The sequence below is a fragment of the Pelophylax lessonae genome (assembly GCF_965119305.1).
Source record: "Pelophylax lessonae genome assembly, chromosome: 4".
NCBI classification, from domain to species: domain Eukaryota; kingdom Metazoa; phylum Chordata; class Amphibia; order Anura; family Ranidae; genus Pelophylax; species Pelophylax lessonae.
In genome coordinates this window covers 617,980,188-618,052,276 of record NC_138771.1, presented here as the reverse complement: position 1 = coordinate 618,052,276, position 72,089 = coordinate 617,980,188, and positions in this window count along the sequence as shown.

The following is a 72,089-nucleotide window of genomic DNA, read 5'->3' as shown; positions in this document are numbered from 1 at the left end:
TTTACATCCGTGTATCCCATCAGGTCAACAGAGGGGCCCAGGAGGTGGGTGCAGAAGAGGGACTTTTTTTTTTTCATTTTTGGGGTGTAGGCAGATAAAGTCAGTGCTGCTGTTCTGCTGCACCCTGGGGTTGGGGGTAGGGTTGCCACAGATTCTTCAAGCCAAACCCGAACATTTTAGCAGAACAGGGCACTTTTTTTTTTGTAGTATACTCTATAGGGTTATAAAAGACCTGGGACATCTTTGGGTGCCCCAAGGAGAGTGATAATGCAGCACTCTGCGGCAAACAGTTGATGTGGCCAACTGCTCTTGCTGACATCATCCCCCCGCCCCCCCCCCCCCCAATGCCCCAGTGATTCCGAACCTGCCCCGATACAATGGCCTGCAGCTCCCAGATGGCAACAGATTTTTGTGTGACTATCTCAGTTACTTGGGGAGCCACAGTTAGGGGTAAATAATGTGCCCGGGTTTTAAGCAGACTGAAACCCGGACACATGATTCCCAGCCCGGACTGTCAGTATGAATCCTGGACAGGTGGCAACCCTAGTTGGGGGGGGGGCATCAGGAAGACTGTATGGGGCCCTATTATTTCTAACAGAGGCTCTGATTACAGTCATTTCCTAGGTCAAAATTGTTACAGCAGATACTTTGAACAGTGCATGTCTCCATTAAAACACATGATGGCAAGTATTGTGTGTGTGTGTTAAGGGCTAACTGATCCCAGAGATGATCCATTGCACTTAGATTGTCCAGCTTGCAGGACAACAATCTATGTGCAAGGAGAGGCTGAAAGTTACATTCTGTTTTCTATCTATTCTGACCATGTGCCCTGACTCTGCTGTTGACTGTATCCTTTCAGAGTTTGTCTCACTTGTTAAAGGATAAGTTCTTTCTTTTCAGAAAAAATAATAAATGCACTTTTTTTGCAGCCTGTAAAGTATTGCACCCCCAATCAGCAGATCACTGATGCCATGCAGGTCTCCTGCAGATCTGTCAGTGTATTTGCTTCCTCGTACCTCGTACAAAGGATGTCCATACATGCTGACAGGAAGAATGAATGAACTACCATGGCGTTCACAACGTTCATTGAAAACTACAAGCCGACAGCCTCAAAGGCTGCCGGACCTTGTAGTTTTTCATTCACAGAGCATTGCGAATGAGTGACACGGCCGGATGGGCGGAGCCCTGCACGGGCACATTTTTTATTTTGACAGCTAGCGGGTGGAGAAGACACAGCAGAGATCGGGGAGATGCGGGGGCCGGTGTATTCATAACATATTACATGTTACACCCCAAATATGGGTGTAATTTGTAACATGTTATGAAAGGTGAACTTATCCTTTAAGCCTAGTACACACAATCGGAAAATCATATGAAAAATACAGATTTCTAAGCGATTGCACGATAATAAGATTGTTAGTACACAGCGTTCGCCCAAAATTATCCAAAGGGATAAACACAAAATTTTGTCTTGTACAATACCAGATCGTACGATTTTCATTTATTTAGAACATTTTTCATCTGAAAATACAATACAGACACAATACAATATATGACTTCACTTTTGAATTTTTATTTTAGTCATACAAGAATTTTTGGAACTTTGGTAACTTCTTCATTTTGGATATGAGACTAGCATGCGGGAAAAAAAAAAATGGACGATCATTCATCCGATTGTATCAGATGTCTCATTGTATGTACCAGGTTTTAGTCAGCTGTCAGCTCATCTGTCTACCAAGCAAGATGATTGTATTTGATTGTGTAGTGTTCCAATATATAAACCACTTCTGGACCGGAAGGATTTGCATTACTTTAATGAAAATATTACGCAGTCATGCGACACTGTACTGAAATAAAATTGATGTCCTTTTTTCCCCACAAATAGAGCTTTCTTTTGGTGGTATTTGATCACCTCTGTGATTTTTATTTTTTATGCTATAAACAAAAGAAGCGAGCGACAATTCTAAAAAAAAAAATATATATTTTTCACATTCTGCTATATAACATTTCCCAAAGAAAAAAAATTTAAAAATCAAAAATTTTCATCCTTTTAGGCCAATTTGTATTCTGCTACATATTTTTGGTAAAAAAAATCCCAATAAGCGTATTTTGATTGGTTTGCGCAAAAGTTATCGCATCTACAAACTAGGGCAAAGATTTAGGTCATTTTTATTTTTTTACTAGTAATGGCAGCAATCTGTGATTTTTAGTGGGACTGTGACATTGCGGCAGACAGATTGGACCCCTAACTGACATTTTTGACACTTTTGGGGGGACCAGTGACATTACTACAGTAATCAGTCCTAACAATATGCACTGTTACTGTAATAATGACACTGGCAGAGAAGGGGTTAACACAGTGGGTGATCAAAGGGTTAAATGTGAGCCTAGGGAAGTGTTTACTAACTGTTGGGGGAGGGGCTTGTGAAATGACCATAGAGACCTGTGATTCTATATAGAAGGATCACAGGAGCTCTGTGATCATTTCAGAGAGAAGAACGGTCGGCTGTGTTTACAACATCGGACTGTCCTTCTCTCTCAGCGGGGAGCCATCGCGACCGACACGGCAGCCCCGTGCATTCACATCCCCGCTGCCTAGTAGGGGGGGGAGCACACTGCCGGCGGTGCACGGTTGCCCCCCAGCACCAAGCGTGCGACCGATGTAGGGCTACGTCAGTTCACGCAGGAGGGCCAGTAAATGTGTGGCGGGCGATCCGGAAGTAGAACTATAGGTAAAACTTTTTTTTTATTGGGGATAGAGCAACGGAGAGTAGTAACCCCTGTGAGATCTTTTCTCACCATCTGTGTCTCATTGGGGAGATTTCCCTTCACTTCCTTTCCCACAGCCAAACAGGAAGTGAGAGGAAATCCCTGCAAATTAAAAGAAATCCTTGGGGACCCCCAAGTCACCAAAACTAGTTTCCCCATTGGAAGGTTTACCCTCTATTACTTTTCTGGGGAAAACCCAAAATTTGGGATTTTCTTTTAATTTCACTTTCAATGATAATGGTAAACAGGACAAATAGGGTGAATCTCCTTAACGGGGACATAGACAGCAATACAAACTAACAGGGGTTCCAATCCCTCCCCACAATACCCCAAAACTAAGAAAAATGTTTTGCCTTTAGATATACTTTAAATACAAATAAGCTTTATGTTTAGTGTAACACATAATAAGGAATTATAGTAATTTAGTATTACCTTAGAATTTCTATTACATCACAGGTAGTCAGATGACCACACTAACATCTAACCCCCTTCATGCAATTCTTGTGAACAGTTGGATCGTCATTGAAACCGGAAAAATGTGGATCGCATGTTATTGGATTAGGCTTTGATGTTTAGGATTGCTGTATATTACTCATTTCCTTTATACATACTACAGAATACATTTGTCATAATGTAAACTATTAAACACTCATTTATGTAACATTCCTAGATAGCACAGGTGTCAATCACCAATGACTACAATATGCTGTAAGAAAGCTGTAAAATATTTTATTCTACGTTATAACGATAAAAGCTGCTATGAAGGTTGCAGTTCAGTTTAGTAAACACAAATTACCGAAATATTATTTATTTAACCACTTCTGGCCCGGAAAGATTTGCCCCCTTAATGACCAGGCCATTTATTTGCGATTCGGCACTGCGTTAATTTAATGGACAATTGCGTGGTCATGCAATGCAGTACCCAAATAAAATTGATGTCCTTTTTTTTCCCACAAATAGCGATTTCTTTTGGTGGTATTTGATCACCTGTGTGATTTTTATTTTTTGCGTTATAAACAAAAAAAAAGCCACATATCTGAAATAAATAATATATTTCCCTTTCTGCTATATAACATTCCCCAAAAAAAAAAAAATGTAAAAATCAAATTTTTTCATCATTTTAGGCCAATTTGTTTTCTGATATATATTTTTGGTAAAAAAAAAAAAATCCCAATAAGCGTATTTTGATTGGTTTGCGCAAAAAATATTGTGTCTACTAATTAAGGGAAAGATTTATGTCATTTTTATTTATTTATTTATTTATTTTACTAGTAACGGCGGCGATCAGCAATTTTTAGCAGGATTGCGGCGGACAGATTGGACCCCTAACTGACATTTTTGACACTTTTTGGGGGGGGGGGGGACCAGTGACATTGCTACAGTAATCGTTGCCAAAAATACGCACTGTTACTGTAATAATGACACTGGCAGGGAAGGGGTTAACCCAGGGGCGATCAAAGGGTTGAGTGTGAGCCTAGGGGGTGTTTTCTAACTGGGAGGGGGATGGGCTTGTGACATCAACACAGAGACCTGTGTTCCTAAATAGGAGGAACATAGGAGCTCTATGTTGATAGCAGAGAGAACAACAGTTCTCTATGTTTACAACAGTAGACCGCCATTCTCTCTTCACGGGGAATGATCGCAATTGCCCAACAGCAATCACGGCCGCCGGCCCTGTGAATCAGCTAGGGCGCGCGCACCCCCAGGATCGCTCCTGCCGATCGCCGCACAAGCTGAGCCAGCCTGCTGCAGTATATCTGCGCCGGGCGGTCGGTAAACGGTTTAAAGTCATGCAAGTCCAGACCTAAATCCAATTGAGAATCTGCAGCAAGACTTGAAAATTGCTGTCCACAGATTCTCTCCATCCAATCTGACAAAGCTTGAGCTATTTTGCAAAGAAGAATGGACAAAAATGTCCTTCTCTAGATGTGCAAAGCTGGTAGAGACTTGCAGCTATAATTGCAGGGAAAGGCGGTTCTACAAAGTATTGACTCAGGGGGGGCTGAATGCAAATGCACGCCACACTTTTCACATATTTATTTGTAAAACATTTGAAAACCCTTTATCATTTTCCTTCCACTTCACAATTATGTGCAACTTTGTCTTGGTTTATCACATAAAATCCCAATAAAATACATTTATGTTTTTGGTTGTAACATGACAAAATGTGGCAAATGTCAAGGGGTATGAATACTTTTTTAAGGCACTGTATATGGTGATTTTTTTTACATTAAAATTCACTAAAGTGTTTTTCCAAAACAATTACATTTGAAAGACCGCTGTGCAAATACCATGTGACATTAAAAATTTAAATGATTGACATTTTATTCTCTAGGATCTCTTCTAGAAAAAAAATAATAATTAGGGGTTCTGAGACATTTTAAAGCAGAAAGTACAGATACAGGTCTTAAAGTGGTTGTAGTCTGAGAGAAAGTGAAAGCAATAACTCTAGGCCCATTATTCACACCATACTCTAAATTGATGACCTCTCAGAACTTTTAAAGCGTTGTCTATAGAATATTTAGGGTACAAAAATTTGACAAGCACCCACAATTTTAAAGCTTGACATGTAGGGTATCCATTTACTCTCGTATTTTATGTTTTACCAAAATATTGGGTATTATATTGCGTTTCTCTGCTCTATAATTAACTTTAGTGTATTTTTTATTGAAATATTGTGCTTGATAAACCATTGTGCTAATATCATGAGACATAACAAATTGGAACTACCACTATTTTATTCTCCAGGGTCTCTGCATTCAGAAAATATTTAATTTCTCAGGGATTTACCTAATCCATAGGCCCGAAATTATTTTTTAAAAATGTGTGCAAAACAAAAAATGCGAAAATGACTCTGGTAGCGAAAGGGTTAAATGCCAAGCGGAACTTTCAAAATAAGCTAAATCAGCTAAAGACGTTCCAGGTAGCTGTTACAGCCTGATTGGAAAAATTCCGGGGCCTGCCAGCATGCTGCAAAGTGGGCCTTTATTTTCTGTGGAAGCAGTGATTTCTTTGCAGAGGTCTGACTTGCCCCATGCTGAATCAGAGCCAGAGTGCTCAAATCAGCATAGAGCTCTGAGTCATTAGGGGGCGTGTCAAGCCTTTACAAAGAGGCCACTGCTTCCACACAGAGATTATGGGTCCTTCACTGCAGCTGCTGGCAAGGGACATGCTTTTCTACTCTGCTGTGGCTGATTTAGAAAAAGAAGCAAATAAACTGAACATTGAATGTCTTTTCTTTATGCACCTGAAATGTATTTAACTAATATAAAATGAGGGTTCAATTGGGCTTTATGCTTTGGGTAGAGCAAGAAAGAGCCAAAACCCCTGTCAGTTCATTTTTTGCTGTCTATGTCCCATTAGGGAGATTTCCCTTTATTTCCTGACTCTGAAATGCAACAGGAAGTAGAGGAATAGCTACAATCTAAGCTAAATTGGCCTGATGGGCAGTTGCTGCAGCAACATGTACGTGGGTCTAAATTAGTGATCTACCAATATCTGTTTTTCATTGCTGATACCGATATTTTGGCCATTGAATATTGTTATCGGCCGATATTGGCCAATATTTTCGTACATTTAAAAAATTGTTAGTTTTTTTATTTTTAGCACTTGTCAGGTACTCTTGTGGAGGGATCTGGGGGTCTAAAAGACCCAAAACCCCTCCTCTGCACTTAAAAGCATTCAAAACGTCAAGTTTGGCTGTTTTGAATGCTGTAATTTTTTTGAATCTGGCGCTGAGTACCCAGAAGTGATGTAATGGCATCACTTCCGGGTTTTTATATGGAGACTCGATCAGAACCAAATGCGGCTTTGATTGGGTCTTTGGCGGCCATGCAGGCTGGTTGGCCGGGTCTCCTGGTGGGACGAGAGACCCGGGCGAGCCACAGAAGGCTCCCCCTCCCGCTCCTTGTAATGACAGCCGAGCGCCTTCTCAGCCACATCGGTTGTCATTACAAGACAGGCGACCGTCGGCTATGGACGCCGGTACCAGTGTGATGCCTCTAGCTGCAGGCATCACTCCGGTACAAGTACTTTCCCGAAATATCGGCAATATCGGTAACCTTGGTGGCCGATGCCGATATATCTGGGAAAGTGCATATCGGCCCCCGATATATCGGGTTTGCCGATAATCGATCGATCCCTAGTCTAAATACTATAAAAAGATCCAGCTCAGCCACTAACAATTGTGGAGCGGTAGGAAGGATAAACCTTCTATAAATACATCCTGCCGTTATTTAGGAAAAAAGGATCTCATATAAAGAATTGAATTAAATTTGTATTATGAGGGTGGCCTCTAGACTAATAAACATATAATATTAAAGAGGAAGATTCATCACTTAGTGCCGTATATTAAAAATGTACTTTATTGTAAAAAAAAAAAAAAGGCTTCTTCCTCTATAACATGTACGTGGGGCCTGGGCCCCGGAGTATCCAATTGGGAAGAGACCACACACACATAACTCTTGATGTTATAATTTGTCTCTTATACTGAAGATACCAACGCACACTTCCAAACGCACACATTCCTGTGAAACTGGCTGTATGTCTAGGTGGGTGCTGAAGCGACCATCAGCTGGAACTGTGAGAAATCAGAATGAGGAATGTCACCAGCACACCATGGGTCTCCAAAAAATGGGCCCAAAGCTTTATTCGGCGATCACATTGTTACAGCAAACAGCAACATTTCGGAGCCGCGCAGGACCCCTTCATCAAGCATGTGACATTGTTACATCAAATTACAGAAAACAGCAATGTTTCCGAGCCTTGCAGGACCCCTTTATCAGACATGTGATGTCACATGCCTGATGAAGGGGTCCTAAAAGGCTCTGAAATGTTGCTGTTTGCTGTAACGATGTGAGCACTGAATAAAGCGTTGGGCCCATTTTTTGGAGACCCATGGGAAGCCGATGCAGCGGGCAGGCGGCTCTGATTGCCGCCTGACACCCGCGATCACTCATATTTTTAGCACTGATTACCGTAGTAATGCCACTGGTCCCCCCAAAAGTGTCAAAATTGTCAGTTAGGGGTGACATTCCTCATTCTGATTTCTCACAGTTCTCACAGCTTAGACAGGCATGGTGTGCTGGTGACATTCCTCATTATATTGATTATACGTTAACATTAATGAACAAAGACAGTTTTGGAGGCACTGATACAAGGCAGAATAGCAGTTGGTATTTATACAGTGTCACCAGGCTTGGACCTTTATTACCGGAGGACCGCTTCTGCTGGAGGGGTGGTGGTTTGCAGTGTACCGGGACGGCACTACAATGCTGCTGAGAAGAGCCCCACAATACTAGTCTGGATACCAGAAGGTTTCTTAAAGACACGGGTCCCTGAACTGACCCTACTTGCCAGGAACCTTTCCCTTTGCTGTGCACTTTCCATCTCCAGTGGGGTCTCTCACGCTCCAGGCACACCCAAATGACACGTGTACCCTATTATATACGTTACCACACCAAGATGGCTGCCAGAGATCTTGAGAATGTCCAATCGGACAGCTGACCTCTCTCTGAGAACTGACGGAGCCTAGGAGGGGACAATTCCCCTAACAGACTCCACTCCATCTGTAATAATGCCACAGTACCACCTACAGGATGGAGGACAACCAGCACCTACATACAAACAGGAGTCCTTATTAGTGAATTTTCTCTTGTTTTCTGTTACAGTGACAGCTGTAACATTTTGGATTTATCATCACTTAGTCACAGTGGTCACCTGCCCAAATAGATAGGAGAAAATCTTTATAGTAGGGAAGCAAAAAGCAATAACATTTTGACAATCCAAATCCTTCCCCACGCTATAAAAACTAAAAAAAGCCTTTTTTGTTAGAAACACACCTTGAACTCTGGCGTCAGGGATACTTTTTTATATTGCCTTTGAAAATATTTTTCCCTCTGCAGAACATATGCTTGACTTGATTGTGAAAAATGAAATCATATATTTAAATATGTACTGCGTCATATCATCGTGGGCAAGGTCATATATACTTTTATAGGCACATTTTTTTGTTTTTCAATGTTCACTGCTAAAAATAACTGCCTGGAGTTTTATTGTTGGTGCGAAATTTCTTAGAAGCTATTTTTATAATTTTGTGTTTTAATTCTGGTGACACCTCTGAAATCAAACAATTGTAAATAATATCAACGCTTTGATCAATATCAAAGGTGGTGGCACACTGAAAACAGGATGCATGACTAGTACAAACACAGCAACACGTTCAATAAATAATAAACAACCTTATGCATACGTGCTGAAAAAGAAAACGTCCCTGTTAGAGGCACCTGGCATTATTTTTTTTTAGGCTTGTTCACGCGGAATGCGGTCTTGGGAAACCAAGCTCCGTGCTTGTTTCCCACACCCCGTTCAAAACGCACTGGGTGGGCAATCTGCTGCGGGGGTCAATATAATCCTAACAATCCTGACAGCAAAAAATGCAGAACGCAAATGCAGTGCTTTTGCCTTCACTGGATCACATGGTTCCATCCAGGGCCTTTTTTTCAGGGGGAAACGCAGTTCTGGCATCTCCAGCACTTAATGTATGTAATAGCAAGGGGTGCTATGATGTGCTACAGTGTCCATTGATGCTGGCTTTTGTGGGATCTATTGTTGCTGGAGGGGATCTATTTCTGCAGGAGGGTTTACTGGGGCTGAGGGAGGTCTATCGTTGCTGCTGGAGGATATATTGTCCCTGTAAGGGATCTAGTTTTGCAGTGGGTGGCTTATTGTTGCTGGTGGGGGGATATATTGTTGCTGGGAGGGATCTACTGTTGAGGGAGCTGTCCGTTGTAGCTGGCTGCTGGAGGGTCTATTGATGCTGTCTTCAGGGAGATCTGTTTTTGTTGCTGGGGGTCCACTGCTGCTGAGGGGGTATTTTGTTGCAGGTGGTCCATTGTTGCTGGGGGGGGGGGTTATTGTTTCTGGTAGGTTATTTTTGTTGGCTACAGGGGATCTATTTTATTGATTTTCTTATTATCATTAATAAATTCAATACAAATTACTTAGAACCAAAAATGCTACTTGGTTCTGTATTCTCTAAAAGGGGCAGTACTGGGAGGTGGGTAGGGGTGGAACGAAGGAATGGTGCTCAGAGGTAGGTAGGGGTGGGGACAGAATAGGTGCAGGAACTCCCGAAAGGGGGAGATCCTGCACCTATTCTCTGAGAAAAAAATCCCTGGTTCCATAGTACCATGTGATCTGTCGCAGTGCATTTTTTGAAAATTAGTGCATGCACTACTTTTTTTAGTTCAATTGTTTTTTTTTTTTTTTTTTTTTTTTACAAATTATAACACAGAGTTACAAAAAAGGAAGGGCATAATGAAAAAAAATACAATAAGATACACTAGTCCAGGATGCAAAAAAAAGAGCATACAAAAAAATATTGTAATGCAGCCTTTTTCAACCAGGGTGCCAAGGCACCCTGGGGCGCCTTGAGGTTTCTTCAGGGGTGCCTTGGCAAAATGCCTAAAAATTGCCCCAAAATTGTATACAAGCCTGCAGATGGATGAAGCCTGCCTTTTAGTTACACAAAGCCACGGGTTTTCATTGCACACCATTACGACCCTCTAGCCACCGGCATCCTAACAACCAATGACCCTCTCCTGCCCCGCTGGAGTGAAGGAGAAAAACTGAGGAAGAAGAGAAATATTAGAATACTAATCAGTACCAGTAGGCAAAAGTGTATTGGATTTGGAAGAATAAATCGCCTCTAGAGCATTCTCATTCCACTACAGAGAGGACATCTGTACAGACACAGATCCACAGAGTATGTTTTATGGAAGCAAGTGGCCAAAAATAGGTTGATGGGAGAATTACCGTGAGGAAAAGGGACGCAAGGTACAGCTTAAGGAAAGATACACCTAGCAGCTGCAGCTGATCCAGGAGGGAGACTTGTGTATATGCCTGTTTGCCTGTCCTATGAGAATAGGTGGGCCATATTGTCTGGTGAGTTGCCATCCCCCTATTTATGTCACAACGGTGGAGGATTTGCTGTCTAGTGACCCCATTACACACTGGTGACCCCAATTTGGTGGAGAGGATTGTTGCAAGACCATATATAGAGATGGACGTTTTTATGTGAAATCACTTTATAAATATTTGAACGTTCAAAAGGACTCTTTATTTTATTGTGTATCATTTATTAATGATATGTGAGCTATCTGCGCTACTAATACTGATTTCGTGATTCCATTTGGGATTTTTGATTTAAGTATTTTTCAACAGATTTCCTTTTTCAAGTAGCTGCGATAGATCTTTAACAAGACTCATTTGATTAATTTTACTTGTGCGCAGGGGGATATATTATATTATACTACTGTTTGGTGATATTTATATTATATAATTTTTAAATCGCCTCTAATGTTGGGTGTCCATGTTGGGATATTGATGTGTTATGTAAAACTATTGAAATCGTTTTTTACATTTTAGAATGGTGTGCCTGAACACTGCCCATGCTTTTTGAGGGTGTCTTGAGATTGTGCAGAATTTTAAAGGGTGCCTTGACTGAAAAAAGGTTGAGAAACACTGCTGTAGTGATTCAAAACACATCGGTATAATATTTGCTATCCATCCATCGTTTCCACAAACTATCAAACAATGCACATGAGGAAGTCTAATGGGAGTACATTCTTTCATAGGAGAATTTCATGATGATTAGATCTATGGTTTCAGAAGAGTTGGGTGCCATATTTTTTGTCCAATGCCTGGCTATCACTGTTTTAGCAGCCACTAGCGAGTGGAAGATGACCGTTCTAAGGTTGCAGGGGAATCTCTCAATGACACACCGCACCACCGATTGCCGCTCTGTACGCTATCACGGACGCCGAAAGCGGCTTATCATGCTATACGTCATATGACGCCCGGTCAGGGTAACTTAACCACTTTGCGGCCATCATTCTACTATATGGTGGGCGGGAAGTGGTTAAGCAACACAGGCTGCCACAGAAACCATAGCTGTCGGGACTGCACCGCAGCCATGTTAACCTCTAATGCTGGCATTGAACCTGATCAAGGAATTAAAGCAGCCAATTAAAAAATAGTGTTATTAGCACAGCCAAGAAGCCCTAGAAAAGCCTCTGATCAGGAACCAGGTGGGGAAGAGAAAAAAACAGAAAATATACCGCTGTTCCTTCTCTATAAACACCATTTGAACACCGGTGGCTATTCTTCACACCGAAACACGAAAATCATAAAATTCCACCAAAAAAATATAAAAAAATTGTAACTAGGAAACATTTCAATGATTTAGTTATTGAGATTAAAATCCTCCTCTCATAATCCTATAAAAGGATTGTAAAGGCAGAAGGTTTTTCTTATCTTTATGCATTCTATGCATTAGGATGTAAAAAAAACCTTCTGTGTGCAGCAGTCCCCTTCAATCCACCCTAATACTTACCTGAGCCCATCTTTATTCAACGATGTTGCAGGAGTGTCTAAGCTGCCTGGGACTCCCCTCCTCATTGGCTAAGACAGCAGTGCTACGTGATTGGCTCCCACTGCTGTCAATCAAAATCATTCAGTCAATCAAGAGAGTGAGGGGCCGGGTCGCCGTTCTGTGTCTGAATGGACACAGGTGACTCAGGCTTGGGTGCTCCCATGACAAGCTGTTTGTTGTGGGAGCACTCAACAGGAGGGAGGGGCCAGGAGACCCGAAGAGGAACCCGAGAAGAGGAGGATCCAGGCTGCTACTATTCTTCACGCAGAAACCCAAAAATCATAAAACTACACAAAAATATACAAATTACAATTAGAAAACATCCCAATAATTTAGGTATTGAGATAAAAACCTCCTCTCATAATCTATGAATTAAAAGTCAAAAAATTACCTTTGGTTACCTACATATAGTAAAAAGAAGGGAAGGGGGCGCAAGGGGGAAAATTACCTATCAGAAATGAAGCAGTTCAGATCGAACTCAACATTCAATCCTGAAGGGGCAAAGACCTTAGTCTCAAAGATCCAAAAGGATTCTCTTTGACTATGGCGCCTTATGAAATTCCTCCCTCTCCAATGCTTGTTAAATCTTTCAACTCCACAGAATTTAAGACCCCTAGGATCCCTGTTTTGGCAATTCCTGAAGTGTTTAGAGACACTGTGTGATCTGAGGCCTTTCTTAATGTTGTTCACATGCTCCTCTATATGTATGGGAAGTGCCCTGGTGCTGCAAGTGATAAGATCCTTGATTTTATCATTTTTATTAGTAACTGAAGATAAAAATGTGTTGCGTTTTTTGTTATTGCTTTTCGAAGGTCTGCAGGCTGTGCAACGCCCACAGGCAAAGAAACCTGACAGGAAAGAAAACAATCTCTTTTCTTTGATAACAGGGGAGGCCACAACACCAAGCACAACCACGTCCCTGAGTTCGGGAGCCCATGTGTATATAAACTGAGGACGGATGGGTAGGGGGGGTCCCAAAACCCTATCCTTTAATAGGATCCCCCAATGTTTGGTGATGATCCTCTCTACCTTCTTATGCTGTATGTTATAGTCCAATACCATTTTATATTCATGTTTGTTCTCCCTTAATTTCTTCTGTCCAGAAACCAAAGCAGTCCTATCAGTATTGCTCACTTTCTCAACTTCTTCTTGTAGGGCCTCTCTCTGGTACCCTTTCTGTAGGAATCTTTCTACTTTGTACTAGAATTTGGGATTGAGACAAATATTCAGTTTCCGAAGGAACAGTTTTTCTACAAGCAGACAAACTGTCCCCTCGGAATGTTGCACAACCATGTTCTATGGTCGCGACTATTCAGGGGGATGTATCCATTTCTGTCTGTCGGCTTAAAATAGGTCCGTGTCCTGACCTATCTTTAAATATATCCAGATCCAAGAACACCATACGTTTCATATCAGTGTTCCAGATAAGGACAATGTTTTTGTTATTATGGTTTAGTTTATCTTTGAACAATTGGAGGCTAGCCAAATCGCCCTCCCACACCATAAAAATATCATCAGTATACCTCCTTTAACAAATCAGTTGGCCAGTGCAATTTTGAAATACCGTCTCCTCCTCCCAGAGTGCCATAAATAAACTGGCAACACTGGGGCAAAACGAGGGCCCATTGCAACTCCTTTGACTTGATGGAAGAATTGATGATCATACCAGAAATAATTTTTGTAAAGACAAAAGTCTAGATACCAAATTAGATACTTCTTATGGTTACTTGGAAGATCCGACTTCCCATGAGCCCACTCCACAGAAGACAGAGCATCTTGATAGCCTATAATAGTGTAAAGAGAGCTGAATGATGTGCTTGGTATCCCTTAACCACTTTACCACCGGAGCATTTTGCTGTCTTATGTCTGGGCCACTTTTTGCGATTCGGCGCTGTGCGATTTTAACTGCCAATTGCACGGTCATGCGACGCCGTACCCAAACAAAATTTACGTCCTTTTTTTCCCACAAACAGAGCTTTCTTTTGGTGGTGTTTGATCACCTGTGCGATTTTTACTTTTTGCGCTATAAACAAAAAAAGAGAGTTTATTTTGAAAAAATAACAATATTTTTAACATTTTTTTATATGAAATCCCCCCAAAAAAGATGTAAAAACCAATTTTTTTTTTAAATTTTTGGCCAATTTGTTTTCTGCTACCCATGTTTGGTAAAAAAAATCGCAATAAGCGTATTTTGATTAGTTTGCGCAAAAGTTATTGCGTTTACTAACTAAGGGAAAGATTTATGTCATTTTTGGTGTTTTTTTTTTAACGAGTAATGGCGGCGATCTGGGATTTTTTTTGCGGGACTGCGACATTGCGGCGGACAGATCGGACCCTTGAATGACATTTTTGACACTTTTGGGGGTACCAGTGACATTACTGCAGTAATCAGTGCTATAAATATGCACTGTTACTGTAAAAATGATACTGGCAGGGAAGGGGTTCATTTTATTGGAGAGGGAGGGGTTAATGTATGCCTGGTGCTTACTGACATGTGGGGGGGGGGGAGGTGACTGTGTGAGCCAGGGACAGATCGGATGTTCAGTTATGCTGAACACTCCGATCTGTCACTCCCTGTCACTTAGGAGATCCGCCCGCTCTGTTTACACAGGCGGGCGGATCTCCAAACTGGATTCCCCGACGATCGGGGCAGAGCAGCGGCAATCGCCGCTGCTCCTCCCCTGGCCCGACTCCCGCTGTGAATGAAAAAAACAGCGGGAGCGCGCCTCCGGCGGCGCGCGAGCGCCGCCTACAGGGGAGGAGTCTAGCGACGTAGGTCTACGTTGCTAGACGATAACGAGCCACTGTGCCGCAGTAGCAGCACAGTGGCTAGTGGGAAAGTGGTTAAATATGCTTTAGTCTCAGATACCAGAGATTTTAGAAAAAAATCAATATATTGTCCCAGGCGTGTGGACACCGACTCTTTGCCATTCACTATGAGTCTCCCCAGAGGAGTAATCAAGTTTTTGTGAATTTTAGGCAAGACATAGATTGGTGTTCGACATGCAATGTGATCCATGTATTCTCTTGCTCAGCATATTCTCTTTATTTCCCCTTTTGATCAGATGATGTAATTCCTCTTTAAATTAAGGTACAGGATCTCTTTTTAACAACTAATAGGTATCTCTGTCACTTAACAGCCAACCCATTTCTTACTTATAAAAAGTTTTGCTCATGATAACCAAACCTCCCTCTTTGTCCACTGGGCGGATTACTATATCCTTTCTGCCCTCCAGGGAGGCAATACCTTTTTTAATAAATAAGGGGACCTTTTTGATGTTTAACCCCTCAGCATCACTCTAAGAACTATGTTCTTGAACACCTCCAGATGTTTGTTGTCTGAATTAGGATTGAACACAGATTTATTGGATAAAATAGAATGCACTCATGAAGGAGGTTGATTAATACATTTGGGAGGGTTTGGACAAAAATACTTCTTCTGGTTTAGACTTTGCACATATTTTTGAATACTAATGTAAGTCTGGAACGTATTAAGGTTTTGTACTGGGGCAAATTTAAGTCCTTTATCAAGAGCCTTAAGTTCAATATCGGTCAAATCAATGCCACTGAGATTATAAATCCCTGTACCTATTAGAGTCTTTTTCTTTTGTGTTCTTCTTCCTGATTGCCTCCCTTTCGCTCTCTTCTTTTTCCCCCCATAACCCTTTCCCATGGGTGTGTATTGTACTGGCCCCCACCTCTGGGGGACCGAGGGCCCTAAAAAACCCTCCTCTTGTTCCTCCCTCCTATCATACAAAAGTGTATACCTATTAGCAGAAGGAATCCGTCCTCTCCCATGATAATACTCATTACTGCGAAATGGATAACTAGGGATACCATAATTATACTCAACTAGGCACCATTCCTAGGAGGCTGGGACCTTCCTTGCCCATAAACCCATTCCCCTTGCTGGTGGCCATATAAAGAAGATGACCGAGGGCCATTCCCTCTCCCTCTACCTGTCCCTCCTCTAGATCTATCCCCTGACCACAATGTGGGGGACTAAAGTGATTATGCCTCTTCTTACCATATTGGTATGAGTTCTCAAAGGCCTGTGTAACAAGTGCCAAGGAAGAGGCTGGCTTCTGAGGGGGTTCAGAGGCTACTGGCACAGAGGGAGAAAGATTATCTGGTCTTACATAGGGAACATTGGTCTTCCACCTATACACTTCCCTACACACAAAATCACCAGAATCTCTAACAAATTTTTCTTTTTTTCTATCTGAGGCTTCCTTATTCCATTTAACGAGCTTATTCTTAAACTCATCTGATAGCTTAGAAAATTCAGGGGTCTCTATAAGGGGTTCTATCTTAGTTTTTAAACACTTCAGGAATTGCCACAACAGGGATCCTAGGGGTTTTGGATTCTGGGGAGTTGAAATAATTAACAAGCATTGGAGAGGGGGGAATTTTGGATCTTTGAGACTAATGTCATTGTCCCTTCAGGATTGAATGTTGAGTTCGATCTGAACTGCTTCATTTCTGATAGGTAATTTCCCCCCTCGCTTTCGCTTTCCCTTTCCTTCTTTTTACTATATGTAGGTAACCAAAGGTAATTTCCCATTTTTTGACTCTTAATTGATTGATTATGAGAGGAGGTTTTTATCTCAATACCTAAATCATTGTAATGTTTCCTAATTGTAATTTGTACATTTAGATTTTTGGATTTCTGTGTGAAGAATAGTCACGGGTGTTTAATTGTTTTTTTTTTTTTTTTTTTCAGAGAAAGAACAGTGGTATTCTGTCTGCTTTTTACAATAAAAGGAATTTTTTTCCTCTTCACCTCCTGGTTCCTGATCAGAGGCTTTTCTAGGGCTCTTGGAGGTGCTAATAGCCTGATTTTAATTGGTTCCTTTTATTCTTTGATCAAGTTCATTGCTGATATTAGAGGTTAATATATCAAATATGTGTAGCGCTATAAAAAAGAAATCAAGTGTAGCTAGCCATACATAATAATACACCCTGGAAAGTGAGGAATAATGGTGACAAAAATTGAATAAAATCCAGTGGTGAACTCAACCAAATACTCAATGATAAACTCACTGTGATAACATCATGACAATAAATTCAAAAAATGAAAAACTAAAAAATCAAGTCCAAAGTCCATAGAAAAGCAATCAATCTTAAAGGAAACAAATAATAAAAATGAAGATAGTGTTGAAGCAAGGAACCACAAATCCCAGCAGATGACTCCCAGTTTATATTGATGAAATGGGGGGGGAACACCCGTGAAGGATCGCCAAATATCCAAAAAGGCTGCTTACTAGAAGGTATTGGTCACCCAACTTAATGGATAGACTGCAGTAGGCTTAATAGTGATTAAATGGAGGTTCGCCAGGTGTGGCTCGATGTAGGGCAGGAAGTTCAGATCCGATACTCAGAGGACATATATGGGGATATAGAGGGATATGCTTTGTTCATATTTCATGACTGAGGTCTACAAACACATTAACTGCTTCCCGCCCGGCCTATAGATGAATGATGCCTGAGCGGGAGCTCGCCCATCCTGGGTGAATGTCATAAAGATGGCCTAGGCTATAGGAAGATTGCCTAGACTCTGAAACTGAGCTGTAGCACAGGGGCCAAGACCATACAGCGGTTTAAACAGGACAGGCCTCGCCATGGTCCACCAAAGGAGTTGAGTGCACATGCTCAGCGTCATATCCAGAGATTGTCTTTGGGAAATAGATGTTTTTTTTTTTTCCCCAAGAAAATAAACTTTTATTGAGCTCATAAATAATTCCAAAGTGCAAACAGTAGCATAAGAAGGTACAAAGTGCAACCGGTACATAATATACAGTCCAATGCAATAAGGTTCAAAATATTGAGCAACAAGTACAGTCAGGACACAGGTAGCAGAAATTGCAACAGTAGAAGAGCAAACACAGTGTAAAGATCGGAGCTCAATCACAGCAAAACTGTTGAGGTAACCATAACACATAAAAATAAGTAAACACATTTTGTAGGTTTAGGAGCAGCAAACTAGAAAAGTGGGAAGGGGAAAACAGTTCCACTGGAGAGAAATGTGAAGCAACACACGTAGCAATCGATAGATATACCGCACTTATCCCATCAAGAACCTGTCCATCACCAGCTGGCGAGGGGCCCGGGACGGATCGTCCAACCATGGTTGCCACAAGGAATAAAACTTTTTATGTGCCCTACGATGTTGGTAGGTAACTTTTTCCCTAATCAGCAAATTATTAACTAGTTCAATCCATTGCGCGGTCGTTGGCACCCAGGAGGTAATCCAATATCTAGCTATTAATTTGCGTGCCACATACAGCAGTCTAAGGACCGCCGTATGGGCATGAGGGGTCAAGGTTTCATCCTCCAGCGGACCAAGTAGACACACAACCGGATCTCTGGGCAATGTAAAATGATAAACTCTGGATAATTTGGGACATCTCCAAAGCATATGAACCAGCGTGCCCTGGTCTCTTTCACATTTGGGGCAAGTATCACTGTTCCTATGCCCCCATTTGAACAGCTGAACCGGAGTGCGATATGCCCTATGAAATAAAAATAAATGGGAAACCTTCTGCGATGCCGATACTGAGACCAACGGTATAGAGCAGGGATGTCAAACTCAATTTCATCGGGGGCCTCATGCGCATTATGGTTGCCCTCAAGGGCCGGTTATATGTGTAAGATTACCAGAGCACCCCACACCCCCTTACACCCTTACATGAGATGTCAAGAGCCCCCCAGCATCATAAGTCAAGAGTCACCCACCCTTCCCTACATCACAATGCACCCCCTTACCTTGTGCTACTGCCAGGAAGATGCGGGTGGATCTGTGAAGAAGAAAGTGCAAGGTCTGGAGGAGAACCAGAGGAGGGCTGGAGTCAGCTTTCAGATTCTGCTGAATGCTGAGACCAGGGGAGGCAGAGACAAGGTGGTGTTGTGGCTGCACAGAGAGGTGCAAGATCTAGGAGGAGTTCTGCCCTCGTCTCTGCTGCAGACTGCTGAGAATGGGGGGGGCCAAAGACGAGCCTTTCTGCAGCAGCACAGAGAAGCACAGGATCTGGCAAAGGAGTTCTGTCCTCTCTGCTGCCGACTACTGAGACAAGGCGGGGACAGAGACAAGGAGGGTGCCGCAGCTGCAGGAGGGGTGCGAGGGCCATATGAAATGGCCTGGGGGGCCGCATTTGGCCTGCGGGCCTTGTGTTTGACACCTGTGGTATAGAGGAAAGACACAGCTCCCACGTCTCCCCATCAATGGGGCCCAAGTCCCTCTCCCAGCCAGCCCGGGCCGGAAGAGAGGCCGAGTCCTGTAGGGCAGCCAACAAAGTAAGGTAAACCCGAGAGACCATGCCTCGTCTGCCAGTAGACTTAAAAACATCTGTCGTCAAAGTGTGTTCCTTCAGTCTAAGCGGGACAGTCCATGACTGGATATCTATAGCATGGCGCAACTGAAGATATCTAAAGAATAAATGCCTAGGTATGTCAAACTCCTGCTGGAGTTCCTGAAAGAACTTCAGCACCCCCTCCCTGCGGTAAATCTGTGCAAAGAATGCCAGGCCCCGAGACTTTGAGCACCCCACTCCCTCCAACCGAGACATCTCCCGATAGTTGGAGTTCCGCCACAGCGAAGTACCATGGAAGAACCCCTTTATTCGAAGCATTTTCCGCACACAGTGCCACAAGGTAAGGAGAAGTCTGATCGTCGGGAGCGAGGCCTGCAAGTGCGTGAACCCCGCCTCTAAATGCGTAAACGCAGTATATGGTGAGTCCGGGGGAACCAAGAGAGCACGGATGGGGTCAGAAGGGTCAGGCAATTCCCAACCGCCCAGGTGCTGAACCTGGGAGGCGAGAAAGTACACCCTAGGATTGGGGACCGCCAGTCCCGCACAGTCTTTACTCATCTGAAGTGCAGTCAGTCTAATACGGGCCATCCTTTTATTCCAAATTAGGTCGTGAAACAAAGATTCCACACGAAGAAACCAGCGTCTCGGAATCCAGTGAGGGGCATTGTGTAGTACATAAAGGAGCTGAGGTGCCCAAATCATTTTAACCAAGTTGACCCTTCCCGCCACCGACAGAGGGAGTCTACACCAAGCTGTGCATTTAAGTCGAAATTTATGAAGCAGGGGCACTAGGTTAAAGCGGAGTTCCACCCGAAATTTATACTTACCTCCATCTTCTCGCTCCCGGTCACCTGAAAAACAAATGGATAATCGCAATTTTTTTTTTTTTTTCACTTACCTTTTAGAGAAAATATACTCACCTTACTTCCTTCTTCCTCCCCTCGGCGGCCACGGCGATTCGTCACTTCCTGACTTTTGCAATGATTCCTGGGAGCTGAACGTCATAGCTCCCAGGAATCATTGCGCCTGCACCGGCTTTGACGTCAGTTCCGGGGCGCGCGCATCATCCCCTTCTAAACAGCTTCTGGGCATGCCCAGAAGCTGTGGAGGGATGACGCGCGCGACCCGGAAGTGACGTCGGGGCCGGTGCAGTGCATCGTGGGACCGAAGAAGGAGGAAGAGGACCGAAGAGGACGCGGAAGAGGATCGTGCTGGCTTCAAGCTGCCCACACCTGAGATGGCAGCGCTGGAGAAGACAATTTCAAGGTAAGTATATCTCCTGAAAGGTAAGTGCAACCCGGGACAGATCAGAGGCTAGCCATTGTGGAATGTGCTAGCCCTGACTGTCCCGGGGGTATTTTTGTAAAGAAATGTATAACCAGGGTGGAACTCCGCTTTAAGTTCTAAATAGCGGCCGACATCCGGGGTCACCTGGACACCCAGGTATCTAAACTGGTCAACCACACGCACATCCCTAGCCCACAGAGGGGCCGTGATAGGATCTAGAGGCATAAGAACCGACTTATCCCAGTTTATAGAGAACCCGGAGAAGGAACCGAAAAAGTCAATCAAACTCATGACCTCGCTCAGCGACCTCCGCGTGCACCCCAAATAAAGTAGGATGTCGTCGGCATATAATGAAACAACATCCACATGGGGGCCACGTCGGAAGCCGACAATTTCCGGATGTGCGCGGATACGCGCCGCAAGCGGCTCCAACGCCAAACAACAGGGGTGAAAGCGGGCACCCCTGCCGAGTGCCCCGGAACAAACAGAAGGGTTCCGACAGGTCCCCATTGACCCTGAGTCTGGCTCTTGGGTTGGCATACAATAGTTTAACCCAACTGATAAAGGTGTCCCCCACTCCAAAGCGCTTCAACACCGCCCAGAGGTAAGGCCACTCAACACTGTCGAAGGCCTTAGCTGCATCCAGGGAGAAGATTGCTCTATTACCAGGATTATCTACGGGAAGCTGGAGGTTAAGGAACAGGCGCCGTAGGTTTAAGGCTGTAGCTCTCGTGGGGATAAAGCCTGATTGGTCTCTATGGATAATGCTCTGAACAACCGTGGACAGTCTAGAGGCTAACATTTTGGCTAGGAGTTTAACGTCCGATGTCAACAGGGAAATCGGCCTATAAGAGTCCACTAGCAGCGGATCCTTACCAGGTTTAGGGATCAGGACTACGATTGCTTCACTCATAGAATCAGGCAAGGACCCTCTCTGCAGAGCGTCATTAAACACCTTCAAGAGGACGGGGACCAGCTGTTCAGAATACCGCCCATACACCTCAGATGGCAAGCCATCCACTCCCGGGAACTTACCCTGCGGCGTGGCCTTCAATGCCGTGAGGAGCTCATCCTCAGTCAGAAGAGCATCCAGGCCCTCCGCCTCCCTGGCAGAGAGCACCGGCAGATCACACACATCCAAGAAGTCCTCCACCACTTGTGGGGGGGCCGACACCTTGGACGAGTACAAATCCGAGTAGAACTCCCGCAGGGCCCTAGAGATCTCAGGAGTGGTACTCCACAGGACACCGAAGGGTCCCAAAGCGCTGTATTAAAAGCCGCCGGCTGCTGGGAGCGAACCAACATAGCCGGCACGTACTCTCCCCCTCCTCAAAATGTTTCTGTTGGAAATAGATGTTTGAGTGCTGTCAGCATTGCTGCAGAGGTTGAAGGGGTGGGGGATCAGCCTGTCAGTGCTCAGACCACACGCCGCACACTGCATCAAATTGGTCTGCATGGCTGTCATCCCAGAAGGAAGCCTTTTATAAAGATGATGCACAAGAAAATCTGCAAACAGGTTACTGAAGACAAGCAGACTATGGACATGGATTACTGGAACCATGTCCTGTGGTGTGATGAGACTAAGATAAACTTATATGGTTCAGATGGTGTCAAGCGTTGGTGGCAGCAACCAGGTAAGGAGTCCAAAGACAAATGTGCCTTGCCTACAGTCAAGCATGGTGGTGGGAGCGCCATACTCTGGGGCTGCATGAGTGCTGCTGGCACTGGGGAGCTACAGTTAATTGAGGGAACCATGAATGCCAACATGTACTGTGACATAGTGAAGCAGAGCATGATCCCCTCCCTTTGAAGACTGGGCTGCAGGGCAGTATTCCAACATGATAACGACCCCAAACACACCTCCAAGATGACCACTGCCTTGATAAAGAAGCTAAGGGTAAAGGTGATGGATTGGCCAAGCATGTCTCCAAACCTAAACCCTATTGAGCATCTGTGGGGCATCCTCAAATGGAAGGTGGAGGAGCGCAAGGTCTCTAACATCCACCAGCTCCATGATGGCGGAGAGGAAGAGGACTCCAGTGCAAACCTGTGAAGCTCTGGTGAACTCCATGCTTAAGAGGTTTAAGGCAGTGATGGAAAATAATGGTGGCCACACAAAATATTGACACTTTGTGCCCAATTTGGACATTTTTACTTAGGGGTGCACTCACTTTTGTTGTCAGCAGTTTAGACATTAATGGCTGTGTGTTGAGTTATTTTAAGGGGACAGCAAATGTACACTGTTATACAAGCTATACACTCACTACTTTACATTGTAGCAAAGTGTAATTTCTTCAGTGTTCTCACATGAAAAGATATAATAAAACATTTACAACAATGTGAGGGGAGTTTTCACTTTTGTGATAGATATATATATATATATATATATATATATATATATATATATATATATATATATATACACACACACACACACATATATATATATATATATATAATGTTTGAGGGTTCTAAGTAATTTTCTAACAGAAAATACAGATTTTTACTTGTAAGCAACAGATGTATGTCAGAAAAATGCCTGGTCCTAAAGTGGTTAAAGCATCACCTATGGACAACTATAGGTACTGTAGATTGTTGCCATTTCACAGGCATGCATCTTGACTTGTCTGATATCTTTTTACCTGACGTAACATCATCTTTTTTATTTTTGATCAAAAGTCGGTATTAAAACCTATCACTGGGATGACTCTTATATCTCCTCTTCAGTAACACATCTCACTTACCCAGCTAGCAATCTATATGAAGTTAATTCACCATTATGGCCCCTTTTACATGATCTTTCCGATCAGATCGGCCTGTCAGTTTTTTCCTGATCGGATGCTCCATGTACCTCTATTGGGCATCGGATGTCAGTGGTGACATGTCCGCTGACACCCACTGCTATCCGAAACTATCCTGTTCGTGAAATCCAGATGGATGAAAACCGTATTTTCCATCCGTCTATGGATCGGATAAGATCGGATGAAAACGGACAGGCGGTCTGTTTTCATTCGATCTCCCATAGAGGAGAGCGGGGATCTAACAGGTTTGTCTCTGCAAAGTAAACGGAGACGGAGCTGTCATCCGCCTGCTCAGCGGGGATCAGCGGATCAATCCCCGCTGAGCAAAATGGAGTCTGCTGGGCAGAAAGCCCATGTGAAATGTCCCTAACATAAGTCAAATTGTTAAAGATATGCAATATATCAGCAAAGTACAACTTTCATGGATTGGATATAGTGCGCCTTTTAAAATGCTAATTTTACAAAAATCCTCTATCAATTTAAATTCTTGCCCATTCCAATCCCACCAATTTTTTGTTTTTTTACTTAATTTTAAGATTTTAATTTTAAGATAAAACAATTTATTTGGCAAGGGAAAAAACCTAGAATTACCTTTACATTACTCACTACACCCAGATATAAAGGAGGCATGGGTCTACCAGACACACAAGCCTATTATAATGCTTCACTCTCAGATCAATTAACATTTTGGTTGTCAACACCAGAAGACAAACTGTGAGTCGTTATAGAAGAGAAGATCACAAATGGACATGATCTTTTTGCACTGGCAATAGCATATATTCTTCTACCAAAGATTAATATCCCTTCATTTTATTCTATTATCAGCTCACTTTCAGCCTGGAGATATTTATTAATTGAGACAAAAGCTATTGAAAGTGATAAAATTGTCAATTTTCCCCTGCAGGTGTACACACACTGTGTTCCCAATGTTTCTGTTTCAGCATATAATTGGATTCCACTAGGGTATAATTTTCAATCAAATCTTCCATCCCCAGCTTTAATGTAGAGAAAAAGGTAATAACCCAGAAATTAAGGTTTAATAAAACACATATAAACAATAGATGTAAAATCCCTCAAAAAATGTGGGAATTTCTCACAACCTTTAAAACCACAGAAAGAGATATTTGCTACTTTTACGCATGGTTAACCAAACATATTATCAATGACAAAAGCCCTTATATGTTGAAATGGGAAGTAGAACTTGATCCTTGCTTCTCCTGGTCACAACATGCTATACATTGTAATAGTAAATCATCTGTAGGTATTGAATATTGGGAATATGCTCACTTTTTTATAAATAGGTGGTAATTAACCACTTTAAGACCGGAAGGATTTGCCCCCTTAATGACCGGGCCCTATTTTGCGATTCGGCACTGTGTTATTTTAACCGACAATTACGCGGTCGTGCGATGCTGTACCCAAACAAAATTGATGTCCTTTTTTTCCCACAAATAGAGCTTTCTTTTGGTGGTATTTGATCACCTGTGCAATTTTTATTTTTAGCGTTATAAACAAAAAAAGTCACAATTTTGAAAAAAAAAGCAATATTTTCCACATTCTGCTATATAATATTCCCCCCAAAAAAATGTAAAAATCATTTTTTTTTAACATTGTAGGCCAATTTGTTTTCTGCTACATATTTTTGGTAAAAAAAAATCACACTAAGCATGTTTTGATTGGTTTGCGCAAAAGTTATCGCGTGTACTAACTACGGGAAAGAGTTATGTCATTTTTATTGTTCTTTTTTTTTACTAGTAATGGCAGTGATCTGCGATTTTTTGCGGGACTGCGACATTGCGGCGTACAGATCGGACCCCTAACTGACATTTTTGACACTTTTGGGGGTACCAGTAACATTACTACAGTAATCAGTGCTAAAAATATGCACTGTTACTGTAATAATGACACTGGCAGGGAAGGGGTTAACAGTTTAGGTGATTAAGTGGTTAAATGTGACCCTAAGGGAGTGATTCTAACTGTGGGGGGGCGTGGCTTCTGAGATTACCATAGAGACATGTGATCCTAGATAGAAGGATCACATGAGCTCTGTGATCATTTCAGGGAGAAGGAAGGTCGGCTGTGGGGAGCGATTGCGGGTGTCAGGCGGCAGTCGGAGCCACCTAACACACTTATTGGCTTCCCCACTGACGATCGGGGGTGGGAGCATGCCGTTTTGCCCGTATGAGCCAGTAAATATAACGTAAGCGGTCGGGAACTAGTTAACACCCTATATGTAGCACTGCCCCCTTGAGGTTTGCTGGATTGTTCACCTTTTTGGGTCCCTCTGGGTCACTGTTAGCAACTGCATTCACAAACTTAACACTTTACTTTCAGAAAAGCACCACTAAGCGTAGACTGTTTATTGTAGCAACATTTAAAAACAATTGGCAACTCATAAGAGCCCACAGACAACAGGCTGTGAAACTGGTAACGCTCCTCTGGGTGAGAGGTCAGTCCATCCGTTTAGCCCAAAAAAACTTTCCGCCGGGGGGTGCCGTAGTCTATCCCGGAAGAGATGCCAGCTGTCTCCTGTAGAACATCTGGGTCCCAGATGGAAGCCGTGATGGGATTCAATGCACGGCGGAGAAGCATGTGATGTCACTGGGGAGCTATAGCAACACAACGTGTTTCTGAGCGTGCGCGAAACTCGTACTGAGCATGCGCGCTCTTTCTTCAGATGTGAGGAAGACACAGTTCCTGATGCTTATATAGTAAGGAGTCTAATGCCAATCGGCTAAATCAATGATTTACTGATATCTGATATAACTGTTATAGGAGTATATAAAAGGATTGTATATAAAAATATATACAGTATATATATAAATATTGAAATACATATATAGAGAGAGCATATGGCTATATAAATCATTAAAACCATTAGCACATTAAAAACTAATTTAAAGAAAAGTTATTATTAATTAAAAACTCAAAAATATGCACTGGAATAATAAAAAAAGGGGGGGGGAGTAAAAGGTGAGACAAGGAAAGGGGAATAAGAAAGAAGAAGAGGAAAAGACAAAGAAGTAAACTAAGAAGTGAAGAGTGCTCTGGATCTGAGACACTATGTGAATATACTTACAAGGGGAAGATTCTAAAAATATATACAGTATGTTCTCAAAAATCTTAAGGAGATATAGGACCTGGAAAAATTCTTACATATAAGGTGCAAACTATAGCTGAATGAGGCACAAATCATAGTATAGTATGTATATCTAACTCTTCGCTTAAGCCTAGAGGGGAAAGGGTATTCAGGGTATATATCCAAAATGACTCACGAAGACATAACCTAGAGAAATGTTCAGCCTCAGATAGGTCTTTAGAGATCGATTCAATCACCCAAACTCTCAGGCCCGCAGAGGATTAGTTATGGAATTCCAGAAAATGCCATGGTACACTATGTTGGTCGCTACCTCCCTCTATGAGACAATGGTGTTTACTGAAGCGCTGCCTCACAGGTCTAATAGTGCGACCAACATAGAGGAGTTGGCATGGACAAATGAGGCAATACAAGACGTAGTCGGTGCAACAATTATAAAAATTTTCCAACGGGTAAGTCTTACCTTTGTGTCTGAAACATTTTTGTCCATGTTGGACAAAATCACACATCTTACATAGTGTCTTGTGGCAGGCAAACATTCTCTTAAGGGGAACTAGACATAGGGGATGTTTTGCCCCCTTGGAATTTTTAAGTTTGCTAGGCGCAATCTTGTTCTTAAGAGTGTGGGCCCTCCTGTATGTTACGTTAGGCCTATCTAGGATAACTGTGTTCAGAGGGGGGTCTTGTTTAAGGCTATCCCACGGTTTATAAAGAATTTTTTTCATTTTCCTATACTGATGATGGAATCTAGTGATAAAGCGAACTGGCGGGTCGTGTGTGGCAGAGGATTTTTTAGGGGGCTTTCCAGGAAGAAAGGCAACCTGATAGAACATCTTTGGGAGGAATTTGAGTGCAGAGTGCGAGACAGGCCTTCTCATCCAACATTAGTGCCTGACCTTACAAATGCGCTTCTGGAAGAATGGTCAAACATTCCTATAGACACACTTCTAAACCTTGTGGACAGCCTTTGCAGAAGTTGATAGCTACAAAGGGTGGGCCAACTCAATATTGAATCTTAGGGACTAAGACTGGGATTCCATTAAATTTCATGTGCGTGTAAAGGCAGGCGTCCCAAAACTTTTGACAATATAGGGTATATTGACTACTCAGGGTAACTTTGAACTCATGCTTGCATATACAAATTATAAACTTAATATATTTAAATTAATATGGCAAGTATGGATCTCTCATCCCAAAACTTCTATACAACTTAGAGAGGTTGGCAAAACAAGATAATATTTCCCTTTTCATCTTTGCTTTATTTTTTAATGAGGAATCTTCTAACAATTAGGACACTTTCCTTAATAAGTGGGACGTTACTTGTTAATCCAATATTTATTACTTAACCCCTTGGCGCCAGTCATATGCAAATATGCAGACACTCGGTGCCTGGCCCTTAGCACCGAGGGGCCACATATTTGCGTGAATTGCTGTGTATACAACTGTACTAAGAGCGCGCGCCCTGCCGTCCCCTAACCAAAGAGTTTTCGGACCATTCGACCGCCGTGACAGCAAATCACGGCAGTTACATTATCTTAAGCCGCGCCCCACCTCCTGACATCATAATCCTCTTAAAGAGCAGGGAGACGCTGGTGCTAAGATAAGAGGTTGAAGAAGGATATACCTGTTACAGTGTGAGCCCTGTTGGGGTAGCGGGTATTTACATTAGATTTCATTACATTATCACTCTTTATTGACACTATCATAACACTTACAACTATTATTGTCTTGGAATGTTTAGACTTTTGCACAAGGCTATATATGAAAACAATGGTAATATGGGCACATACATCCAAAATGTAATTAGAACAAAGCAAGAGCATTCTGCAGGCATGCATGGGAAGTCCTTGATAAGCCAAAGGGGGGAATGACGCTAAGAACTCTCCCCGGCCGGTCGGGCTCCCACAAGTGCGCTGCCGAGTCTCATGAAGAGGGAGAGGGGCAATGGGATTTTAATGGTGCCATAAAATTGCATAATAGAACAAATCATAGACACATACAATAATCCTGTTTTTTATAAAAACATAAATTTTATTTCAAAAGAAAACAATAAAGAAAATTTCATTAAAGAGTCATAAATCTCATACATAATATATTCATGGCATACACATATACACCTCAACCACCAATAACAGTGTAAGTATATCAAAATGGGCCACGCACTAGTAAATATGATACAAAAAAGCTACCAGGCCAAAATTCTTTGTAATCAGGTAGAGATGTGGTCTGTGCCCAAACTATGACTTGACATGTTTTGTGGATCTTTGCCACTTCTTCAGAAGTTTCTGTTTTAAATGTACACTATGGTGGATAAACAGAATAAAAAGTGTCAGTTTCAGGGTTTACAAATATTAAACATTTCAGCGTCAACTTATACATATCACCAGCCGTGGTCCTCCCATGCAGTGCCACCATCACCAAAGATCTTAGAAGGAGGGAGATGTTCCCAGCCACAGCAAATACCCCCCCAGGCGGATGTGGTGTCGCCCAAATGTAGACCGCCACCAGATGATAGAGGGAATAGGCCAAGAGAAGAAATATTGGGATCTAGGTATGATAGAGATGCATAGAAAGATATATGAAAGTATGTACACATATATGTGTCTCAACCCAGGTAGAGATGTGGTCCGTGCACAAACTATGACTTGACATGTTTCGTGGATCTTTGCCGCTTCTTCAGAAGTTTCTGTTTTAAATGTACACTATGGTGGATAAACAGAATATAAAGTGTCTCAGGACATACAAATATTAAACATTTCAGCATCAGCTTATATATATCACCAGCCGTGGTCCTCCCATGCAGTGCCACCATCACCAAAGATCTTAGAAGGAGGGAGATTTTCCCAGCCACAGCAAATACCCCCAAGGCGGATGTGGTGTCGCCCAAATGGAGACCGCCACCAGATGATAGAGGGAGTAGGCCAAGAGAAGAAAAATTGGGATCTAGGTACGATAGAGATACATAGAAAGATATATGAAAGTATGTACACATATATGTGTCCCAACCTGTATATTTAGTGTCTGGAAATGGGCTAAATGGATGAGATGAGCCCCTAAACCAGTCAATCTATTGATAGTCGTGGTGTATTCTATGCTAGGTAGATACAGTAAGGATCATTACACAGTATTCCGGGAATAAAAGAGATTTACGAAACCTACTAAAAAAACATTGGCACTTATTGACAAGTGATCATACACCACCGCCAGCCGCCAGTGCTCCCCATCCAACTTTTGCCTCCATTTTGAGTCCTTTAAGGGTAGGAAATATTTAATTTGGGTTAGGATTATATGGCTACGTTTGATTTATTGAATAATTAACTCCATCCTTTACTATAGGAACTAAAACCTTCACAATTTGTAAAGCAGAGATGGATGCTGTTTTTATCTACCTAGCATAGAATACACCACGACTATCAATAGATTGACTGGTTTAGGGGCTCATCTCATCCATTTAGCCCGTTTCCAGACACTAAATATACAGGTTGGGACACATATAAATGGGGGGTATTTGCTGTGTCTGGGAAAATCTCCCTCCTTCTAAGATCTTTGGTGATGGTGGCACTGCATGGGAGGACCACGGCTGGTGATATGTATAAGCTGACGCTGAAATGTTTAATATTTGTATGTCCTGAGACACTTTATATTCTGTTTATCCACCATAGTGTACATTTAAAACAGAAACTTCTGAAGAAGCGGCAAAGATCCACGAAACATGTCAAGTCATAGTTTGGGCACGGACCACATCTCTACCTAGTTACAAAGAATTTTGGCCTGGTAGCTTTTTTTGATCATATTTACTAGTCCGTGGCCCATTTTGATATACTTACACTGTTATTGGTGGTTGAGGTGTATATGTGTATGCCATGAATATATTATGTATGAGATTTATGACTTTTTAATGAAATTTTCTTTATTGAATTGTTTTGAAATATTTTTTTAGTTTTTTATAAAAAACAGGATTATTATATGTGTCTATGATTTGTTCTATTATGCAATTTTATGACACCATTAAAATCCCATTGCCCCTCTCCCTCTTCATGAGACTCGGCAGCGCACTTGTGGGAGCCCGACCGGCCGGGGAGAGTTCTTAGCGTCATTCCCCTCTTTGGCTTATCATGGACTTCCCATGCATTCTAATTACATTTTGGATGTATGTGCCCATATTACCATTGTTTTCATATAGCCTTGTGCAAAAGAGACTCGGCAATGCACTTGTGGGAGCCTGACCGGCCGGGGAGAGTTCTTAGCGTCATTTCCCCCTTTGGCTCGTCTTGGAATGTTTGTTATTACTTTATTATTTATGAAAACTTTCTGTTTCAATTGTTTTCTATTCAGTTTTCAGAATTACAGTAAAACGTTTCAACTTAATACAAAAGAGTGCAAAATGGCTCCGTCAACATAAACAGGAAACAAGAAGTTAACAATAATGCCATGTTTTAAGGGTAGGGATGGGCGAACGGTTCGGCCCAAGCATGAGTTTGTGCCGAATATTTGCCTGTTCGCCGATTGCCCTACACCTAAATATGCAGGGTGTTCGACAGGTGTTTGCCCCAATGAACACTTTGCAATGCACTGAGCGTTGTGCAGTGCATTTTGCACCCTGATTAGGCAAAACTTTGCCCAATCAGGGCGCAGTGAAAGCTGGTTTTTAAGGAGCGGGGCTGGGAAGCTGGCCGCGGCATCCTTAACGACTAATGAGTTATTAAGAAAAAAAAGGCGTTTTACTAGGGCCTTCGGATCTGGTATGGATTTTGAGGGGAGCCCCACGCCCAAAATAAAAAAGAAGCAGCGTGGCGTCCCCCCCAAAATCCATACCAGACCCTTATCCGGGCATGCAGCCTGGCAGGTCAGGAAAGTGGGGGACAGGCGAGCGCCCCTCCTTCCTGAACCATACCAGGCCACATGCCCTCTTCATGGGGGTGGATGCTTTAGGGAAGAGGGGGCTCTGCCCTCCCTACCCCAAAGGATCTTGCCCCTATGTTGATGGGGACAAGGGCCTCTTCCCGACAACCCTGGGCTGTGGTTATCAGGGTCTGCGGGTGGGTGGCTTATCGAAATCTGGAAGCCTCCTTTAACAAGGGGGCCCCCAGACCCAGCCCACCCCCCCCTATGTAAATGGGAATCGGGTACATAGTACCCCTACCCATTCACAAAAAAAGTGTCAAAAAGTAATAAACACAAGAGACAGATTTTGACAAATCCTTTATTAAAACGACCCGTAAAAAAAAATTTTAAAATGCTCTCACCTCCTGGGAGGCCTCCCATCGTATGCTCACTCTGCACTTTGACATTTCCTATATAGGCAATGGGTGGCACCACCCCTTTCTGACGTCACGTTGATGTTTTATGCATGCTATCGATGCACCACTTTACAGGCACATTAAGGGGACCCTCCAGGCACTATATTTAAAGAAATTTTTCATTTTTATTGTTGCACAATTAGGCTACGTTTATATCTAGGCGTTGCTATGTGTACAGGCGCTTCACAGGCATTTTTCAGGAGATTTTTCATGCGTTTTTGTAATGTTTTTGCAGCGTTTTTGTGCAGGTGTTTTGAGTTGGCAAGTGACCAATGAAAAAATATAAAAACGCTTGCAATCTGCCAAAAAAGAAGCTCATGTACGGGCGTTTTGCTGACAGAACCCTCAGATGTAAACAGGGGTCATTGAAATTAATGGGATTTGTCCTATTGGGCATTTTTAGAGCTGAGGCTTAAAGCAGAAAACAGCCCATGAACGCTTAGATGTGAAAGGAGCCTTAAAATAACTGCTCCTGAAAAAAAATATCTTTTTTTTTTTTTCAATTGATACATGCCCCCCAGGGCAGTACCCGGACCCCCCTACCCCTTTTATGGCCAATTACTTGCATACAAGCCTTCAAAATGGGCACTTTTGATTGTTCCTGTTTGGCTCCCATAGATTTTAATGGGGTTTGCGATTCGGGTTAGAATATTTCCCCTGTGGAGTTCTGCTGCGATCCAAACAGAGGGGTGTTCAGCCAATCCCTATTTAAGGGTAAGGAGTTTAAGACAGAAGTCCCTGGAAGTCCACCATTGGTTATTAGTAACTGTGTCAAAGTGGTCAACTATGATGAAAACTTGTATTGGGAAACATGTTCAGTTATAGTTCAATAAGAGGCCAAGCAACCAAGGGGCCTTACCTCAGTCCAACATTGTACATTTGGCAGAGGGGTCAAGCAGGACAACACCTGCCCACCCAACCAACAAAGGCAGGCTATTGACATAATAATGAAATTATAGCAAATGTAGTGACCACTATGACATTGAATACTAGACTTATTTATCCTACCCTGAAAATATAATATACTTAGAGAACTCAAATGTATCAGCAACATGTCCTTTAAGATAGATTGCCACATACAAAACCTAGATGGAAACCATAAAGTTGAGACAAAGGGTTGGACTAGAAGGCCTATCTTGCACCTTAAGAGATAGAAAAGATTGAGTCAGAAAAAGGAAAGGAAGGGAGCCAGAAAAAAGAGCAAAGGAGCGAGACCACACCTGTCCAAGAGTCCAAACCGGCTCCGATCCAATGTCAATCCTCAGTGTTCGGCACCTGTAGGTAAGAAAGCCAAGGGGTCCACACCTTTTCAAACAGGGGTTGTTTGTCCCATAGGATGTTGACCATTTTTTCGTAGAGCGTGATCCAGGTCAGTTTTCGCTGTAGCTATGGTTATTTTAGCCCGCAAAAACATATAATAAATTTGAGTCTGTGTGGACCTTGGGATATTCTCCACAGGTTTATTAAGCAAGGCGATACAAGTGTAATGCTGTTTATGAAAACTTTCAGTAAAAATATATTGTTGAATAAAAAAAATGAGGTCATATGTTGTGTTAGTGTGCACTAAAATTAATTTAGGTGTATTTTTTTCTGACATTTTTCATTTGATTGTGCAAATATCAAGTGGCATAAAAAAATTGCAATAGCCACCTTTTATTCTCCAAGGTCTCTATTTAACCACTTGCCTACAGTGCACTTTCACCCCCTTCCTGCCCAGACCGATTTTCAGCTTTCAGCGCTCTCACACTTTGACTGAGAATTACTCAGTCATGCAACACTGTACCCATACAAAAATTGTGTCCTTTTTTTCACACAAATAGAGCTTTCTTTTGATGGTATTTGATCAATACTGGGTTTTTTATTTTTTGTGCTATAAATAAAAAAAGACTGAAAATATCGTGAAAAAACGCATTTTTCTTTGTTTCTGTCATAAAATTTTGCAAATTAGTAATTTTTCTTCACAAATTTTGGCCAAAATTTATACTGCTACTTATCTTTGGTAAAAAAAAACCAAATAAGTGTATATTATTTGGTCTTTGTGAAAGTTATAGAGTCCACAAGCTATGGTGCGAATCATTGAAAATTGATCACACTTGATCACACCTGATGTACTGAAGGCCTATCTCATTTCTTGAGACAATAAAAGGTCAGGAAAGTACAAATACCCCCCAAATGACCCCTTTTTGGAAAGTAGACATTCCAAGGTATTTAATAAGGGGCATGATGAGTTTTTTGAAGTTGTAATTTTTTCCCACAATGCTTTGCAAAATGAAGATTTTTTTTTTTTTTTTTTTTATTTTTTACAAATTGCCGTATTAACAGGTTATTTCTCTCACACAGCACATGTATACTTGCAACTACACCCCAAAACACATTCTACTACTCCTCCTGAGTATGGCGATACCACATGTGTGAGACTTTTTCACAGCCTGGCCACATACAGAGGCCTAACATCCAAGTAGCAGCGTCCGGCATTCTAGGAGCACAAATTACACATATCATTTCCTGACAACCTATCGCACTTTTGAAGGCCCTGGAGCACCAGGACAATGGAAACCCCCATAAAATGACCCAATTTTGGAAAGCAAACAGCCCAACGTATAATTTTTGAGGCATAATGAGTCTTTTGAATATGTCATTTTTTTTCCACAAGTTTTTGGAAAATGTGGAAAGAAAATGAAAACACATTTTTTTTTACACAAAGCTGTCCATTTATGCAATATTTCTAACACATCGCATGTACATAGCAAAACTTGCACCCCAAAATACATTCTGCTATTCCTCCTGAGTATGGCGATACCACATGTGTAACACTTTTTCACAGCCTGGCCACATACATAGGCCTCACATCCAAGTAGCGCTTTACACAAAGTTGTCCATTTATCCACTTTAAGACTGGGCCTATTTTTGACACTTGGTGTTTACAAGCTAAAATCATTTTTTTTGCTAGAAAACTACTTTGAACCCCCAAACATTATATTTATATTTTTTTTAGCAGAAACCCTAGAGAATAAAATGGAGATCGTTGCAATATTTTTTATCACACCATATTTGTGCAGCAGTCTTCCAAATGCGATTTTTTTGAAAAAAATTCACTTTTTTGAACTAAAAAATAAGAAAACAGTAAATTTAGCCCAATTTTTTTCCATAATGTGAAAGATAATGTTACGCCGAGTAATTAGATACCCAACATGTCATGCTTCAAAATTGCGCATGCTCACAGAATGGTGCCAAACATTGGTACTTAAAAATCCCCATAGGCAACATTTTAAAAATTTCTGCAGGTTACTAGCTTAGAGTTACAGAGGAGGTCTAGGGCTCAAATTATTGCACTTGCTCTAACGATCGCGGCGATACCTCACATGTATGGTTTTAACACCGTTTACATATGTGGGCGGGACTTGCGTATGCGTTTGCTTCTGCGCGCGAGCTAACGGGGACAGGGCGCTTTAATTTTTTTTTTTTTTTTTTTTTCCTATTTATTTTATTTATTATTTTTTTATTTTTACACAGTTTAAAAAAAAAAAATGTTTTGATCATTTTTATTCCTATTACAAGGAATGTAAACATCCCTTGTAATAGAAATAGGCATGACAGGTCCTCTTTATTGTGAGATCTGGGGTCAAAAAGACCTCACACCTCACAACTACACTAAAAAAGAAAAAAAAAAAAAAAATTGTTGAAAGAGGAAAAAAAAAAAAGCAAAAAAAAAAAGCGGCCCTTTAAACCGGTTGCTAGGCAACGTCTTTTGACGTAGCTCCGGTCCTCCAAGACCATAGAGTTGAATGAGGGCCATTTTGCCCTCACTCGACTTCCTGTCTCTGAGGATCCGGGACCGGATAGTTTTCCCCGCTGCCGGCGGGTCCGGTAAGCTGGGAAAACGTCTGGGACGTGGCAGGAGGGGGGGGGGGGACCTCTTCCCCTGCACCGTAAGGGTAATTCCGCGGCGAATCCGCCACTGGGACCACCCTTATCTGAAAGCCGACCGCCCGCCGTTTCAAAAAATACCGGGGTTATGGGGGCTATCTGCTGCCATAACCCCAGTATTTAGCTTTTAATGGCCGACGCATATAGTCGTTAGGCGGTCAGTAAGTGATTGCATGTATATGGCAAACAGGTGACGATGACTGACGGGGTGAGAGGTGACGATGACTGATGGGGTGACAGGTGACGATGACTGATGGGGTGACAGGTGACAATGACTGATGGGGTGACAGGTGACAATGACTGATGGGGTGACAGGTGACGATGACTGATGGGGTGACAGGTGATGATGATTGATGAGGTGACAGGTGATGATGATTGATGAGGTGACAGGTGACGATGATTGATGGGGTGACAGGTGACGATGATTGATGGGGTGACAGATGACAATCACTGACGGGGTGACATGTGACAATGATTGATGGGGTGACAAGTGACGATCACTGATGGGGTGTCAAGTGACGATGACTGATGGGGTGAAAGGTGACGATGACTGATGGGGTGACAGGTGACGGTGATTGATGGGGTGACAGGTGACGGGCGATGGTCACTGATGGGTGACAGGTGACGGGCGATGGTGCACGGCGGTACTGATGGCAGTCTCTGGTGACCGGTGAACTTTAGGCTACGTTCACATGTGAGCGTAGCGATCACGGGCAGAATCACTGCGATTCTGCCCGTGATCCAGAAATCATTGCAAATCGCTGGACGCCTGTGCGTTGCCCGTGATTTGCAATAGCACCCCAAACGCTGTGCGATGTTGCTGCGATTTCCGCCTGCCGAATCGCGGTAACATCGCGCAAACAACGCATGACGCTCCAAAGAAACTCTTGTACCTTTTTTGGGCGTCATGCGATGTTTGCGCGATGTTACCGCGATTCGGCAGGCGGAAATGGCGGCAACATTGCACAGCGTTTGGGGTGCTATTGCAAATCAGGGGCAACGCACAGGCGTCCCGCGATTTGCAATGATTTCCGGATCGCGGGCAGAATCGCGGTGATTCTGCCTGCGATCGCTACGCTCACATGTGAACGTTATGGGTGTCAATTTCTGGGCACTGATGAGGTGACTGTTGGGTGACAGGTGACATTGGGGGGGGGCTGAGGACTGTGTGGGGACCTTTATTAGTGTGATTTTTACTTTGTGACATGTGTACAGAGCAGTAACTCACTATTTCTAGCTCTGCTCTCCTCATACTGAAAACTGTATGAGAGGAGAAGAGCTAGTAACAGTCAGTTACTGCTCTTTGTTTACATTTTGTGATCGGCTGTGAATGGATTCACAGCCGATCACATAGTAAACAGTCACTGTCAGTGACTGTTTACTACCGCCGGTGACAGCTGTGTTCCTACGGAACACAGTGCCACCGACATGACCGCGCTGCGCGCTCCCGATCGCGCATGCGCGGTCATCTTGTGGGCGCCTTCATTGTGATCGGCTGTGTCATTGGAACACAGCCGATCACGTGGGAAACAGCCACGCCCATTGGCTGTTTCCCCCCTGCCGGTGACGGGGGGTGTCCCGGGGACACCCCGACACCGGCAGTGCAGGGCGGCGCGCACGCGATCGCGCGCCTGCCCTGCTTAAAGTGCCGCCGTCATATGACGGCGGCCCAGGATAATGGTCGCACCGCTCCGCCGTCATATGACAGCGGGCGGGCGGCAAGCGGTTAAAAAAAAAATAAATAAATAATGGTTGGGAATTCTAAGCAATTTTCTAGCAACAAAATGCTTATCATGTGTGTGTCAAAAATTGTCAGACAGTAAGTGGTTACATCCAGCCTATAGACGAACGACGGCCAGGCGGTGGCTTTCCCATCCTGACTGGACACTATATGATGTCCTGTCAGGAAGCGCCGATCGCTGGGCCACGCATCGGCACAATCTGTCAGCAGCTGAGTCAATGGGACACAGCCGATGACTGATCAAAGTCACTGCCGGTACCATGTGACCGCTGTGACGAATCACAGCAGGTCACATGACAGTTGTGAACAATAGATGGCTTTCTTTCATGCCTTCCATTGTGTACTGTTGTGTTTCTAGCTGTGATTAGTCAATTTGATCACATAGTACAGACAGGGCCAATCACAGCTCATCTGTACCATGTGACTAGCTTTCACCAATCACAGCTACTCATAACAAAACAAACTGAATGATTCAGTTTGAGGCCCCATTCACATTGCAGCGACCCGACTATGCCGTGCGACCTCATAGGTTGCGGCGCGCTGCTCGCCCCGCGACCTCGGAGCGGCCGGCACGGACTTCATAACATTGAAGTCTATGCAGGTCGCTCCGGGTCGCCCCAAAGAAGCTCCGGACCCTTTTTCTAAGTCGGAGCGACTTGTGTCGCTCCTATTAGAACGGGTCCGCAGCTTCTCTATGGAAGGCGACCTACGGCGACCTGTCAGGCGACCAGGTCGCCTGACAGGTCGCCTCAGTGTGAACGGGGGCTTATTCAGTAAAATGCTTGTTTATAGCAATGTAATTCACTACTATAAGCAAACATAATGTGTAAATGAAAACAAAAAAAAAAAACCTGATCACTTCCTTAGAGTAGCACAATGTTACTATAGTAACATTATATTGCTCTGGTCACAGTGTGTTTAAAAAGAATCGTTAAAAAAAGAAAAAATGCAATAAAAAAATGTAAAAAAAATAACTTTCTTTTTTATACTGTCACCAGTTGGTGTCCCTGATCACCACCACACCAGTTATCTGATGACACTGTACTGCACTGGTGACGTGATAAAAAAAATGTAAACATTTTTTTTTTTAATTTCTTCATTTTTCCAAAAATTATGACAAAAATTACAACTTCAAAAAACCCACCATGCTTCTTACTAAATACCTTGAACTGTCTGCTTTCCAAAAAGGGGTTATTTGGGGGGTATTTATACTGTTCTGGCATTTTAGAAATGGGTTAGTTCATCAGTACATCAGGATTGGTCAATTTTCAGATATAACCATAGTTTGTGGACTCTATAACTTTCCTACAGGCTAAATAATATACACTGGTTTTGGGTTATTTTTTTTACCAACAGAAACAAAGAAAAATGCATTTTCTTTCAAAATTATCAGTCTTTTTTCACTTTTTTTTTTTTTTGCAAAAAATAAAACACCCAGTGATGATTAAATACCACTAAAAGAAAGCTCAATTTGTGTGAAAAAAAGGTTAACATTTTAATTTGGGTACAGTGTTGCATGGCCGCGCAATTGTCATTCAAAATGTGACAGCGCTGAAAACTGAAAATTGGCCAGGGCTGGAAGGGGGTAAAAGTGTTCAGTATTGATCATGTCTGGAAGGCCAACAAGGAGAGGCAGACATTTCCATGGCACTGTGAGGGGGCCAGCAGTGTATGTGTCCACAGGCAAAGGTGGATGTGGTCAGTCCTCAGGCAGGGCATCAGTTCCTCTGTTTAGTGAGGATGCCCGTGCTATCCAGCATGCCCACCAGGTGGAACTCAACTTTGCCAATGCTGCAGCGGCTACACATGCATCAGAGGGCCATCAACGAGTACCTGGCAGAACGACAGCCTCAGACCTGGCTCTGCTTTTTTTCCCCACGCCAATGGCTGCTGATAAAGGATGCATGCACTGTACTGTCACCATTCGAGGAGTCCACAAGGATGGTGAGCCATAACAATGCATGCATCAGTGACACAATCCCTGTTGTGTTCCTGCTGGAGCAGACTCTGCATGGCAATATAGACAGGGCACTCGAAGCAGAGTAGTGGGAGGAAGAGGGGGACCTCTTTCCCTCTCAAGGCCCTCTTTATGCAGACACCATTATTCCTATGCCACAGCATGCACAAGAGGAGAGGGAGGAGGAGGATTCTGGCAGTTTTCTGACCCCCGAGGAGTCTGCTCCTCATGCCATCCAGGGCTCTCAGCTTCCACATCCCATCAGCAGCATCTAGATCATATGATGGATGATTATCTAGAGGTGAAAACAGAGATGGAGAGCTTTCCAGTTGACGATCCACTGGGTTACTGGGTCATGAAAATAGACCACTGGCCAGAACTTGCCCAGTATGCAATTGAGCTGCTGAGCTGCCCTGCTTTCAGCGAGCTTTCTGAATGGGCATTCGGTGCTGCTGGAGGTTTCATTACTGATAATAGAACGCGTCTGTCCACAGACTCCGTGGACCGTCTGGCATTTATCAAAATAATACAGTCCTGGATAACCAGCAGCTTTGAAGCACCTGATGCCGATGTCACTGATTAAGTGTTTTTGGGATGTGGAATCTCTGCAAAACTTCTAGGCTGCCTAGTGTTGTGGGTGTTGATCTTATCTGGAAGAATTTATTTGGTGTAGGTTTCATGGGTACAATTAACACCCAAAGACCAATTTTTCCGCAGCTGTTTGACAGGTGCATATCATTGAAGTTTTTGACAGCAAGGCCAATTCTTGCTTACATCAAGAGTACCTCTATAGGGTTACGGTGTGAAGGCGCCACAGACACCCATAGACCAATTTTTCAGCACCTGTTTGACAGGTGCATATCATTTCAATTTTTGACAGTAAGGAAATTCTTGCTTTCATCAAGAGTTCCTCTATAGAGTTACAGTGTGAAAGCACCTTCAACACCCAAAGTCCAATTTTTCAGCACCTATTACTTCTAACCAAAGTCTGCGAAAGAGACACCAGAATTAATCCAAAAAGTCTCTAATCTTGTTCCCAGTGCATTACATTATGGCCTCATAATACTGACTGGCTCCCCAAACCGTTGTTTACACAGTAAAGAAAGCTTGCAGGGAAAATGTCATTTTTTTTGGGCTTTATAAATGCAATTATTTCTGCAGCAGCTTCCATTCACAGTACAGATGTGCCACTTTTAATATTATTTAGGATTTTTATGCTTTCAATTTAGGCATCAGTAAATCACTGCTCATTTACAAATGACTTTTTCTTACAAACTTTTTTTTTCCCCCAGGGCAATACCCGGACCCCCATAATCATTGTATGCCCAATAACTTGCATATAAGCCTTTAAATCGGGCACTTTTGATTTTTACAGTTCAGGTCCTATAGACTTCAGTAGCGTTCGTTATTCAGTTCCAAACTTTCGTAATGTTCGAAATTTCTGGTGCGAACCGAATGGGTGGTTGTTCAGCCCATCCCTAATATGCACATTACATTCTGTGCTGTATTGTAAATACTTTTTTACTTTTGTAATTTACACACTTTTAGCTGCAGCGCTCTGTACTCTAATTACAATAGCAGTTCATTATGTTTTGTTTTTTAGTTTTGAAAGTCAGCCCCTTCACTTTTTGTTACTGCACCCCCAGATTAGACAGGCTAGATGTGGGCCTGCTCCATAGACTCAGTCTGCCCAGACAATATGGTTTCTTGCTGACTTGGCACCAACCACAGGCAGTGTAACTCTTCTGTAAGTCACAGAAGTCGAATCCAATGCATATTCGCTATTGCCACACTGATTCTCCTCCCGGCCAATCAGGAAGCGGGTCCTGAGACCTTTTTCCCGATTGGCCGAAAGGAGAAGGCATTCTATTGGCTAAGAAGGAGGGAGGAGATGGCTGCCGAGGGGGAACATGGAGACTGAGGGGGAAGCCGCAGCTGCCGCTGCCTGTCAATCCCGTAGAGCAAGGTAAGTAAACTGGCACAGGGGGGGGATACGGTGGTGCAGTCTGGGGGGGAGTCCATCTGCTGCCCCAGACTGATGGAGCACCAGCTGCCACTGGCCTCTATCATTTAAAATTTATGATAAAACGTATAGACCATTAATTTCTTTGTATGTGGGCAAACTTACAAAATCTCCAGGGGATCAAATAATTATTTTCCCCATTGTATGTCTAAATCAAGGATAGTAGTACATAGTACACCACTAAGGACCAGAGCTGGAGAGCAGGAGCATTATTGCATTTAATCAACTTTTTATAATTATTTTCCAGCTAACCTACGCTCATATGTATTACTAAACGCTCTCAGCACAAAGAACAAGGTGTCCCAAACAGCCCTTGGTCCAAGCTACAGATCCGGAAGCCGGTAGGACTGACTTCCAATCATGTGACCACTGTAACAGTGGTTACATTATCGCCAATACTCCCCCCCCCCCCCCGGCATTCAGAACTAGTTAAAGGGAAGCTCGGGGGCTGGAAGAGGTTGTTTTGGTGGTAGAGATGTTTAATTTGCCCCTAGAACTCTCAAAATGGAAACCCTTTTCAATTTCAGGCTCCACAGCATCTGAGTGGGTTACTATGGCTAATATTACACTACTAGTTTCCGATAAGACATTGGGTCTTTTGATTATTTATTAATATAGAAACTATAGTTTAGCAAGAGGCAGGTGGAGTGGGGAGGATTTTTTATCATGACTATAGGTAAACATTAAGCAAATAAGAAGGTTTATTCTTACAATAATTTGGGTCCTGGTGAAGGTATGCACCATATCTAGGTTGGGGTAAGGGTGTTAATGGGCACACTAGGATTTTGGGGTCCATCCTAAGAATTAGGTTAAATGTAAGGGCCTTGATAGAGAGCGGAAGTTAATTCTGGATTAAGATTAACCAAAAGGTTAGAGATTAGGGACTTTTTTTATATTTTCATGTTCCATTTTGACATGTTTAGGAAACCAAAAGCCCCGTTTCTGGGAAGCATTGTGCCAAAAAACAAATACACCAAGATTGCACTCTATGTTCCACCACCACCTGATCCTGTGCCATGGATCATGAATGGATGACATTTGAGGATGTGACTGAAAAAGATGTGTAGAGCTATTCATCCTTTGAAACTACAGTTTTTATCTGTGGGAATGGGGGCAAAAACAAATGTTATTAGGCTATTTTCTCTCCACGTTGAACAAAATGTATTTCAAAACAATAGAATGGGTCAGGAAAATACTGCATTATGGCTGCTAATTAGAATTGAGGATTATAAACTAAAATAACTCATATATACCTGTTTACTACGATCGTAAGCTCCATCTAGTGGCCATATTGGAGTATTTTCCTGATTCACTCTGTTCTCTATGAAGAATAACGTTTGACAAGAAGAAAAAATGGATTTGCCCATATTTGCCCAGAATGAATGTACATACAGCTTCACAGGATGATTAACATTTTTTTAAAAATGTATACCCCTAGGTGGGGCTTTTTTTCAGCTGGAACTTGGTGGAACTCAGTTCCACCACCTCTGGCTCAAGCCCTTTGCTCACCACTATCACTTGTAAACCCGGAAGTCCAGCTTCTGTGTTTACAAGTGACAGCTTGTCTCCCAATGGCTCCCACAGATCTGATCTCCTGAGCAGCTCTTACTGAGTGCAGGATGGGGACAAGGGGGGTGCAGGTGCCGTGCGGATGCCGACACCCCCACTGGATAATCTCCCTGCAAGTGAGTGAGTCGGAGCCACTTACAGTGTGGTAGTGGTTGAGTTCTTGCACCTATTTTCTGAGAAAAATAGCCCTGCCCCTAGGTGTTCATTAAATACAGCAAAAATCTTTACTTTAATCATACTTTCATTTTACTTTTCATCTCAAGAACTTGGTTAATTTACCAGTCCGTTCGCAAAGGTCACATAAAAAAAAAGGAGGGGCTCAGTTTATTTCCACTACGTTAACACAATCTGTGAATTACAATGTTTGCTACCTGGCTTTTATAGGTTTATACATGATTTTGAGGCTCTTTAAAGCAGGGTTGGGACAGATTGTTTTCAATATTTGTCACGTAAACAGAGGGAGTGATTTTTACAACTATCTAAGTAAGGGAGAAGGCACTAGAGCCTTTAAGGTAGAGGTGTAAATTGTAATGTAAAGTGCTGGTTTCTGGAAAGACCACATTGTCATACCATGCATGCTCACTGCAGATACCAATAGACATTAGAGGGGGATTTACTAACACAGAATCTGGTGCAGCTCTGCATAGTAACCAATCAGCTTCTAGGTTATATTGCCAAAGCTTAATTGAACAAGCTGATTGGTTACTATGCACAACTGCACCAGATTCTGTGTGCACAGATTTTAATTTTAAATCCCCTTTTAAATCCCCTTCTAGATGTTTTCCAGAATATTCTAATAAATACACTATATTGTCAAAAGTATTTACACGCACATGATCTTTAATGGCATCCCAGTCTTAGTTCGTAGGGTTCAATATTGAGTTTGCAGCTATAACAACTTCAACTCTTCTGGGGAAGCTGTCCACAAGGTTTAGGAGTGTGTCTATGGGAATGTTTTACCATTCTTCCAGAAGACCATTTGAGAGGTCAGGCACTGATGTTGGACAGGAAGGCCTGGCACGCAGTCTCCACTCTAATTCATTCCAAAGGTGTTCTATAGGGTTGAGGTCAGGATTCTTTGCGGGTCAGTCAAGTTCCTCCACCCCAAACTTACTCATCTATGTCTTTATGGACCTTGCTTTGTGCACTGGTGCGCAGTCATGTTGGAACAGGAAGGGGCCATCCCCAAACTGTTCCCACAAAGTTGGGAGAATGAAATTGTCCAAAATGTCTTGGTATGCTGACGCCTTAAGAGTTCCCTTCAATGGAACTAAGGGGCCAAGCCCAACCCCTGAAAAACAACCCCACACCATAATCCCCCCCCCCCCCCACCAAAGCAACAATTGCACAAAGCAAGGTCCAAAAAGACATGGATGACTGAGTTTGAGGAGGATGAAGTTGACTGGCCTGCACAGAGTCCTGACCTCAGCACGAAAGAACACCTTTGCAATGAATTTGAGTGGAAACTATGAGCCAGGCCTTCTCGTCCAATATGAGTGCCTGACCTCACTTCTGAAGGAATGGTAAAATATTCCCATAGACACACTTCTAAACCTTGTGGACAGCCTTCCCAGAAAAGTTTTAAGTCTAATTTAATCTACGCCCACTTTTTGCTGTGGCGCACTTTACGCTGCGCATTTTTTCTTTCATGCTAGACCACACCTACAATTGAATGCGCAACCCCTAATTAAAATAATGCTCCCCCTACTGGGGAAAAAAGTTTCCCTAAAAAATGTTTGCGAATGTTGGCAACTATTTCACCTATGTAATCCACTCCTAGACTCAAAGACTCAAAGCAGAAGATGATTATCGGCTCAAAACAACCTGATTGTGGGGTCTCCTGCTGTTATGTATAATCTGTGTATTAAGGTGTTATGTGTTTACTGTTATAATGTGTACCTGTGTTTGCCTATGCTGCCTAGGTGTGAAGTGTCTTTCTCCCGTTGTGTAATTTCCACATTGTGGGCCTCCTATGTATGAATTCCCATTGTTAATTGAGTAACCTACTGTTCCTGTCTGTTTGCTAATCCTCCTGTAGATTCCTACAGGATGTGATTAGTCTTGTGTCATCTTTACCTTGTCACCTAACCATTGTGGGATGTTTATCTCAATGTGTAATATTTATTTTTGTTGTTCATGTGGTGACTGCCCCTATTTTTGAAGTGTATGAAAACCTGTATTACTGTTCAATAAAGGTATTCCTTTGGTTTTACCTCAACATCTTGCCTATGTATGATGCTGAGGTTAAGGGCTGGTATTAGCTATCATTCTGCAGGAAGGTTTTGGAGGGCAGGAGGCACCAAGTCGAGGCGCCAGGTGGTCAGTCACATCTCTATTACTTACAGTGCCTTGCGAAAGTATCCGGCCCCCTTGAACTTTGCGACCTTTTGCCACATTTCAGGCTTCAAACATAAAGATATAAAACTGTAATTTTTTTTGAAGAATCAACAACAAGTGGGACACAATCATGAATTGGAACGAAATTTATTGGATATTTCAAACATTTTTAACAAATAAAAAGCTGAAAAATTTGACGTGCAAAATTATTCAGCCCCCTTAAGTTAATACTTTGTAGCGCCACCTTTTGCTGCGATTACAGCTGTAAGTCGCTTGGGGTATGTCTCTATCGGTTTTGCACATCGAGAGACTGAAATTTTTGCCCATTCCTCCTTGCAAAACAGCTCGAGCTCAGTGAGGTTGGATGGAGAGCTTTTGTGAACAGCAGTTTTCAGTTCTTTCCACAGATTCTCGATTGGATTCAGGTCTGGACTTTGACTTGGCCATTCTAACACCTGGATATGTTTATTTGTGAACCATTCCATTGTAGATTTTGCTTTATGTTTTGGATCATTGTCTTGTTGGAAGACAACTCTCCATCTCAGTCTCAGGTCTTTTGCAGACTGCATCAGGTTTTCTTCCTGTGGTCCTGTAGTTGGCTCCATCCATCTTCCCATCAATTTTAACCATCTTCCCTGTCCCTGCTAAAGAAAAGCAGGCCCAAACCATGATGCTGCCACCACCATGTTTGACAGTGGGGATGGTGTGTTCAGGGTGATGAGTAGTGATGTCGCGAACCTAAAATTCGCCGTTCGCGAACGGCGAACGCGAACATCGGCAAATGTTCGCGAACCGGCGAACCGGGCGAACCGCCATAGACTTCAATAGGCAGGCGAATTTTAAAACACACAGGGACTCTTTCTGGCCACAATAGTGATGGAAAAGTTGTTTCAAGGGGACTAACACCTGGACTGTGGCATGCCGGAGAGGGATCACGCAAAAAAAAGTTCTTAAAAATTATAATTTTTTGATAGAGAGCCAATTATTGGAAAAATTAAAAAAAAATAAAAATAAAAAATTTCTTTGGATTTAGCATCTGGGGGGTCTAAAAAGTGTACCTGTGAAGTTTCAGCTCTGTAGCATGTCCAGAACCCCTAAAAAACAGCATTTGTCTTATATTTTCAGGAATATGGCTTCTCTGCGGCTGGCTTTTTCTCTTGCAGGCATTTATCGGGCATTTTTTTAGGCAGGCATGTCATTTTTTGTATTTAGTGTCTGGGGGGTCTAAAAAGTGTACCTGTCAAGTTTCAGCTCTGTAGCATGTCCAGAACCCCTAAAAAACAGCATTTTTCTTATATTTTCAGGAATATGGCTTCTCTGCTGCTGGCTTTTACTCTTGCAGGCATTTGGCGGGCATTTTTTTAGGCAGGCATGTCATTTTTTGTATTTAGTGTCTGGGGGGTCTAAAAAGTGTACCTGTCAATTTTCAGCTCTGTAGCATGTCCAGAACCCCTAAAAAACAGCATTTTTCTTATATTTTCAGGAATATGGCTTCTCTGCGGCTGGCTTTTTCTCTTGCAGGCATTTAGCGGGCATTTTTTTAGGCAGGCATGTCATTTTTTGTATTTAGTGTCTGGGGGGTCTAAAAAGTGTACCTGTCAAGTTTCAGCTCTGTAGCATGTCCAGAACCCCTAAAAAACAGCATTTTTCTTATATTTTCAGGAATATGGCTTCTCTGCGGCTGGCTTTTTCTCTTGCAGGCATTTATCGGGCATTTTTTTAGGCAGGCATGTCATTTTTTGTATTTAGTGTCTGGGGGGTCTAAAAAGTGTACCTGTCAATTTTCAGCTCTGTAGCATGTCCAGAACCCCTAAAAAACAGCATTTTTCTTATATTTTCAGGAATATGGCTTCTCTGCGGCTGGCTTTTTCTCTTGCAGGCATTTAGCGGGCATTTTTTTAGGCAGGCATGTCATTTTTTGTATTTAGTGTCTGGGGGGTCTAAAAAGTGTACCTGTCAAGTTTCAGCTCTGTAGCATGTCCAGAACCCCTAAAAAACAGCATTTTTCTTATATTTTCAGGAATATGGCTTCTCTGCGGCTGGCTTTTTCTCTTGCAGGCATTTAGCGGGCATTTTTTTAGGCAGGCATGTCATTTTTTGTATTTAGTGTCTGGGGGGTCTAAAAAGTGTACCTGTCAATTTTCAGCTCTGTAGCATGTCCAGAACCCCTAAAAAACAGCATTTTTCTTATATTTTCAGGAATATGGCTTCTCTGCGGCTGGCTTTTTCTCTTGCAGGCATTTAGCGGGCATTTTTTTAGGCAGGCATGTCATTTTTTGTATTTAGTGTCTGGGGGGTCTAAAAAGTGTACCTGTCAAGTTTCAGCTCTGTAGCATGTCCAGAACCCCTAAAAAACAGCATTTTTCTTATATTTTCAGGAATACGGCTTCTCTGCGGCTGGCTTTTTCTCTTGCAGGCATTTAGCGGGCATTTTTTTTAGGCAGGCATGTCATTTTTTTGTATTTAGTGTCTGGGGGGGTCTAAAAAGTGTACCTGTCAATTTTCAGCTCTGTAGCATGTCCAGAACCCCTAAAAAACAGCATTTTTCTTATATTTTCAGGAATACGGCTTCTCTGCGGCTGGCTTTTACTCTTGCAGGCATTTATCGGGCATTTTTTTAGGCAGGCATGTCATTTTTTGTATTTAGTGTCTGGGGGGTCTAAAAAGTGTACCTGTCAAGTTTCAGCTCTGTAGCATGTCCAGAACCCCTAAAAAACAGCATTTTTCTTATATTTTCAGGAATATGGCTTCTCTGCGGCTGGCTTTTTCTCTTGCAGGCATTTAGCGGGCATTTTTTTAGGCAGGCATGTCATTTTTTGTATTTAGTGTCTGGGGGGTCTAAAAAGTGTACCTGTCAAGTTTCAGCTCTGTAGCATGTCCAGAACCCCTAAAAAACAGCATTTTTCTTATATTTTCAGGAATACGGCTTCTCTGCGGCTGGCTTTTTCTCTTGCAGGCATTTATCGGGCATTTTTTTAGGCAGGCATGTCATTTTTTGTATTTAGTGTCTGGGGGGTCTAAAAAGTGTACCTGTCAAGTTTCAGCTCTGTAGCATGTCCAGAACCCCTAAAAACAGCATTTTTCTTATATTTTCAGGAATACGGCTTCTCTGCGGCTGTCTTTTTCTCTTGCAGGCATTTATCGGGCATTTTTTTAGGCAGGCATGTCATTTTTTGTATTTAGTGTCTGGGGGGTCTAAAAAGTGTACCTGTCAAGTTTCAGCTCTGTAGCATGTCCAGAACCCCTAAAAAACAGCATTTTTCTTATATTTTCAGGAATATGGCTTCTCTGCGGCTGGCTTTTTCTCTTGCAGGCATTTAGCGGGCATTTTTTTAGGCAGGCATGTCATTTTTTGTATTTAGTGTCTGGGGGGTCTAAAAAGTGTACCTGTCAAGTTTCAGCTCTGTAGCATGTCCAGAACCCCTAAAAAACAGCATTTTTCTTATATTTTCAGGAATACGGCTTCTCTGCGGCTGGCTTTTTCTCTTGCAGGCATTTAGCGGGCATTTTTTTAGGCAGGCATGTCATTTTTTTGTATTTAGTGTCTGGGGGGTCTAAAAAGTGTACCTGTCAATTTTCAGCTCTGTAGCATGTCCAGAACCCCTAAAAAACAGCATTTTTCTTATATTTTTAGGAATACGGCTTCTCTGCGGCTGGCTTTTTCTCTTGCAAGCATTTAGCGGGCATTTTTTTAGGCAGGCATGTCATTTTTTGTATTTAGTGTCTGGGGGGTCTAAAAAGTGTACCTGTCAAGTTTCAGCTCTGTAGCATGTCCAGAACCCCTAAAAACAGCATTTTTCTTATATTTTCAAGGAATACGGCTTCTCTGCGGCTGGCTTTTACTCTTGCAGGCATTTATCGGGCATTTTTTTAGGCAGGCATGTCATTTTTTGTATTTAGTGTCTGGGGGGTCTAAAAAGTGTACCTGTCAAGTTTCAGCTCTGTAGCATGTCCAGAACCCCTAAAAAACAGCATTTTTCTTATATTTTCAGGAATATGGCTTCTCTGCGGCTGGCTTTTTCTCTTGCAGGCATTTAGCGGGCATTTTTTTAGGCAGGCATGTCATTTTTTGTATTTAGTGTCTGGGGGGTCTAAAAAGTGTACCTGTCAATTTTCAGCTCTGTAGCATGTCCAGAACCCCTAAAAAACAGCATTTTTCTTATATTTTCAGGAATACGGCTTCTCTGCGGCTGGCTTTTTCTCTTGCAGGCATTTAGCGGGCATTTTTTTAGGCAGGCATGTCATTTTTTGTATTTAGTGTCTGGGGGGTCTAAAAAGTGTACCTGTCAAGTTTCAGCTCTGTAGCATGTCCAGAACCCTTAAAAAACAGCATTTTTCTTATATTTTCAGGAATACGGCTTCTCTGCGGCTGGCTTTTTCTCTTGCAGGCATTTAGCGGGCATTTTTTTAGGCAGGCATGTCATTTTTTGTATTTAGTGTCTGGGGGGTCTAAAAAGTGTACCTGTCAAGTTTCAGCTCTGTAGCATGTCCAGAACCCCTAAAAACAGCATTTTTCTTATATTTTCAGGAATACGGCTTCTCTGCGGCTGTCTTTTTCTCTTGCAGGCATTTATCGGGCATTTTTTTAGGCAGGCATGTCATTTTTTGTATTTAGTGTCTGGGGGGTCTAAAAAGTGTACCTGTCAAGTTTCAGCTCTGTAGCATGTCCAGAACCCCTAAAAAACAGCATTTTTCTTATATTTTCAGGAATACGGCTTCTCTGCGGCTGTCTTTTCCTCTTGCAGGCATTTATCGGGCATTTTTTTAGGCAGGCATGTCATTTTTTGTATTTAGTGTCTGGGGGGTCTAAAAAGTGTACCTGTCAAGTTTCAGCTCTGTAGCATGTCCAGAACCCCTAAAAAACAGCATTTTTCTTATATTTTCAGGAATACGGCTTCTCTGCGGCTGTCTTTTTCTCTTGCAGGCATTTATCGGGCATTTTTTTAGGCAGGCATGTCATTTTTTGTATTTAGTGTCTGGGGGGTCTAAAAAGTGTACCTGTCAAGTTTCAGCTCTGTAGTATGTCCACAACCCAAAAAAACAGCATTTTTCTTATGATTTTTAGTAGAAAACTAATGCAGTGTCTTTCCAGCTGTCTTTTTTTCTTTCTGGCAAGCTGAAATATGATATGCCAAGGCAAACATGCCTATCAGTTGAGCTATGACACAGACAACACTGCACACATGGGGAAATATGTAAAACAAAAAACAGGAAAAGGAAATTAGGTGACGGTCACAAAACATGATATTGTGATTGGCCAAATAAAAAGTCACCTCGCGATGAGGTCGCGCCAAAGTCGCGCTAAGTCGCGCCAAAGTCGCACTGGAAGCGACGCTACTTTAGTGGTAGCGGCAGTGTAAACCAGCACTAAAACATCCAGTGTGTGAATACGATCAGGTATGATGTTTTATCGGTCAAGTAGTGTAAGGGTTACGCCCGTCGCCCGCTTCACAGTGACAGACCAAACTCTGACAGACCAAACTCCCCGTTTAACAGTCAGTCAGTCCATTTGCACAACCGCAAACTCCCAATTTGCACAAGGTTGGATACCAAGCTAGCCATGTCCCGTTCCTTGTCCTCACTGACATCATTGAAGGTCTCTTCCTCCACCCAGCCACATACAACACCAAGGGTCCCCGAAAGGTGAGAACAAGCCCCCTGGGACGCCTGCTGTGGCTGGTATTCCACCTCCTCAAAGCCACCTTCCTCCTCTGACTTCTCTTCTTCAGACTCCTCTCTCTGCGTTGCCACAGGTCCAGCAATTGACAACGACAAGGCTGCTTCTGGTGGTGATGAGGACCACAACTCTTCCTCTTCATGCTCATCTACAGCCTGATCCAGTACTCTTCGCAGGGCACGCTCCAGAAAAAACGCATATGGGATGAGGTCGATGATGTTGCCTTGGGTTCGACTGACCACCAGGGTTGTCATCTCCGCAAAAGGACGCATGAGCCTACAGCCATTGTTCATGAGCATTCAGTAACGCGGCCAAAAAATACCCAGCTCCGCAGAAAGAATGAAAGAAAATGAATGTTTTTTTTTTATGAAAAATTATCCTGCGGATCGCTTTTGGTCTGTACACAATGAAGCAACGACCTTATCATCTGGGGTGTGCCAACACAATCCTAGAGGTGATCGCTTCATTGTGATACGCAAGCCCCTTCACCACGACAAGGTAACGATCACGAAGGGGAATTGACACATGTATGTGCCTTTTTTTTTGTTTTTTGTTTTTTTGCAGCCACAGTGTAGCACCAGAGGCCAGAAAAATTAGGCATGTACACATGCATGAAAAAGTAGGTATTGTTGCAGCCGCTGCTGTAGCAGCGGCCTGAAAAATTGAGGTTTTAAGGCAGAAAGTGCACTAAAACATTGCGGCTTGAACCGTAGTTGGTGGCGGAGACGTCACGTAAGTCATCCGGCATGCAGAGAATGATTATATACAGCAGCGTGTGGACCATTTTTAGGCCAAGGCATCTCAGTCATCACCAGGCCTTTTTTAGTCAAATGCATCCCCCACTGTCAGTCCCTTCGGGATCCATGCCTCATTCATCTTAATAAACGTGAGGTAATCAAGACTTTTTTGACCTAGGCGACTTCTCTTCTCAGTGACAATACCTCCTGCTGCGCTGAAGGTCCTTTCTGACAGCACACTTGAAGCGGGGCAGGCCAGAAGTTCAATGGCAAACTGGGATAGCTCAGGCCACAGGTCAAGCCTGCACACCCAGTAGTCAAGGGGTTCATCGCTCCTCAGAGTGTCGATATCTGCAGTTAAGGCAAGGTAGTCTGCTACCTGTCGGTCGAGTCGTTCTCTGAGGGTGGACCCCGAAGGGCTGTGGCGATGCATAGGACTAAAAAAGCTCCGCATGTCCTCCATCAACAAGACGTCTGTAAAGCGTCCTGTCCTTGCCGGCGTGGTTGTGGTGGTAGGAGGAGGATTACTTTCACCTCTTCCCCTGTTGGATTCCCGTTGTGCTGTGACATCACCCTTATACGCTGTGTAAAGCATTGTTTTTAACTTATTTTGTAGCTGCTGCATCCTTTGCGACTGCCGGTAATTGGGTAACATATCACAGACTTTCTGCTTATACCGGGGGTCTAGTAGCGTGGCCACCCAGTACAGGTCGTTCTCCTTCAGCCTTTTTATACGAGGGTCTCTCAACAGGCATGACAGCATGAAAGACCCCATTTGCACAAGGTTGGATGCCGAGCTACTCATGTCCAATTCCTCGTCCTCACTGATGTCATTGAAGGTGTGTTCTTCCCCCCAGCCACGTACAACACCACGGGTACCAGATAGGTGACAACGAGCACCCTGGGATGCCTGCTGTGGTTGGTGTTCCTCCTCCTCAAAGCCACATTCCTCCTCTGACTCCTCTTCCTCACACTCCTCTTCCAGTGTTGCCGCAGGTCCAGCAATCGATGGTAAGGCTGTTTCTGGTGGTGGTGATGGTGACCACAACTCTTCCTCTTCCTCTTCACGCTCATCTACGGCCTGATCCAGCACTCTTCGCAGGGCACGCTCCAGGAAAAAAACATATGGGATGATGTCGCTGATGGTGCCTTCAGTGCGACTCACTAGGTTTGTCACCTCCTCAAAAGGACGCATGAGCCTACAGGCATTGCGCATGAGCGTCCAGTAGCGTGGCAAAAAAATACCCAGCTCCGCAGAGGCTGTCCTAGCACCCCGGTCATACAAATACTCGTTGACCGCTTTTTCTTGTTGGAGCAGGCGGTCGAACATTAGCAGTGTTGAATTCCAACGTGTCGGGCTGTCGCAAATCAAGCGCCTCACTGGCATGTTGTTTCGCCGCTGAATATCTGCAAAGTGCGCCATGGCCGTGTAGGAACGCCTGAAATGGCCACACACCTTCCTGGCCTGCTTGAGGACGTCCTGTAAGCCTGGGTACTTCTGCACAAAACGTTGCACAATCAGATTCAACACATGTGCCATGCACGGCACATGTGTCAACTTGCCCAAATTCAATGCCGCCAACAAATTGCTCCCGTTGTCACACACCACTTTGCCGATCTCCAGTTGGTGCGGGGTCAGCCACTGATCCACCTGTGCATTCAGGGCGGACAGTAGTGCTGGTCCGGTGTGACTCTCTGCTTTCAGGCAAGTCAACCCCAAGACAGCGTGACACTGTCGTATCCGGCATGTGGAATAGCCCCTGGGGAGCTGGGGGGGTGCAGTTGGTGTGGAGCAAGACGCAACAGCAGAAGAGGACTCAGCCGAGGAGGTTAGCAAAGAGGATGGAGTAGGAGGAGTAGAGGAGGTGGCAGCAGGCCTGCCTGCAAGTCGTGGCGGTGTCACCAACTCCTCTGCAGCAGAGCCACGCATTCCATGCTTGGCAGCCGCCAGCAGGTTTACCCAATGCGCAGTGTACGTTATATACCTGCCCTGACCGTGCTTTGCAGACCAGCTATCAGTGGTCAGATGGACCCTTGCCCCAACACTGTGTGCCAGACGTGACATGATTTCCTTTTCCACAATAGAGTACAGGTTGGGGATTGCCTTTTGTGAAAAATAATTTCGGCCGGGTACCTTCCACTGCGGTGTCCCAATAGCGACAAATTTTTTGAAGGCCTCAGACTCCACCAGCTTGTATGGTAAAAGCTGGCGGGCTAAGAGTTCCGACAAGCCAGCTGTCAGACGCCGGGCAAGGGGGTGACTCTGTGAGATTGGCTTTTTACGCTCGAACATTTCCTTCACAGACACCTGACTGTGGGCAGGTGACGAGCAGGAACTGTTGAAGGTGAGAGGCGGAGGGGCGGGTTGTTGATAGGGGGCATGGAGGACAGCAGTGGTTGACGTGGCTGAAGATGCTGGACCAGGAGGAGGATGGTGGCTTTCAGTTTGTGTGCTGCTTTTACTCATGTGTTGATCCCATAGGCGTTTGTGATGTGAGATCATGTGCCTTCGCAAAGCAGTTGTACCTAGGTGGGTGTTGGACTTCCCACGACTCAGTTTCTTTTGGCACAGGTTACAAATGGCATCGCTGATATCAGAGGCAGACACACAAAAAAAATGCCACACTGCTGAGCTTTGCAAGGACGGCATTCTGGTGGTGGCAACAGCTTGCGTTGATTGGCGTGCTGTCTGGCTGACCCCGGGTGCCGAATCTACATGCTGTCTGACTGCGCCACTAGCTCCTTGCGATGACCTCCTCCCCCTGCTTCCAACTCGTCTCCTCCTCCTCTCTGTCTCCCCATCTGAACTTTCCCCCTCTTCTTCTGCTCTTCGAGCAGGCACCCAGGTGACATCCACAGACACATCGTCATCATCAGCCGCTTCACTTGACAACTCAGCAAAGGCAGCAGCAGCAGGTACAACATCATCATCATCACAATGTACGTCCATGTGTATAATGCTGCCTGACTGAGACATATCCCCGTTATCTACATCCTCTGGCACTAATAGTTGCGCATCACTTATTTCTTCAAACTGATGTGAAAATAACTCCTCTGACGGATCAAGTGAAGCGGCTGTGGTGCTAGTGTTGGTGGTGGTGCCGGCGGGCTGGCGAGTGGTAAATTGAGAGGTGCCCGAAGCTGAGCTGGAGGAGGATGGTGCATTAGGGTTCCGAGCGGAAGCTGTAGACGATTGGGTGTCTTGTGTAAGCCAGTCAACTATGGCCTCAGAATTTTTTGAGTTCAGGGTCTGTGGTGGCCTCTGAACACTGGGCATTATTCTAGGGCCTAAGGAAATCACAGCACCACGACCACGACGGCCCTTGCGGGGTGGCCTGCCTCTGCCTGTCATTTTCTTTTTTAATGTGTTGTTACTGTTGTACTATGAGTGCAAGCTGCTGTGCCACCTTATATATCAGTGGTGGGTGGGCAGTGGCACAGTACACTCTCTGTGGACCTGACAGCAGTCACTGGCACCCAGACAACTGCAATTTAAAAAATATATATATATTTTTTTACTTTGCAAGCTGCTGTGCCACCTTATATATCAGTGGTGGGTGGGCAGTGGCACAGTACACTCTCTGTGGACCTGACAGCAGTCACTGGCACCCAGGCAACTGCAATTTAAAAAAATATATATTTTTTTTTACTTTGCAAGCTGCTGTGCCACCTTATATATCAGTGGTGGGTGGGCACACAGTGGCACTGCAGTGGGCACAGTACACTCTGTGGACCTGACAGTCACTGGCAGCCCAGGCAACTGCAATAATAAAAAATATTTTTTTTTTCAATTTATTGCAACAAGATGCTGTGCCACCGTATATATATCAGTGGTGGGCAGTGCACTGCAGTGGGTACAGTGCACTCTGTGGACCTGACACAGCACTCACTGCAATTATGACAGAGGAAAAAAAAATATTTTTTAAAATGCCAGGTACTGTGCCTGTGCCACCCGAAATGAGTGTGGTGTGCACACAGTACAGTCTGTGGTAGGTCTGTGGCCTCTCACACACAGCGGGCAGGCAACTGCAGTGTACAATATATATATATATATATATATATATATATATATATATATATATATATATAAAGAAAAAAATCTATTACCTTACCAGCCCTTAAAAGGGCTTTTGGGGACACTAGATAGATATAGATATATATATATATGAAGAAACAACTCAATTACCAGCCCTTAAAAGGGCTTTTGGGGACGCTAGGTATATATATATATATATATATATATATAAAAAAAAAAACACAAATACCAGCCCTTAGAAGGGCTTTTTGGGGTGCTGATATTACAGCAGTAGTGGACCAAGAACACTGCAAGACCAGGAACACTGACTAACTGTCCCTAGCTTAACAGCAGCAGCAGCAGCAGCAGCAGCAGCAGCTCTCCCTACTCTCACTACACACACTGCTTCAGAATGATCTAAGATGGATGCTGCCCTTGCTTATTTATAGGAGGTGGGAGGGTGTGGGAGGGAGGTACGCTGATTGGCTGGAAATGTGTCTGCTGACTGTAAAGTTCAGGGTCAAAGTTTGCCTCAATGATGTCTTATGGGGGGCGGACCGAACATCGCATATGTTCGCCGGCAGCGGCGAACGCGAACATGCTAAGTTCGCCGGGAACTGTTCTATACATCTCTAGTGATGAGCTGTGTTGCTTTTACGCCAAACATAACGTTTTGCATTGTTGCCAAAAAGTTCGATTTTGGTTTCATCTGACCAGAGCACCTTCTTCCACATGTTTGGTGTGTCTCCCAGGTGGCTTGTGGCAAACTTTAAACGACACTTTTTATGGATATCTTTAAGAAATGGCTTTCTTCTTGCCCCTCTTCCATAAAGGCCAGATTTGTGCAGTATACGTGTTTGTATGCTGTACCATCAACAGTACTCTTCAGCTAAATCAATTGAACTCAAACATTTCAAAGAGTATCTAAAGGGCCATAGAATATATTTACCTACATTAAATTACAATCAACGGGAAAAAGCTTTACAACTAGATGACTCAATGCTATAATGGTGATTGGTGACTGGTGTTCCCCAGATAGGAGTTTATGGGGAATCCCAAGAGAGATATAAAAAAAAAAAGTTTTTTAGAAAAATTATAATTATGCTTTTGGATTTCACGGTCCCCTAACCGAATGTTACCACACAGCCCCAAATTGTTGAGTGAAACTGAGTTTTCATTTCCTGAAAATAATTGAACCAAATTTCAAGAAATGTATGTGAATTGCCACTTTTGTCTAAATCCACTGGACAAATTTTGCTCTTTAAAGGTACACATGACTCCTGCAGGATACAGAAAGCCCTTTCCACTATTCTGGACATTTAAAGTAAAAAATAACAGTAAATGAAAAAGCTAGCTAAAAGTGACCTCCATGACTAAGCCCTGGGGGTTGAGCGAAATGCGTCGGGTGTGGCTCAAACAACGTCAACTGAGGCTGCTATTATTTTAACGATAGATGGCATTGCATGGTGTGCAATGACTGCTGCTATAGCTTGCATTGAGTCAGGACAGACTCTATAGCTTGCACCCACAGAGGGTTCCCCTGCCTAGGGCTGTGGAGGCTTGAATGGAGACCCTAAGCTCTATCTAGGTTTACCTAAAAGTTACAATAAAAAAACACCCTCAAAATAGGCCAAATTTTTACATTTTTTAGGTTTGGATTTTTTCAAAGCATAGTTTTGCAATAATGGGAGTTTCTGCCAAGGCAAAAAAGGCCTACTACCAAATTGGTAAATTCACAAATTTTAAGGCAAAATCACTCTGCTCATTCCCACCTCAGATACACTATATTACCAAAAGTATTGGGACGCCTGCCTTTACACGCACATGAACGTTAATGGCATCCCAGTCTTAGTCCATAGGGTTCAATATTGAGTTGGCCCACCCTTTGCAGCTATAACAGCTTCAACTCTTCTGGGAAGGCTGTCCACAAGGTTTAGGAGTGTGTCTATGGGAATGTTTGACCATTCTTCCAGAAGCCCATTTGTGAGGCCAGGCACTGATGTGTACAAGAAGACCTGGCTTGCAGTCCCCGCTCTAATTTATCACAAAGGTGTTCTATCGGGTTGAGGTCAGGACTCTGTATAGGCCAGTCAAGTTCCTCCACCCCAAACTCGCTCATCCATGTCTTTATGGACCTTGCTTTGTGCACTGGTGCGCAGTCATGTTGGAACAGGAAGGGGCCATCCCCAAACTGTTCCCACAAAGTTGAGACCATTAAATTGTACAAAATAGTCTTGGTATGCTGACACATTCCCTGGAACTAAGAGGTCAAGCCCAACCCCTGGAAAACGAACCCACACCATAATCCCCCCTCCACCAAATGATTGGGACTAGAGCACAAAGCAAGGTCCATAAAGACAGGGATGAGTGATTTTAGGGTGGAGGAACTTGACTGGCTTGCACCTCAACAGGACCTCCTGACCTTAACTGGATGGAACACCTTTGGGATGAATTAGAGCGGAGACTGTGAGCCAGGGCTTCTCATCCAACATCAGCACCTGACCTGGTCAAACATTCCCATAGACACACTCCTAATCCTTGTGGACAGCCTTCCCAAAAGTGTTGAAGCTGTTATAGCTGCAAAGGGTGGGCCAATCTACTATTAAACTCTACGGACTAAGACTGGGATGCCATTATATACAGTATATCCCTGGGATGCCAGTATATCCCTACCTGAATCCCACTGCCATCACCTCCCGCAAACTTCTCTTTTCACTTGTGCAGTTGATCCCTATAGTCAGTCCCTGATACAGGAGACATTGAAATGGCCCCATAAAAGTCAGACAGAAACTCTCTAGATTGCTTCAGTCTCCAGCCATCAAATTCAGGCAAGTATACACCTGGGGAGTTCTAGCTGATTTCTAGGCTGATATAAATAACACAGATTCATGCATTTCTATTATCATAATTACATAATTTACAATGTATATTTTAAATGTAAGCAGTGTAAGTACTTGAACCCGTATAATTCCTTGCAGTTCTTGTACAGTAGGGCTGAAGGGCAAAAGAAAGAAGCAAAGCCCATCATTTCATGTGCTGACAAGAAGCATCCCAATAGGTGGAGACAGCAAAGTGACAGAGAGATTAGTTCATCACTGTTCGGCTTCTCCTTTCACTGTCCAATCATAGGCTGGGGGTTGGGCCCTGTGCATTTAATAATGCTGGTCATCCGACTCAAGACATCTAGTGGTAGAAAAAAGTACTGCGGAGTAAAATCTGTGGATCAAAGGCTATTTTTGGTTGGAGTTCTGCATTAAACCAGTTAAAGTGATTGTAAACGATCACTTTGTAAAACAACACATTCAGTTTAAAATAGAAATGAAAGGCAAAAAATTTGTGTGTCGATATAAAAAAAATTTTAAATACCTTTTTTACCCTTTTTTTATAGGTGATCACATTCCCTGTGTTCCCTCGGCTGGGGGGAGAAGAAGCAACAGCACACTGATCTTCCAAGGGAATGGCTTGCATGGGGGGCATGTCAGGACAAGTCTGATCATTGGAGGAGAGCAGGCTGATTTCCCAGCATAGCTAGAGAACTGACCACAGTGCGTTCTCTTGCTTAGTGTGATCAGTTTTTATTAGGAAAGGAGAGGAACTGTCAGGAACACCAAGAATTTCACACAAAGGAAGCCAACCAAAGAACAGGAGACTTTTCCATACAAGTACATGGTACAGCAGGCACATATCAGAACTATAAAATGTTGGGGTAACAAACACTTTAAGTAAAGTTTCTGCCTAAATAATATTAAAATTGGAGTATTATTAATATTATGGATCAGTTTTGAAAATACCACATTATGTTTAGTAGAAAAAGCTGATGGTCATAGGAAATACTTATTTGCTATGGTCATCAGCTCCATCTAGTGGCCATAATGTGGTATTTTTCCAATTCACACTATTCTTAATGAATGAATAACATTTTACCTAGAAAGAAAATGGTCGAATGACATTCGATTTTGCCCAAATTTGCACAGAAAGAATGTATACACTGTTTTTGCAAGAAAAATAGCTCTGCCAATATTATTTTTATATAAAAACACCCCTTATAGTCGGCCAGGGACCTCAATCTATTAAGACAGAGGGTCAGTATAACAGCCAAGCAGCTTGTATTTTCAGTTTTATGATCTGCAGTGACAACATTAGCACAGGAAGTAAATTGAAATCTCCAGGATGCACACAGACATCAATAAAACATTATTTATTAGAAGATTATTGGACGATTGTCTGTGTTCCCAATGAATTCCTATTGGGAGGTTGTCTAAGTCCCTCACTTCCTATTCTAACATGAATATGTCACTGGAACAGGAATTGAGGAGAAATCTCCCAGTTGTGACCTTAGGCAGCAATAAAAACCTGACAGGGGTTCTGACCCTTTCTTACATTCTCCAACATGTTTTCAAAAATGTTTAATAGCATTTCAGTTAGTGTTCATTTAATTAAAAATTATAAGGTGACAACACAATCTGTTATCATTTTACACCATACTATTATATTACTGCATTATACTTTTCCTACTAGAATGCAAAAAGGCATTCCATCCCATTTTCATCATAATCATTCCCTCTTTGTATTGGACTCTTTTGGTGTGTACTGCCACCTGCTGGGTAATTAGTGCTACATACATACAGTGGTACATACAAAAAAGTTTAGCATAGTTCAGTGATGGTGAACCTTGGCACCCCAGATGTTTTGGAACTACATTTCCTATGATGCTCATGCACTCTGCTTGTGTAGCTGAGTATCATGGGAAATGTAGTTCCAAAACATCTGGGGTGCCAAGGTTCTCCGTCGCTGGCATAGTTCCATTTGACTGTGCTTTCAAGGAGATCCAAAAATCATGCAATACGGCTTCTAGCTTGTTCTGTAATCCTGTTTGTTCTCTTTGTGAATGATTTTCTCAGGTTGTTTCTTTTCCACAATAAATGACATAAATAAAATTAAATAACCGTCAAAAATAAAAATACAGTCTGCATTTGAAAGGGTAACTCCACTTTCGTGGGGGAAAAAAATAGCAAATAAAAAAAAAAAAAACAATATAGAGTATACATTTGCGACATAAATCATATTGTAATTTGAATATTATTAAAAATTACCTTTCCTTTTCAATCTGCGGCTGTTGTAATTTTCTGAAAATGCAATGCAATATGGCCGCCAGGAGCTGTTCTGTACACAGAATGTATACTGACCACACCCCCAGAAACATAATTTCCTGCTTGTGTGATTGGCTCACTGATTTTCCCAGAAGTCTACACTAAGATACAAGTCAGATTTCTTGCATCCCCTGCAACAAAAATGTCACTTTTGGTGAGAAATTCCACGTCTAAAGGGATGTTGGCCCAGCAGCTTTCCTCTTTAGAGCCCTGCAGGTGCCACAGCTGATTGATAATTATGAAACCACTCCCATTAGACCCACTCAGCACAGAGAAACAAACAATGATTTCTTCAGAATAACAAAAGGTAGGAATCTGCAACAAAGTTTGTTAAAATCCTTGTAATATACAGAGATCACCCAGAGGGGGAATGTTTTTTTCTCAAAAAAAGTGGAGTTACGCTTTAAAACCGGATGAGCTCAACCAGCAGATTAGTATTACCCACAGCACTCTCTATCAGAGTGTAGAATGTTCTGTTACAAATGCTGCTATAGTCAATTACATACCCTTGCTGAAATGGCAGAATCCATAGGCTGGCTCAAAGCAGAACTCTGAGCAAAAGTGTTGTTTGTAATATTAATTTATAGAATGCTGTGTATAATGTACACAGTACAGCATCCACATAATGCACAAAGTTCTAAGAAGCCAGATAGACATTCCCATAGACACACTCCTAAACCTTGTGGACAGCCTTCCCAGAAGAGTTGAAGCTGTTATAGCTGCAAAGGGTGGGCCAACTCAATATTGAACCCTACGGACTAAGACTGGGATGCCAATAAAGTTTATGTGTGTGTAAAGGCAGGTGTCCCAATACTTTTGGTATTATAGTGTATATCTCAACGGAATTCTTTTTTACGTTTTAAGGAAGGCTTAACTGTATATTTTCAGGTATCTCTAACTGATGCAATTAGAGGTGGTGATGTTGGCGATGTTGGTGATGGTGGTGATAGTAGTGATGGTGCTGATGTTGGGGATGGTGGTGATGGTGGTGATAGTGGTTATGGTGGTGGTGATGGTGGTGGTGATTGTGGTGATGTTGGTGATGGTGGTGACGTTGGTGAAAGTGGTGGTGATGTTGGGGATGGTGGGGATGATGGTGGAGACGGTGGTGACGTTGGTGAAAGTGGTGGTGAGGATGGTGATGGTAGTGATGGTGACGATGTTGATGATGGAGGTGATGGTGGCTTACTCTCTAATTGCAGAGGAGCTATTTCTAGTGAATGGACAAATCCTTCCTGAGACATATTAGGCAGGGCAATAACTGCACAGCATGAAGCAGATATCCTACAGAATGACCTGGACAAAATAACGGAGTGGGCAAAGACATGGAAAATGAGGTTTAACGTGGAGAAGTGTACGGTTTTACACTTGGGGACTAGAAACATAAAAGCACAATACACGTTAGGAGGGGAACCCTTGGGAGAATCAAAAATGGAGAAGGATCTGGGAGTCTTGGTTGATGATAGACTAGGCAACAGCATGCAATGTCAAGCGGCAGCTGCCAAGGCCAGCAGATTATTAGCATGCATAAAGAAAGGGATGTATTCCAGAGATAAAACTATAATCCTTCCACTTTATAAAACTCTGGTCCGACCTCATCTGGAGTATTCGGTCCAGTTCTGGTCGCCAGTCCTCAGAAGGGATGTGTTGGAGCTGGAGAGAGTCCAGAGAAGGGCAACTAAACTAATTAGGGGATTGGAGGACCTTGGTTATGAGGAGCGTCTGCAATCGCTTGATTTATTCTCCCTGGAGAAGAGACGCCTGAGGGGGGACATGATAGCAATTTTTAAATATCTAAATGGGGATCTAGGCTTAGAAAAAAAGCTGTTCAGTCGAAGGGATTGCATGAGGACTCGGGGGCATACAATGCGATTAGAGGAGAAGCGTTTTAACCTCAGGCAACGTGGGGGGTTCTTTACTGTTAGGGCTACAAGATTGTGGAATTCTCTACCACAAGAGGTGGTTTCTGCGGGTAGTATGGTGGCTTTCAAAAGACTCTTAGACGTACATCTCAAGGATCAGAACATTCAGGGGTATGTGAGATGATTACAGCCACACACACCTACACAGGTTGAACTGGATGGACTTTTGTCTTTATTCAACCTCACCAACTATGTAACTATGTAACTATATTTATACAATAGTGAGCAAAGTGTTGCAATCACTGATTATGCAGAAATAGTTGTCTGTGCAGAGCAAAAATCAAACACAGTCCTTCAAAGTACAGCAATTCCAGCAGCAGGGAACAGTTCTTGTAGTCCCACAAGCAAAGTTGAATAAACAGAATAATCCAATAAATGCACAGCTTTCCAAATGTTAGAAAGATTTGCTTCTAATAATCAGGGTAATACAGCAGACTGTAATACACAGTTGATTCTGAAACAGCGTAATTTCCAAGCAGATATCAGAGTCGATATTGCAACTATTTGCTCATTCTGAGTGCAGACAAAGACTATTTGCTTTCTGAGGCACGGCAGATAGCATAGAGTATGTAGAAGGCTTTAGAAATCTATTTTCATACAGTTCTGTTTCAAATGTATATATGCAATGGCATACCACCTAGACCCAATCCCTATGGCCAATATAGCCACTTGCTCACTTGGCAAAATCCACAGGCAGCTTAACTCTTCAATAGGACAAAGAAGTTAAATCCAACAATTTTATTTTAGTGAAATATATTATATAGAAAGTTTTTTTTACAGTCTTTTGAAGTATAAAAAGAAAATGGCTTTCACTAGCCCAGTCTCGGCAGTGTGAAATGAAACTAACTGTACAACAGGGTGAGGTAGGGAATGTCTTGCCAAACGCTGTCCAAATAGCAGAAAAAAACAGGAGGAATAATGGAACGTACCAACAGCACAAAATAAAAACAAGCGTCCGTGGCAGCATGTAGAGCAAATTACAGGCTGGCATGTCCTTCCACTTATGGCATATACTCCTCCATCCCGGGCTCCAAGAATGCAGAGGATAAGGGAGATGCAGTCTAAAAGAAAGTTCCATGGGACCATCTGGTCTTCCTTACACATCATTATATATATATATATATGCTCAAGACTTGACATGATGCAAAGCACTGGCAGATGGTTTGAATGGTTTTGAATGTCGCCCCACACTTTATTCCACTGTACAGACTATGATATTACCCGAGGTCTTGGTATAGGCATCTAGGATAACAGAAATAGATTTATTTGTCAATGTTTAATATAAATCCCGAAGCAGGGTGCAGACATTTCATCATAGTGGTCAGCAGGGCTTTTTTTCTTAGAAAATAGGTAAAGACACTCTTCTCTTCCAAGTCCCCCCTTGTCTCTGCCCCCTACCCATCTCCAAGTTACACTATAATGTCAAAAGTATTGGGACGCCTGCCTTTACACACACATGAACTTTAATGGCATCCCAGTCTTAGTCCGTAGGGTTCAATAATGAGTTGGCCCACCATTTGCAGCTATAACAGCTTCAACTCTTCTGGGAAGGCTGTCCACAAGGTTTAGGAGTGTGTCTATGGAAATGTTTGACCGTTCTTCCAGAAGCGCATTTGTGAAGTCAGGCACCTGCTCCCAGACTCCGCTCTAATTCATCTCAAAGGTGTTCTATCGTGTTGAGGTCACGACTCTGTGATGTGGGTTTTTTTTTTTTTTCAGGGGTTGGACTTGGCCCTTAGTTCCTGTGAAAGGAACTCTTAAGGCATCAGCATACCAAGACATTTTGGACAATTTCATGCTCCCAACTTTGTAGGAACAGTTTGGGGATGGCCCCTTCCTTTTCCAACATGACTGCACGCCAATGCACAAAGCAAGGTCCATAAAGACATGGATGAGCGAGTTTGGGATGGAGGCCTGCACAGAGTTCTGACCTCAACCTGATAGAACACCTTTGGGATAAATTAGAGGGGAGACTGTGAGCCAGGCCTTCTCGTCCACATTAGTGCCTGACCTCACAAATGGGCTTGTGGAAGAATGATCAAACATTCCCATAGACACACTCCTAAACCTTGTGGACAGCCTTCCCAGTAGAATTGAAGCTGTTAAAGCTGGAAAGGGTGGGCCAACTCAATATTGAACCCTGCGGACTAAGACTGGGATGCCATTAAAGTTCATATGCATGTAAAGGCAGGCATCCCAATACTTTTGACAATATAGTGTAGGTACAGGTACTCCTCTCTTCCAAGTAACCCCTTGTTTCTGCCCTGTACCCATCTCCAAGTTCTGTCCTTTGGTACCGTCCCCTACCCACCTCCCAGCACCGCCCCTTTTATAGAAAACAGTATCAAGTATCATTTTGTGGTGTGTAATTTCTATGGAAGTTGCTAATAATAAGAAGAAATGCTCCCTAGCAACAACAGATCCACCCCATGAAACATAGACCCCTACCAGCCAGCATTGACTGCTGGGAGACCTGTTGTTGGCCCACCCCTAACGGCCAGCAAACTGTAGATCTCCCAGCAGCCAGCATTAATAGACCCTCCAGTAGCCAGCAATAATAGACCGCTCTCTCAACAGTAGATCCCTCCCAACAACAATTGACCCCCCAGAAACATAAGACAACCCCAACAACAATAGACCCCTCCTTCAACAATAGACCCCCCCCCAGTAACAATAGATTCCCCAGCAGCCAGCATCAATGGACCTTCCAGCATACTGTAGCACCCCTTGCCATTACAAACATTCAGTGCTGGAGGTGCCGAAACTGCATTCCCCCACGTTCCTGATGAAAAAAAGCCCTGGTGATCATTGAATTTTACTGTGACAACACGCCTCAATATGCTCTTGTATCTATTGTCATATGAGTCTGCAAGAATCATCACTCTGGTTTGGACAGTCTTCATTCTGGCAATCAATGTAAATAATAGCTGGACAGATGTGCTGCTAGTCAGGCCTAGTCAGCCAAGTCCTATAATTACTCTAAAGCTGAACTTTACCTAGAAAAATTTCAAGCATGTAGGCTTTTTATATCAGAAGAAACATAGTGGGGCGGATTTACTAAAGGCAAATAGACTGCAGTTGCACTCGTTTTCCCCAGAGCTTAGTAAATGTGGTAAGCATGGCTGATTTCCATCATTCAATCATGTGCAAGATTTATTTTTATTTTTTTCTTGCCTGATTGGGACATTACATCTACTAAGGAAAATTAGTGCAACCGCACTTGCCACCTGCACAGTTATCTTGCCTTTAGTAAATCAACCCCAATATGTCTCTTCTGCACTAAATGTTTACTAAATTCAAATATGCACGGGAGTTGTGTCAATCCAGGTCGGCTAATCAAGATGGCCAAAAATGTTGACCCTTGAAGAAGTGCAGGCAAAGATGTCAACACTAGGAAAGGTAGCTTACAGATGTCTCATCACTGGAGGGACTGTGTATGTAAGCCCAAACAATGAACTTCACTTATTTGCTCCCTTATGGTCTGTTTAATATACCACTGAGCTGTGTTGCTATATCTGTTCCATAAGTGCAAAAAAAAAAAACACTTTTCACTGCCCAGGCACGAGCTAACCATCTCCCTGCCCTGTCATGTGGCTTACCTACCACTCTTGGATGCCCAGGACCATCAAGGTCGGTGTCGGTGGGGGGAGAGCAGCGATAGATCCATGAACATTTATTTAGCATTGTCAAGCTGGCTGCTCTGGCCAGAAAAGAAGCTGATCAAGCGCAGTCTGTGCTTAATAAGCTTCAACAAAATGCAGAGGAGAAATTGATGGTCTAATACAGTCTTTTTCAACCAGGGTGCCATTTGGGTTTCCGTAAGGTACCATATGCATGAGACCAAGTTTGCCCTGGATCAGAGATGGATGAGAGGACTCTGTGATGGGGGATACTAATGTGATGGGGGGGGGGGGGACTCTGTGGTGATGGGGGGTCTCTGATGTGATGGGGTTACCTCTGATGTCATGAGAGACAATAACCGAAAGCAAGGATAACGTGCCACAAATTTGTGGCAGTGTTGAATCGTAAGTCCTGTTAACTTGCTGCACATTTTCACTGGCAAGTTGTACACTTGCAGAGCACTTGAAGCACAAGTTTCTATGAAGCACCCTCCTATGCATTGTTTTTTTGATTTCTCTGCTTAACAGGGGGACTGTCAGGCAAATTTAAATACTCTCTGCCTAACAGGGAGCAATGATCCATTGATAGGATCTGCTCAGTGCGATCAGATGCTGCTCATGTTCTCTGCCTGTTTCACACTGGTCCAATAGGAAGGGGCATATTGGACAGTGAGAGGAAACCTGACAAATGGGATTATGGGTGTAGATACAGTCCTGACCATTGGTACAGGAAGGTGCCTCAAGGCATGCTGGGTGACTGTATATATACCAAGAGAGCTTGTGTGTGTGTGACAGGAGTCACTTTGAGTGGGGGGCTCGTGGAACCCAGATTACTTTAGAGAGGTCGGGAAACTCCTTGTCCAGCTTCCCCAGCCCCATTTATGTGTAAGTCACCCTGTGTCTATTAGGGGCAGTGACCCAGTTGGGTCTGCACTAATCAGACTCGCTGTACAACCACACCACATTTTGTGTTACCTTGGTTATCCTGGGTTCTATATGTGTGGTTTGTGTTGAAAGAATGAAGGGCTTCTTTCACTTGGGACAATAATATTTCTGAACAATATCCCTTAAGAAATATATAAAGAATAACAATTTGACTTTTCAGATTGCTTGAATATTGTTGGAGTCTCTCATAGACCCATCTTAGATATTGAGGTGGGTGGGGTTTTTAATTGTAAATTACCTGTATCCCATTGTTTTATTGTTTCTGTCTGCCTTAAGATCAACCTATTATGGGATGTATATGTTTATGTGGATTGGCTGCTAAGGGGGAGGGGGGGATTGTCCCAAAGTGTATATCTTTTTGTGCCTGTGTTTGAATAAACTGTTTTATTCTGTTTTCCTCCAAAACTGGTAATTTCTAGTTCTTGGAGTAACTATAACCAGATTCACGGATCTCATGTTCCAGAGCTTAGGAAGCAGCTTCTTGGCGGGGATCGGGGTGTCCGGTACCGTCACATTGGTGGCAAGCGGTGGGATGCTTCCTGCAGTCTGGGGCATCCAAACCTCCACCGGGATCCAAGATCGGGATAGCAGACTTTGGCCACCCCAACAAAGATATGGACCTGGCATCAGAGTTTGAGGGGATGCTGTGGATCTCCTTTTCAGTATACCCCAGGACGGTGTCTGCGGATCAATACTTGGAGTTCAGACAGCATATTTGGGTGGAGCTCTGGATTAGAGCCCTCCAGATTGCTGGTATATACCAGGGCAAATGCTTTCCAACCCCAGGGCAACGGGCCAGTGACCAACGGGAGTTGCAGATGGCATTCCTGGGAGAGCAGCCACAGGAGAAATGGGTATCAGAGTTGGACAGGCTGATACAGCAGGAGATGGAGATGGACAATCAGTATAGGGCTCTGCATGCAATGGCACGCAGAGCAGAAATATTTAGGAGAGACATCAGAATGCTCTCCGGAGGGATATGACTTTGGTGGCCCTGGATTGCTGTGGGAGAGCCTTACAGATGCGTTTGTGTTTGATGATGAAGGGAAACCTACCCTTGAGGACCTGCGAGAATACAGAGAGGCTATGCTTAGTCTTGCAGGGGTCTCAGAGCTTAAACCTTATCTAGAACACTTGCTAAGGAAAGAACAGAATCTGGAAATGGCATACAGGAAATTGCTAGAACTCGTTCGGCAGCATGCCTTAGAATCGGCATCTGAAGCTCCAGAGATTGCTGTTCCCAAAGCTGAAGTACTGACAACAGGGCAGAGCTCTGCTGGCCTTTGCCCGGCACCGATAACATCTTCTGGGTTCCACAGACAGGAGATGGTGAATCTCGATCCCCAGACACCACCAGAGACTGGGGATTTAATCGATTTTTCTGTTGAGGAGGAACAACCCGGAGAGCCTACAGCAGAAGAGCTGACTTCAGAACAAGGCGCTGTTGACCTCTGCATACATCAATCGGCCAAGGCCACTAACATTTCAATTTACTTCCCAGTGGAACAGCTGGCAGCTGGGCAGAACGCTACTGGCCTCTGCCCACAACAATCAACTCTGCAGGAGCTCCAGGGAGAGAAAGCGATCAGCACCTCACAACTGTAGCTTGAATTGATATCGGTGGATGGGACTGAGGTATTCACTGACAGCAATCCAACTGAAGAGCTGGCAACAGGGCAAAGTGCTGCTGACCTCTGCCCCCAACTAACAGAAAATAGTTTTCCTGTGGTAGTGGATGGGACTTCGGTTTCCACTAACACAACCCCAGAAAAAGGTCTGGCATTGGGACAGGAGGATGTCAGCCTTGTTGTACAAGCACTGGCGAATTTTCATCGAGAAAATGTGTATGAAGCAGTCGGCCCAGATCCCCAACAGCATGATGGAGTGAGCCCAGCCACCATGTCTTCTCTCCAGCAGCTAAATGGACTCCAGGGAGAAGGACCAGTCCACACTTCTCCCCAGCAGGGGTTATGTTCTACCAGAGAGGCAGAGGTTGGTTGGGTGAGTAAAAATCTGTTCCGGACAATTTGTTTGGGGTACTGTGTGGGTGCAGACATTGGGGGACTGGAACTAAGGACTTACTTCGAAGTCAACCCGCTTGAGGTCTCCTTCTGTGTTATTTGAATAAACAATTTTATTCTGTTTTCCTCCAAAACTGGTACTGTCTAGTTCTTGGGGTAACTATAGCCAGATTCATGGATCTCGTGTTCCAGAGCTTAGGAAGCAGCTTCTTTGCGGAGATACCCAGTCGGGGTGTCCGGTACCGTCAGTGTGCACAGGGTCTTTGATTGGAGAGCGGGGCCCCTCCTCTGTACAGGCTGTCATGCGGCCTCAGGTGGTCGACCTGAGGGCCAGATTTGCAGAAGCTGCAACCCAGATGTTCTGCAGAGCTGACTGGGAGGGAGACACACCTAGAAGGATCTGTTCCTGGCTACTGTGAGTACAGATCCAAGTCTGGGGGCCTGTTCTGTGCGGGCCATCCCTTCAAGCGAGTAAAGTCAGCTGACGGGTGCCAGCTAAAGGGGATACTGGTTAGTGTCCTGAAGAATCAGAGTTCATTGAATCTGCTGCCAAAGCGAGCAAAGGACTTTTTCTTCCAAATAAAAGCAGTATGGTTCTGCAGAGGGTCTGCTATTCAGTTCAACCAAGTGAGGCCAAGTGAGAGTTGTCCTCATCTCTGCATAGTTAAAGTTGGAGTATCGCACTAATCAAAGTTCCACCAATAAAAACAAAAAAAACAAATCCCCTAGACTGGTCTTCAGATAAGGAGCGGATGAGTGTGCACCTGGCTGAGTGAAAATACAACATATCCAGCAGCAACTGGCTGCTGGATAATCAAAGGGAGACCCAGGGAAATCTATATTCAGCGACCTCTACGGGCAGTGCTACATCTAGTTCACACTCCAGTTTGTAGCAAATTTGGGTGGCAAGTCTTTAGCAAGAATTATATAAAAACAGCGCTTGCTAAAAAAATTAACAAATAAAGTGCTGCTAAACGAAGCTTGAAAAATGTCCTAGATGCAATAAATCAGCATTTAAAAATTACAGGTGCAGAAAATGTATGTAAATAAATAAATAAATGAATAAATGTGCAAAATGCGCAATGTGCTCAAGAGAATAAATAATACAATTCATAAATATATTGCTCAATGTGCTCAAAAGAATAAATAATTTGATTCATAGATAAATTCATACAGTAATACCTTTCATAAAATGTCCAAAAAGACTGTGTAAAAGTGCTAAAAAAAAGGTGCTCAAGTGCCCTATTTTCTTAGTACTGGAAGGTGCTCAACCGTGTAAAGGTGCCACTCTCCCCCCTTGCACCCCCCACTCATCAGAATTGAAGACCCTCTCTGGGCAAAATGTAGCCTTAATGGTGAGTATGGAGTCCTGGGTACCATCCAGCAATAACGTTTACTTCAAGTAATCAATGATGTTTTCCTTAACGAGCTCAGCCCAAAGGATATAAGAGAATCGTAGTGTAATATTGTTTAAAAAGACCATTTAATTAGGCAGTTGACAATTATACTCACAAAGCGGAGATAAAATATAGGCAATAGGCAATAACTTCCTGGAACGCCGTCTCGCGTGCGTTCCACGAGGAGACAGGAAGTGACGCAATTGTTTAAACCGGAAATTAGGTCAAAGCGTTTCGCCCACCCTCCCGAGCGTCATCAAAGGCACAAAATATAGTTGGATACTTACACTTTAGCTATTACCAAAAGTATTAGGACACCTGCTTTTATGCACATGAACTTTAATGGCATCCCAGTCTTAGTCTGTAGGGTTCAATATTGAGTTGGCCCACCCTTTGCAGCTATAACAGCTTCAACTCTTCTGGGAAGGCTGTCCACAAGATTTAGGAGTGTGTCTATGGGAATGTTTGACCATTCTTCCACAAGGGCATTTGTGAGGTCAGGCACTGATGTAAACAAGGAGGCCTGGCTTTCAGTCTCAACTATAATTCATCCCAAAGGTGTTCTACTGGGTTGAGGTCAGGACTATGTACAGGCCAGTCAAGTTCCTCCCCCCCCCCCAAATCACTCATCCATGTCTTTATGGACCTTGCTTTGTGCACTGGTCCAAATCATTTGGTGGAGGGGGGATTATGGAGTGGGGTTGTTTTTCAGGGGTTGGGTTTGGCCCCTTAGTTCCAGTGAAGGGAACTCTTAAGGAGTCAGCATACCAAGACATTTTGGACAATTTCATGCTCCCAACTTTGTGGGAACAGTTTGGGGATGGCCCCTTCCTGTTCCAACATGACTGCGCACCAGTGCACAAAGCAAGGTCCATAAAGACATGGATGAGCGAGTTTGGGGTGGAGTAACTTGACTGGCCTGCACAGAGTCCTGACCTCAACCCAATAGAACACCTTTGGGATGAATTAGAGCAGAGCCTTTGAACCAGGCCTTCTCGTTCCAACATCAATGCCTGACCTCACAAATGCGCTTCTGGAAGAATGGTCAAACATT